This window comes from Vitis riparia, chromosome 7, assembly GCF_004353265.1.
Source record: "Vitis riparia cultivar Riparia Gloire de Montpellier isolate 1030 chromosome 7, EGFV_Vit.rip_1.0, whole genome shotgun sequence".
Lineage (NCBI taxonomy): Eukaryota > Viridiplantae > Streptophyta > Magnoliopsida > Vitales > Vitaceae > Vitis > Vitis riparia.
The window spans coordinates 4,058,819-4,129,067 of record NC_048437.1 but is presented as its reverse complement, the minus strand read 5'-3'; the positions used below and the strand labels follow the sequence as shown (position 1 = coordinate 4,129,067).

At 36.0% G+C, this 70,249-nt stretch overlaps 8 protein-coding genes across 11 annotated transcripts; 6 read left to right on the top strand and 2 right to left on the bottom strand.

Moving 5' to 3' along the window:
* Positions 1-4,277: 4,277 nt before the first annotated feature.
* Positions 4,278-5,454, top strand: LOC117919081 (transcription factor HEC2-like). Its single transcript, XM_034836130.1, has one exon. It carries the CDS (start codon positions 4,479-4,481, stop codon positions 5,235-5,237), a length of 759 nt encoding a protein of 252 aa, XP_034692021.1. The 5' UTR covers positions 4,278-4,478; the 3' UTR covers positions 5,238-5,454.
* A 6,627-nt stretch (positions 5,455-12,081) lies between these two features.
* Positions 12,082-14,628, top strand: LOC117919458. The gene is made up of 5 exons (XM_034836666.1): positions 12,082-12,394; positions 12,769-12,962; positions 13,125-13,158; positions 13,279-13,892; positions 14,362-14,628. Exons 1-5 carry the CDS (start codon positions 12,082-12,084, stop codon positions 14,626-14,628), a joined length of 1,422 nt encoding a protein of 473 aa, XP_034692557.1.
* A 9,096-nt stretch (positions 14,629-23,724) lies between these two features.
* On the top strand, positions 23,725-26,159 carry LOC117919045. The gene is made up of 5 exons (XM_034836088.1): positions 23,725-24,097; positions 24,521-24,714; positions 24,916-24,949; positions 25,054-25,667; positions 25,775-26,159. The coding sequence occupies exons 1-5, from the start codon at positions 23,785-23,787 to the stop codon at positions 26,039-26,041; spliced, it is 1,422 nt and encodes a 473-aa protein (XP_034691979.1). The 5' UTR covers positions 23,725-23,784; the 3' UTR covers positions 26,042-26,159.
* An 8,420-nt stretch (positions 26,160-34,579) lies between these two features.
* On the top strand, positions 34,580-37,114 carry LOC117919046. Its single transcript, XM_034836089.1, has 5 exons — positions 34,580-35,057; positions 35,482-35,675; positions 35,868-35,901; positions 35,990-36,603; positions 36,700-37,114. The coding sequence occupies exons 1-5, from the start codon at positions 34,745-34,747 to the stop codon at positions 36,964-36,966; spliced, it is 1,422 nt and encodes a 473-aa protein (XP_034691980.1). The 5' UTR covers positions 34,580-34,744; the 3' UTR covers positions 36,967-37,114.
* Positions 37,115-39,128: 2,014 nt separating this feature from the next.
* On the top strand, positions 39,129-48,629 carry LOC117918024 (RNA-binding protein Musashi homolog 1). Of its 3 annotated transcripts, none has more exons than XM_034834552.1 (14): positions 39,129-39,271; positions 39,430-39,583; positions 39,704-39,793; positions 40,053-40,118; positions 42,697-42,762; positions 42,995-43,083; positions 43,215-43,260; positions 43,564-43,618; positions 44,195-44,271; positions 44,463-44,598; positions 44,690-44,817; positions 44,903-45,007; positions 47,483-47,623; positions 48,236-48,629. In XM_034834552.1, the coding sequence occupies exons 2-14, from the start codon at positions 39,566-39,568 to the stop codon at positions 48,296-48,298; spliced, it is 1,080 nt and encodes a 359-aa protein (XP_034690443.1). In that variant the 5' UTR covers positions 39,129-39,271; positions 39,430-39,565; the 3' UTR covers positions 48,299-48,629. The 3 variants fall into 3 exon arrangements, with proteins under 3 accessions (XP_034690443.1, XP_034690441.1, XP_034690442.1); XM_034834550.1 differs by having other exon boundaries at positions 39,409-39,583; XM_034834551.1 differs by having other exon boundaries at positions 39,129-39,344.
* A 599-nt stretch (positions 48,630-49,228) lies between these two features.
* On the bottom strand, positions 49,229-53,681 carry LOC117918023. Of its 2 annotated transcripts, none has more exons than XM_034834549.1 (6): positions 53,663-53,681; positions 52,374-53,016; positions 51,102-51,456; positions 50,494-50,575; positions 50,024-50,261; positions 49,229-49,516 (listed from the first exon to the last, which is right to left on the bottom strand). In XM_034834549.1, exons 2-5 carry the CDS (start codon positions 52,936-52,938, stop codon positions 50,055-50,057), a joined length of 1,209 nt encoding a protein of 402 aa, XP_034690440.1. In that variant the 5' UTR covers positions 52,939-53,016; positions 53,663-53,681; the 3' UTR covers positions 49,229-49,516; positions 50,024-50,054. The 2 variants fall into 2 exon arrangements, with proteins under 2 accessions (XP_034690440.1, XP_034690438.1); XM_034834547.1 differs by lacking the exon at positions 53,663-53,681 and adding an exon at positions 53,119-53,205.
* Positions 53,682-54,992: 1,311 nt separating this feature from the next.
* Positions 54,993-62,968, top strand: LOC117918878 (zeaxanthin epoxidase, chloroplastic). The gene is made up of 16 exons (XM_034835836.1): positions 54,993-55,593; positions 57,589-57,751; positions 57,959-58,033; positions 58,386-58,486; positions 58,656-58,771; positions 59,367-59,578; positions 59,955-60,046; positions 60,540-60,654; positions 60,755-60,858; positions 61,262-61,307; positions 61,447-61,511; positions 61,621-61,701; positions 62,034-62,088; positions 62,196-62,284; positions 62,378-62,462; positions 62,553-62,968. Exons 1-16 carry the CDS (start codon positions 55,100-55,102, stop codon positions 62,634-62,636), a joined length of 1,977 nt encoding a protein of 658 aa, XP_034691727.1. The 5' UTR covers positions 54,993-55,099; the 3' UTR covers positions 62,637-62,968.
* A 2,849-nt stretch (positions 62,969-65,817) lies between these two features.
* LOC117917307 lies at positions 65,818-67,413 on the bottom strand. Its single transcript, XM_034833533.1, has one exon. The coding sequence runs from the start codon at positions 67,254-67,256 to the stop codon at positions 66,063-66,065; it is 1,194 nt and encodes a 397-aa protein (XP_034689424.1). The 5' UTR covers positions 67,257-67,413; the 3' UTR covers positions 65,818-66,062.
* Positions 67,414-70,249: the final 2,836 nt, after the last annotated feature.

The window sequence follows — 70,249 nt, the reverse complement described above, 5'->3', positions numbered from 1 at the left end:
CTCTTTCTCACGAACATGTCCGTGACAAGTTTGATAATTAGAAAATATAAAATAATTTTCTGTTATTAAAGAAAAAAAAAATATTTTCAAAGATTATTTTAAGTTTTTTCCCTTATTTTTTTAGGATTATTTTATAAAATAATTATTTAGATATGAAAAATGATTAAAAAAGGGATTAGGAATATTTTAAGTTATCAACTTTTATTTTATAAAACATTAAAAATAGTTTTTAAAAATTATTTTTTAAAACTCATTTTGAAAATACATGTCAAACAAAACCTAACCTTATTTCGTGAAGACAGGGCTAAATATTCCATCAGATATAATAAGAGAGAATTATCATATTACTTATCCTATCTTATATTTAATCAAATATGGGATAAGATGAATATTGTATATTATTATTATTTATATATATATATATATATATATAAGAAATGTTAATCTTCTACTAAGATGTGAGCTATGCATATCCCATGTATTATTATTATTATTTTTTTACCATTTTGAAAAATATTTTTTTAATTATGAATTAAATTTATGATTAAAAAATAAAAATATTATAAAAATAATATTAATATATATTTATATATAAATTATTTTATATGTTGAACATATAATTTTTTATTTATAAAATTTAAATATTTTAATCATGAATATTGTTAAACATAATAGAAATTTCATTTTTTAAATAAAAAAATTAGAATATAATATAATTTTTATTTTAAGTATAAAAAAAACTACTATATATTGCATATTATTTTTTATAATACAACACATCTTATGAGATATGCTACTTTAAGATATCATATTCCATTGAAAATTATATCTTAAGATATGTATTTAATAAACATATCTTATTTTATCTTGTCAAACACACATAAACTAATGTTACGCTTGGTTGGTGGGATAAGATATGATAGGATATGTATATCTTACAATATTATATATCCCATTAGAAATGAAATGCATATCTTAAGATATAATTTTCAATAGAATATGATTATTTTATTATGTCAAACAAATATAGAGTAAGTCTATGTTTGGTTGGAATGATAAGATAAAATAGGATAGTATATCTTAAATATTGTTTCCAATAAATTATGATATCATTAGATTTGCATATCCTATGAATATGATATTTTAAGATAGATATGTTATATTATATTATATTTATATTTAATTTTTAAAATGAATAACAAAAATGATATGAAATATAGATTATTTTCATTGTTTAAAATAAAAATTATATCTCATTTCAATATTTTCTATTTAAAATTTTGAAATTTCTTTTATATTTAACAATATTCATATATAAATAATTTATAATTATATATTAATGTTAATTATAAACATCTTCAGTTTTTATTTTTTAATCATAAATTTAATTTATAATAACAAAAATTTTGTTTTGTAAAATAAGTATATAAAAAACATATAAAACATTGATAAAAAATAAATTTATGATATACAAGATATACATATCTTATATTTTACATGTGATTAATATATTTTATATAAAAAGAATAAATAAATAAAAGGTGGATGATATATCCTACCATTTATTTTATTCTATACTTAATTGAAAACATAATAGAACAAATGATATGATAACTTATCTTATTCCATCGTAAACTAAAATATGAGATATGATATAATATCATCTCTTTTATCTCCACCAAACATGGCTTAAAGATGTAAGAGCAGACAAAAACATTAGCCCGTCATGACAACTGGTGCGACAGAGTAGTCTGAAGATCAACACTAGATCGCCGGGGTCCTTTTTATTATTTGTGGAGTTCTCCCTCTGCAAATATGGCAGGAACGTGAGGCCGGTGCAGACTGCATGGTGGTTTTATTGCTATCTATGATCCCACATTGATGACTGATGAGGCAGCCAACCCAACCCAATCCGAAAACTCACTCCTCCAAAACAGTTGGGCAGAACAGAGTTGGATTTTATGAACATTCAACATATGTGTGAAAGGAAGGTATGATCGGTTCATCCATGAATCCAAGTTGTGAGAAAACCAGTTCCATCACCCATGACCCCTCCTTTTTTTTTTTCTTTATATTTATGAAAGTGCACTATCAACCCTTATCATTATAGTTGACTATGTACGTCGGTCGAGATTCCATTCATCTACCACTTCCTTTTTTATGGCTCTTCTTAGACTTTTGAATTTTTCAGATTTTAAAAACCTACACGACAGGGTAATGAGTCTAATGACAGTAGCCTTTAAGCTTTATATATATATAAAAAAAGAGCTTTTGTGTTGTTTTCAACTGGGGAAGTACTCATATGGCCGACTTTTTATGCCTACTCTTCTTCTCTATCGACCTCTCCAAAATAAAATTATACAAGGTTGGTAAGGGTGTGAAAAATGTAAGTTTAAAAAGTATGGTTAAAATAGAAAAAAAAATTTAAAAAGGTGATTCGGGTGCAAATGACATAAATTGAGATTTTTAAATTAGATTTTGACCATTTTTTTCTATTTAATTCACAAAACAAAGCCTTTTAAAACGTATTTGACGGTTTCTTTCTTCTTCTTTTTTCTCTTTTTTGGGGCCTTTTTTCTTTTTCTCTGAAAGGAAATCGGAGAAAAAGCTCAATCAATGTGCTTTCATTTTGCAGAGGTATGGAAAAGCTACATGCAGACATGATGGAAAATATGAAATCCAGAGCCAGACAACATCAAAAGAAGCATCTCTCCACCCGCTGTTTGTCTGTGAATTTGCAAGTATATACGAAGAAAGAAAAAAAAGAAAAAATCAACCCATTGAGATGAAAAATAGTATGTGGGTCCACTCTATGAAGCTCTACTTCCCATTTTTTCAAGTAATCTTGGAAAAATGTTTCATTTAAATTATATCTAAGTTTAAATGTGGTCAGCAGTCAGAGCATGGGAGTCACAAGTCTCTATCCCTTTCCCTATTCCACTAGGCCTTTTCTCAGTTCTTTCGAAGGGAACATGTCTCTTTACTTCTGTCTTCTTGATAGATTTGTTTATTATTAATAGCTTCTGTTTTTGTGGTGATGGGGATTTATTTATTAGTCCCCCGTGGCCAAATCATAACTTTAAAACAAAGATAATTGGGTCAACTCCCATGGTTCTCTAACTTATTATATGATTTATGTTGATATCTATGTGGATTCTACTACGTCACATCCCATATGCATGAGATTAAATCTAATTAAGTTACCAACCAACTGATTAACATTATTTCTATATGGTTTAATTAGCAATATTATTATTAAAAATGGGGCTGATTTAAATATTTAGATGTTGCGTAGGAGTGTCCACCACGACACCTCTGGGGTCTGATGATTCCAACGCTGAATTCGAGAACTGTACAAGTTCAAAAAACGACACCGTTTCATTGGATCCCAATCTCAGAAGTCTTTCTACCTTGAAGCTCAGTCGTTTGTTCACATTTCACAAATGCATGCAGGAGTTCACCACTGTAAAGTTAGTTAGCAAACTCTGGAAATTCACCAGCATATTACAGTGGAGGTCAACATCATCACCAGCTCCTGATCCGTCTAGGGAAGCGTGCCAGATCAGAGGGTCTACACCTTACAGCTCTGCACCAGGATCTAGAGAATTACTACTGTAGGTCCCCACCCCCACCCCCACACCGGGATCTCACGGCGGGCGGCCGGTGGTGACATTTCTGAATTAGGGGGTTGGGTTTCTGACAAATGTCATGTGACTGTGGGGTTGCCACATTTCTTTATAAAAACATGTAAATCTCAAGGGGAATCAAGGGGAAAGTCAAGAACTTTTACCCAAAGGAAGATGGGCTTTAGAGATAATGGTTCATGCACCTTCATTCAAAGAGAAATCTGCATTAATCCGGTCCATTCTCATCTGTGGTCCCAGTTAGACTACAAGTCTAAAACCCCATGATCTTATGACCATTGATTTTGGATAATTTGAAGCATTTTTAGGGTTTTATGGGAGATCAATGATGGGGTTCCATTGATGATGATCCCTCCTAGAGGTAGCCCCATTGAGTGGGTGCTCTAATTCTAGATCGGAGGTCTTCAATTCATCATAAATGATTCTGAAACTTTTGGGTCTGCACCAATGAAAAGAGGGGAGAACCTTTCCAAAAACAGAAAGAAAAAGAAAAAGAAAATAATTTTCAAAAATGATAAAATATTGGGTGTTTTCTTTTCATGTATAAACAATTGTGAAAATATTGGCCACAGCTTGCTATATATAGGCTTTCTGTGAGCCTGCTGGATTGTTAGTCAGTTGCCCATTGTCCTATACTTTCTATAGCTGTTTTATTCTTTTTCTTTTCCCTTTTTTTAATCAAACTTTTCGTCATCTCCTTGCCCTGCATATTTCTGATTCATAAAACCCTACTTTCTCTAGGCCGTCTTCTCTGTCTTCCCCAACCCTTGCTGTTCTCAGTCTTCAGTTTCTCCCTTATTTCATTGTTGAATCTAGGGGAAAGCGTGAGGATCCATGGATATTGATGTGCTAAAATCGACAGTACAAGATCAGATGGACATGATGTCAATGATGATGCAAATGGACAAGCTTCCTGAACTCTTTGGACCCTACCAGGAGCCTTCCGAATTGCCGGAGATGGAATTCTCCGGCGGTGCAACTGCCACCACCATAGGAACTGCACCACCCATGTTCCATAGCCCTCTTATAAATCCATCTTCCTCCATATCGTTTATGAGCACCCCAGTCCAAGAACCCATGACACCACCTCTTCTTCCCCATGTGGGCTCTGGGAGATTGAAAAGTGCCGGTGAATTATGCGGTGTAAATCCATTTTCACCTCCCTCAGAGAAGAAAAACTCCATGGCATCAATGAGAGAGATGATATTCTCAATTGCCGTGATGCAGCCCATTCACATAGACCCCGAGTCTGTCAAGCCACCCAAGAGGAGGAACGTGAAGATATCCAAGGATCCGCAGAGCGTGGCGGCGAGGCACAGGAGGGAAAGGATCAGCGAGAGGATAAGGATTCTGCAGAGACTAGTACCAGGAGGAACCAAAATGGATACAGCCTCAATGTTGGATGAGGCTATTCATTATGTGAAGTTTCTGAAGAACCAGGTACAATCACTGGAAAGGGCAGGAGCCCATAGGCCAATGGGTGTTGTTGGGTTCCCAGCAACCACAACCTCAATGGCCAATCCCAATTACTCATCTTTGGCCAAAGCTTTCCAGACTTCTCCGATGGTGGGCTCTATGCAGATGTTTAGGTGAGAGAGAGAGCAAGAGAGAAATTGTGAGTTACAATTAATTGTTTTGGACATATGTATTGAGCAGACTGCAGAGGGAGTAGAGAGTTTTTACCTCATCCTAGTGTAATTCTCTAACCGTTTCTAAATCCCTGTGCTTGTTGTATCAATGCCTCTCTCCATGCAGAAAATGATAGACTCAGGTGTCTTATATCTAAAGGTTACATTCTATCATGGAGTTATCACATCCTGTATTATGTATAATATATGTATAAGATATATATATATATATATATATATATATATAGGATCTCATGAATCAGTTCATCCAGTAATGTCCTCATATACTTAGAACTATAATAAAGGAGCTGCATGCTCCACCGCAGTGAGAAAATTAAGTTAATTTCTTATGTAAATTGCATCCCAGTCTTCTTGTCATATAGATATTTACAATGAAATCCAGACAATGTTGCCATGTTGGTGTACTATTGTACTAGCAGCAAGCTGTATTTCTTCAAATCTGATAAACTCCCTAATGATCCTAATTCATGAATATATTCAGCTTCTGAGGCCATTTTTCAGTAGTAGACCCACACTAGAGTGTAGTACACAGGCACATCACCCTAGTCATCAAGCTAGCTTCGGTACTAAAACACAGCATGAGTAGCATGATTCAAACTATAACAGCTATAGAATCATTTCCAAATGAAAAAGACACAAGGTTTGATCCGGGTCATCTTACTCAGGCGTTTTGTGGTTAGTCATATATTTTTAGGACATGTCAAGGTTGGAATTTTTTCTATAATCAGCGTCCTCACCGGTCTAATCAATAGTTTTATTCATGGGTCAACAAAAATGCACCAGGAATCCACGTGAAACACTGACTTTCCGATGATTTGATAGGTAGGCGTGACGGTGACATTGGTTATCCTCTGCCCCCACCTCTACCTGTGATGGGTTGTGACCTTAATATTTCTACATGCTCATAATGTTATGGTCCGTTTGGAGTTTGGCAGTTCATTCCAGAGGCTTCATATATTGTTTTCATTGAAGAAAAGAAGTCAGGACAAACTTAATGCCATGATTTGAGTATATGTATAGGATTCAACTGTGTTACAGGCACTGTCTAGTGTCTAGTCTCTACTCCTTTATACATAGTAAGTGCATTCTGACCCTTGAAAAGGGATGAAGATATAAAGGAGCTGCAGTAATCTCATTATGCTGCTGGTTACTATTACTGGAGCCCCAGCACAGGAAAGAGACTTTTCTCCAAGATTATAAAGTTTACACCAAATGCCCAAAAATGTGGAATCCAACCCAATTAAATCAATAGCATGGGCAGGTGTTTTTCTTCTTCTCTTTTCCATGTGGGATTGCATGGCAGTAAATACTCCCATAAAGGGCTTATGGAGCTGGACCCTTGCACTGCCACACTGCAACTGTCTATTTAGTAAAGTAATTATAGATAACAACATAAAAATTAACAAATGTTTTCTGAAAAAAAAAATTGGCCAACTTTGATCTACAAGTATGTGTCACTTAAAGTGTTTCAAACATGGATACAAGATCCATTTTAGTGAGGCAATTAACCATGCACACAAAAGAGGGTTCAGATGAGTGAACGATTTCAATTTAAAAGTTAAAACTAATAGAGGCATTAAAAAAAAGGAAGCCAAAAGGAAGGGTAGGTTGCCTCCTGAGGCAGGGTCGAATGATAGGAGTGTTCATGTCTCAAGGATCATGCCTCACCAAAAGCCATTCATTCATTCATGTCATTCATATCAATTTAATCATAAACAAATATCAAAATGAGAAGGGGAAAAAATATTTAAAGAAATGGTCAAACCACATCTAGCAAAAAAGACCCATGTGAGACAGACCACTAAGGCTCCAACATCCCCATAGACCCATATACAGGCTTTTATTATTAGAGTAGAGAGGGGGACTCCCCTTTTCATGGGATTAGGGCACTGCCTCTTCCACCCCACAAGTGCAATGTATCAAAGTCTGACATTTTTCTTTTCTTTTCTTTTCTTTTCTATCTGCTCATTCATTTGTTCTCTGTGATGGGATAAGTTCTCGTGTTCTTTGTGACACGGAATAAATGGTTTAAACCCAAGACTTCTAGCCATTTGATATTCCATTGCCAGAGTAAAAAGGTGAAATAACTACACTCCAACAGCCAAAAATTACTGACAGAACTAACCCACATGTATATATATACATGATTGGGTAGAGGTGCAGATAAAACATGTCCTTGCTAGAGAAGCTTGACTGTGTGTTTAAGTGGTTGTTCTCCTCCTTTTGTTGGAGAAACCGCCAGAAACGGTGAAAGAACAGTGAGGGAGGTGCACTTAAAGTTAGAGGTGGTGCGACCATAAAGGAGGATATGGTGAAATGGGCCCTAAAATGTTTGAGTTTTAATAGATATATAATATGAAAAGACACAATGGGATGAGTTGGTTGGTGGGTTGGATTAGATTTTGGCAGAAGACTCCCACTTTTAAAGGGGCAGGTGGAGGGCAAGTCCATATATCTAACACCCAAAATTCTTCCTTCATTTGTCCCTTATGCTAGGTGGGATGAATTTGAATGTAACTGGATCTCAGTTAAATACACTGAAAGAATCATGGAATGGGCTTGTTGGTTTTCCAAATAACTTAAAATAGTCCCCTTTTATTTATTTATTTATTGTTTTTAAGAGAAAAAAAAATGGCAGTTCCAAATCTTTCTGGGGAAGCAAGTGAAAGACATGGGAGAAGTGACAAAAACTTGTCAAATCACTTCTGAAGCCCAGTACAAGAACACTTCATATGCCCAACTAAAAAAAAATTAAAAAAAATTCTGATAAAATTTTGGTCTTAAATCAATCCATTCTATGCAAGGCTAAATTCACTCTCAATGTTGGGTTAGATGGGCTGGTTCTTGATCCACCGAGCTCAGTTTTAACTCCAAGCTGGATAACGGCTTGAAGCTTCAGGCCCAACCAGCAACAGAGTATCTTTGATAACCATGAGCACAGCCCAGTCCCATTCCAGCCTGTTTAGGTCATAAGGCTAGCAACTGAATAAGGTAATCAAATTTCTTTATAATTTTCCCAAAATTGCTTTTTGAACAAATATAGTATTTAATTTTAAATATTATTAAAATAATAATATTCATTATTATCATTAATAATATAGTAATTAATTTCTTTATAATATTATTAAAACAATACTAATGAATATTATTATTTTTTATGATGTCATATCACAAGTTATCACATTTTAAAGATGAATTATTTTTGTGTGCTAAAATGTCAAAATCTCTTAGAGATTTTTGTGATTGCATAGGCATAGGTCTGAAAACTTATTCAATAAATTCTCTCTTAATCAACGTTTTATCAACAACTTAAGAATGTGTGAGGACATATTGAATTGCAAGAATGACCAAAGTTACCTTCTCTTAGACAAAAGGATAATTAACAATGACTGAATGAGTATGATAGACAAAATTATTACCAATATTTTGATTTTTAGCTTGAGCATTGGAACTTTTAGCAATGGTGAGACTTCTTTCCCGTAAATCGAAATTTCCACTACCCCCTAACCATTTCAATCATACCCCATGTTACAAAAAAAAACCACTTGTGCATGTTCTAGGAATATTTTCGTTTTTTTTTTTTTTTACTATAAGTGATTATTTATATCCTTCAAGAACTGATATTAATTAATTAAAAGAAGATTAAGACTATTTAGTAAGTATAGTAAATTTAAAATTTTCATACCTTTGTCCTAAGTTATGATTGATTCGGAAAACTTTGTCTTAGTTTAAAATTGATTTTTTTATTTTATTATTTCATTGTAATGGGGAGTAATTGCCATGCAAGAGAAGTTTCATATCTTATATACCACTACAATACCAAAGATCATATTTAAAACATCTTCTTTCATGTTCTTAGAAGTCACAAGTAGAAGCCCATCATTGTTGATCTATAGCTAACATTATGAGATAACTTTTGCTTCTCTTACTATCCTTCCTTTCTTTAGTAGATTTTTCTTCACTTCAAATAAAATAAATAAATAAAAATAAGAGTGCTCTTACAATTTAGAGAAGAAAAAGAGTCCTCGTCATTGTAATTATTCTTTCTTATTTGATTAATGAATTTTTTAGTTTTGGTACATTCTATGAACATAGGGTTCATAGTGATTATTAAACCACATTAGAAATATCTTGACCATGTATGGTAACTATTTCTGAAAATAATTATGTAAAATAATTTTTAAAAAACTATTCTCTAATGTTTTTTAGAATAAAAGTCTGTTTGAGAACTTAAAATATTTTTAAATATGTTTTAAAAATAATTTTTATATCTAGTATTATATTTTTAATGGTTTTACATGTTTATATAATTATTTAAAAAAAAATAAGTGAAAATAATTGAAGATAACTAAAAATTATTATTTGAAAATACTATATTTTCTATTTTTAAGAATAGAAAATTGAAAATAGATTTTTGGCTGTCAAATTTAATTTCTTATATTTTTTATTTTATTTTAAAGAACAAAATATTGTTATTAAAAACACTTGTCAAATAGGTCTCTTATCTTTTCGTTATTAATCTAGCCAAAAATATATTTCCATATACTTATATGATAAAAAAATAGTAGGAACTTAAGTTTATAAAATACAAATTTTAAGTAAATATCTATAAATAATTAGCATTGTATATGTTTTTTGTGCTTTTGATCAATCAAATACTATTTTTCAATAATATAAATACTATTTTTGACTACCTTAAATATTATATTTACTTGATAAATATATTAAATTTAAATTATTTTTATATGGGTGTGTGAAAAACACTTTTTCCATTCTACTAAAGACTTGCATGCATCATTTGAACACGTCATATATTTACTGATGAAAAATATGACCATAACTATAACAAAGATAATTACAAGCACGAAAAATGCCAACAATATATTAAAAACGTGGCATACGTACATATGTACCTCCGGTCAAAAGCTTCTCTTTTCCCTTTTCTTTTTTCAAATTTTTTGTAGAATGCATTTAGTGTGCACAATGAAAAAATACATTAAAAACATGGCGTATTAATTAAAAACGAGAGATTTCAAAACAATTCTCAAAAAAACTATTTTTTGAAATAAACTTTTAGTTGTTTTTGGAAATAAAATTCTGTTTGAGGACTCTATGAAAGGTAATTTTTTTTATATATATAACAGAGAAGTTTTCAAATATTTTTCATAATTTTAAATTATTTTTGAAAATATTCTTAAAAAAATACTTAAAAAACGATATTAGGTTGTTTGAAAAAATAATCTATTTTGAAAACAAATTCTCAAAAGATTATTTTCAACAAAAATTTATCAAATATGTTTTCAAATTTTAAAATTATTTTTCATAAATTATACCCTAAATTGGACTTTTTTTCTTAAAATTTAAATAGAAGGTAACATAAGTGTCGTTAAAACATCAAAATTTAAGTAAATTTTTTTTCGAATTTTGTTAAGCTAAAACTAAATATACAAAAAAATAAATAAAACTTAACTTCAAAAACAAAACTTCATATAAGAAAATAAATTGGGATATTCATTTATTTTTATGCAGCAGATGGCTATGCATCTTAGGTATAACACATCCTTATCAATCATATTTTTACTAGTGCAAGTCAGATTAGGTGGCCCGTATAACCAAAGAATTCAAAGATGCTATTTAAATCAAGATTACATAAAAAGGATCTTGAATTTTTTAATGACCTAACGATGAAGCTGAAGTGAAAATGATAAATTTTTCTTAAGATAGTTCAATCATTATTTTCTGAGCTTTAGAAATGGATGGACAGTGATTTTTAAAAACATTTCTCCAAAAAACGTGATTAATAATTTTTCAAAATTTTAAAAATATTTCTTAAATTTTATCAAACGCAATGAACTCTTAAATTGTGTTAGCACATTGGACTTTAATATTGGATGACTTATCTTTCGTTTTGGTCGGAAGAAGGTGTTTATGGTGTTTTATTCATGGGTTTTCTTGGGAAGTTTCTTATCAGGTGTCTTTCCTTTCTACAGGGTCTACATGTGTTTTTCATTTTTACAAATTTCATCAGCATCTTTCCTTTTCCATTTTTTTTTTTGTTTGCAACAGTTTTATGCAAACATTTTCGAATGCGGGGTTTTCTTCTAATTACTTGTCGGTGGTTTGGTTTGGAGGTACTTCTTTTTTATGGAGGTGAATCAAACTTACAGCCCCTTGAGGAAGAATGTGGATGGAAGATTTATGGCACAGAAACCGGCATTAATTAAAATCCATCCAAGTTGAAAGAAGGAATGCATGCTTCACGAATTCATTCATCATTGCTGAGAGACTGAATTCGAAGCAGCTTCTCACCAAGCAAGCCAATTGTGAATTTCTTCATTGTCTAAAGCAAAAGTTGTGCTGGAAAGGAGCAAGGAAAATGCTACTTTTTAGTTTTTCCCGAATTTCTGAAGACCATCCTGATGACAATAGTCAAAATACATTTCGAGTGGTGAAACCCTGAAAAGTTTAAAGCAATCTCAAAGGAAGAGCTCTTCGTAAAAGGAAATTAAGAGGGTCTCTTTCTGACTGAGAAGCCAACTCAAAAAAGAAAGAACAATTATGTATTACAAATAATGCATGGTTAGAGTATGGAAAGTAGACTTACTTAATTTAGGATTTGGAAACACGCGTGAGACCTGCTTAATCGTGAAACCGCCAATGTTACTATTTTCTTTTGAGTGAATGCCGGGCTCATGTTTATAAATATGGCTTCTAAAGGTTACGTTGAGGCAAAAAAAAAATTATCTCATCATCCCACTTTCTTCTTTCCTTTCTGCAACAACCTTGCCATGACTACTAAGAAATGCAACAAGGAGTTCTCCAGCGACTACACGTTGTTGATACCAGAGAAACTGAGTTTCTATGAACTCATTCGCATCTTGTTCCCGGGTGGCATAGAAAAGAGAGCATTTGTAGACTGCCAGGAGGGTGCTGAGTCGAATTTCGAGCGTAGATGGATCATATTCATCTCCATCTTGGCACAAAAGCTTCTGCAGTTTGTGGCAAAGCCATTGTCATGGTTTGGATCAGCGTTTGAGATGGGGTTGAACCTTTCCTCCACTAATGGCGGCTTTGGCATGCTCTTGCTCAATTATTTAAGAGGTCAGTGATTTAATTGTTGATCGCCATGATCTGGTTTGATTTTCTTTTTCTTCAAATTCTCTGATAATGTGTAGACATATCAACCATCTCATCCTGTATATTAGACATGTAGTTAGGTATGCAATTCTATGGAGTTTTTGTGTGTTATTATCCATGATAAGCCATATCAACTTGGCCTTTCTAAACCCCTTACTCGTCTTTACAGCTCGGACTTCCTGTTTTTTCCTCAAGAATTGCTTTCCTATTCTATACTGCACAAGTAGTTTAATTTTGACACTAAATGAAGCTTTTAATTAAAGGGGTTCTCACAGCACAATGGATCAATTTTGTTTGTCTATTCAAAGACTAAATGTGGATAGAATAATGTTGTATAGGGAAAATCCAATGGCCGGACAAAACATCTCCGACTTTCTCATCGATCTGTGGACATCTAGACAAGCGAGTGGAGTTAGACAAGAGCATCGAACCAGGAGATAGCAAATACCATGCAGCACTTTCTATGATGTGTGCTAAGATAGCTTATGAGAATAAAGCCTATATCAAAACTACAGTGGAAGATCAATGGAAAGTATAATGATTTCCATTTTTTGCCTTTATTTTACCTTTTCACGTTCCTTTCAAATCTGTATAGGCCATCCAAGGTTCTACTTGTATAACTCATACGAGGCCTTTTGGGGGAGATTTTGTTGAGTGATCTAGAATTTGATATAAAATTTATGATGATTTGCAGATGGAATTTTTGGGATCTTTTGATTTCTGGAATGGTAAGAAAATCCAATTCTAATCTATATATATATTTCCATTAATTGCCATGGTTTTGTCCTTGGACTTGAGTGAAGACAACTCTAGATTTCATTCTCATACACGAATCAATTGTTTCTCAGATTATCAAGATAAAGCTACAACACAAGCATTCATACTTCATGATAAAAATGTTGACAGCGATACAATAGTTGTGACCTTTAGAGGTACTGAAGCATTCGATGCAGATGCATGGTGTACTGACTTTGATATCTCTTGGTATGAAATCCCGGGAGTGGGAAAGATTCATGGGGGATTTATGAAAGCTCTAGGCCTACAAAATAACCTAGGTTGGCCTAAGGATATTAAACAGGATGGTAGTCACCCGCCGGTGGCTTACTACGCCATTCGGAAAATGCTGAGGGAACGCTTGCAGGCAAACGGTGAAACAAAATTTTTAGTGACTGGTCACAGCTTAGGCGCGGCCCTGGCAATCCTCTTTCCGGCAGTTTTGGCATTGCACGAGGAGACGTGGATGTTGAAGAGGCTCCGGGGTGTATATTCCTTTGGACAACCCCGGGTTGGAGATCAGAAATTTGGGGAGTTCACGACAAAGAAGCTGAAAGAGCACAATATTCCATATTTCAGGTTCGTTTACTGTAATGATTTGGTGCCCAGGTTGCCCTACGATGACAAGGCGCTTATGTTCAAGCACTTTGGCACATGCGTCTACTATAACAGCTTCTATGAAGGAAAGGTAAGCTTCTTTCTCCTAGACACATTTTATTCAAACTTCTCTACATTCAATATTTCAGCATCATATGAACTGTTCCTGGAATTCAATGGGCTCCATATCAGACATGGCCAAGCTGATCACTGAAAAAGATCCAACCATAGTGCCATGCATGCAGCACCATGGTTGAAACAGACTCCACCATCTCTCCTGTGTTTCTATTTCCAGGAAAATTATGAATTAATTAAACTCCTACCAATAGGCCATGAGCTGTAAATTAATAAACCCTTTGATTCTTTGAAGCCGAGTGTTTAATCCAAGGTGCAACAGCAATCCAAGTTGTTGTTGGGTCACCCGTAGTTCATTGTTATTTGATGCCTTATTTTCCTTTAATAATCGAGCTTTATCTGTAATAATTCAAAAATTATTGTAAGTTGCATAATGAAGCAAAGACTAACTCATAGAAGCGATTACCGTTGTCCTTTGTTTACAGATTGTTGCAGAAGAACCGAACAAGAACTACTTCTCTCCATTGATGGCCATACCTAAAACTTTGAATGCCGTGTGGGAGTTGATAAGAAGCTTCATTATTGCCCATTTAAAGGGAAAGGAGTATACAGAAGGGTGGCTCCTCAGAGCCTTTAGGGTGTTGGGACTTATAGTCCCAGGTGTATCAGCTCATGGCCCCCAAGATTATGTCAATTCTACTCGCTTGGGATCCTCAGCTTCATTGCTTCCACACCAAATCCCAACACAGTAACAATGTGCCTGAGTCTCTACTCGGCTCAGAAAATTAAGTTCATTAGTGTAGTTAATGAAGAACAATTTCTATTGATATTAATGAAGAATGATATTATTATTCAAGTTGAGTTCAGTTGGGGGTTTTGTACTAGCATGCATGAATAGTTGATGGAGCACCTATTTATGGAAAAATCTACTATCGTTCAATCCTGTTGAAATTAAAGTGTAACAAATTCCTATCCCAATATATATATATATATATATATATATATATATATATATATATATATATATATATATATATATATATATATATATATTAAAGGAATATTATATAGAATATTTCTTAAATTTATATGTAATTATAATTAATTTTTTTTAGAAAAAAATAAAATAAAATAAATTAATAAAAATATCTTTATAAATATTTTAAGTGATGAAAAGAAAAAGATATAAAAGAAATATGTACTTGTGAGGACTATATATACAATGAATAGAGATGTAAAAAAGAGTGCAAGACATCTGATGAAGTAAAAGGGCTCGTTAAGGTGTAAATGTGAGAGTTAGAATTTGAGAAGGCAAAACTCTGTTCTCTCTCTGTAGGAGAAAAGCAGAGTGAAAGAGGGTTTTTATATATTGTTCAAGAAACTCTATTACAAGAAGTAAAGACAGCTGTAGTGATAGCTGTCATAACAGAAATCAAGACTATCACGTGGGATCTGTAACCACTTCCTCTATCTTTGGCTTATCATCCCCCCTCAAGTGAAAGGGTCTTGGAGCTATGCAAAGCTGTGACTTAAGAGACAAGAACCGAGAACTTGTAAGATGCTTAGTCAAAAGATCAGCTGGCTGATCTTCAGTAGGTACAAAATGCAGCTGAATCTTGCCTCGTATGACTTGATCTCGGATGAAGTGAAGATCTATTTCAATGTGTTTCGTTCTAGCATGAAACACAGGGTTCTTTGCCATATGATAAGCACTGATATTATCATACCAGAGCAGGGGAATTGCAAGTATAGGAACACATAATTCTTGCAACAAGGCTTGCATCCATATAATTTCTACAGTAGCTAAGGCAAGGGCACGATATTCAGACTCGGCACTGCTGCAAGACACCACCTTTTGTTTGGTAGAGGACCAAGAGACTAAGTTACCTCCCAGATACACCAAATAGCCACTGGAACTTCGCCTATCATCAGGTTGAGCACCCCAATCTGCATCTGAGAAGCCTTCGATTGTCAAATTGGTTGAAGGACTCAGCAATAACCCATCTTGCATTGTTCCTTTAAGATAACGAAGGATTCTTTTGACTGAAAGCCAATGAGCTGAGGTAGGCTGTTGCATGAATTGACATGCCTTATTAACTGCAAAAGCTATATCAGGCCTTATTATTGTTAGATACTGAAGTGCCCCTACCACACTTCGATATTGAGTGACGTCGTCCAAAGGATCACCATCAAACTTGGACAAATTCTTCCCAACAGTTCCGGGTGTTTTTGCTGGTTTGGTATCAAACATTTCAGTTCGATGAAGCAGATCAGAAACGTATTTGGTTTGGCTTAAATTCATAGAGCCTTCATGGTAAGAGACTTCTATACCGAGGAAGTATGATAGCTGTCCCAAATCTCTCAAAGCAAAAATAGAATCAAGCTTAGCAATGAGTGAGGAAATCTGTGTTGAGGAGCAGCCAGTGATGATTATATCATCAACATAGACAAGAACAATCAAAGTAGTAGACTCACTAAAGTGTAGAAACATAGAACTATCAGTTCTAGAGTTGCTGAATCCCCACTGTAGAAGGGCAGAACTGAGTCGTTGAAACCAGGCTCGTGGTGCTTGTTTCAAACCATATAGAGCCTTCTTCAATCGACACACTTTGGTTGGGAATTTAGTATCTAAGTAGCCAGGAGGTTGAGACATGTAGACTTGCTCTTCTAACTCACCATTGAGAAAAGCATTGTGAACATCAAGCTGCCTAATTTCCCATTGAAGACTGAGAGCCACAGTTAGTATGATTCGAATGGTTGCAGCCTTAACCACCGGACTAAAGGTCTCAAAATAATCAAGACCATGAGTTTGGTTATACCCCTTAGCCACAAGTCGGGCTTTATATCTCTCTATGCTCCCATCTGGCTTGTGTTTCAACTTGTATACCCACTTACAGCCTATTAGATTAACTTCAGAAGGCTGGTCAACAAGATCCCAAGTTTGATTCCGATGAAGAGCAGCAATTTCTAAATCCATAGCTTGAATCCAATTTGGATCCTTGAGAGCTTGTTTGAGTGTATACGGTTCTGAGATCTTTACAGCAGAGAGATAAAAAATGGTCTTCTTCTTGGTTATACCTTGCATTAGCCTTGTTGTCATGCGTGGAGCAGGGAAAGGAGAAGGAGGTTGATCCTCATGTATGGCTTCGGGTAAGGTACTAGAGGCAGGAGTAACAGTAGGACTACTCACAGAATCAGAAGCTTCACTCGTGGAAGGAGAGGAAGAAAGTGAAGATGTGTGGCTGCCATTAGAACAGAAGGTTGGAGAAGGAAAGGAAGTTATAATGGCTGGAGTTAAAGTATCTGTTGAAGTGTCTTTGGTTGGGGAGAGATGGTGAGTTTTAGCTAGAGGAAATTGTCCCTCATCAAAAACAACATGAGGAGTGATGTAAACTCGTCCAGTCAGAAAGTCAAGACACAAAAACCCTTTGTTATGAAGACTATAACCAAGAAATAGACTTTGAACAGAACGATATTGAAGTTTGTGACTGTTGTAAGGACGGATGAATGGGTAACACAAGCAGCCAAAGACTCTAAGGGACTTGTAATCCGGAACCTTTTGAAAAAGTGTGAAATAAGGGGAGTTATTTTGGAGTACCTTACTTGGCATTCTATTGATGAGAAATGTAGCTGTCTGGAAAGCATATTGCCAGAATTCCATTGGTAAGGAGGCATGAGCCAACAAGGCCAACCCGGTTTCAACAACATGCCTATGCTTTCGTTCAACTCTCCCATTCTGAGCTGAGTTATACGGGCAAGAAAACCGATGAAAAATGCCTGTTTGCTGAAGAAACGTCTTGAAGGATCTGAACTCACCACCATTATCAGACTGTAGGCATTTGATTTTAGCATCTAATTGATTTTCTACTTGGAGTTTGAACTTCTTAAAAACAGGAAGGGCTTGATCTTTTGTTTGAAGAGGATAGAACCAGGTGTACCGTGAGTAGTCATCTAGAAACAAGATGAAATATCTAGCACCAGAGGTAGACTTGACTGGGGCAGGTCCCCAAAGGTCAGTGTGAACAAGTTCCAAAGGTTTGGAAGCACAAGAAAGTGAAAGATGAGTAGGTAATCTGTGACTTTTAGCAAGCTGACAAGAGGAGCAAACAGTATTTTTATTCTTTTCAAAGGAGACATTACAACTCTGCATAATTTGGGTTACAATGTCAGTAGAAGCATGGCCTAGTCTGTGATGCCATAACTTCACTTTATTATCAAAGATACTGGAATTATGAGAGTAAACAGTACAAGAATTAGTAGCACCAACAAAGGCTACTTTCTTGCTGTTCAAAACTGGGAATCGGTAAAGTCCATTCTCAAGCTGGCCTTGAGCAAGCACCTTCTTCGTATGTAGATCCTTCACAAAGAAACTATTAGACCGAAACTCAATTAAGGCATTATTGTCTGAGCAGAATTTAGCAACACTTATCAAGTTTGCTGATATAAAGGGGACATGAAACACCTTTTTGAGATGAAAAGAATGTGAATCAGAAAGTAAACGATGAGAACCAGTGTTGGAAATGGATAGGTGCTTACCATTACCAATTGTCACCTTATCTGTGCCCGTGTATGGTGAAGAACTGGTCAGATTGCCCACACTCTGAGTCAGATGATGACTGGCTCCAGAGTCAAGATACCAAGTGTCATCTGCAAGATTATTAGAAGAGGCAACCATAGCAGGTATAGAGTTTGGATTACCAGCATTTGAGGGAGAAGTATTACTGCTCTGAGAGCTTTGATAGGAGATATCAAATCTGTGATAACAGATCTGAACAGTATGACCAAACCTGCCACACAACTGGCATTGTGGCTTCTCAGAGCTGTTGGAATTGTGCCTCTCATTTTGGCCATATCGACCCCCTCGACCACGACCTCTGTAGGTATAGTTGCTGGTGTTTGGGGTATGATTCTGTCCTTGACCGCCATTATACCTCCTTCCACCACCTCTGCTATTAGATGAAGAGGCATAATTGGCTGATATAGGAGAGAATTGTTCAATCGAGCTTTGTTGCTCAAGGCGATGTTCAAACGCAAGAAGCATGCTATGAACAGCTTCAATAGAGATCTTGTCATCTCTAATATTAATAGCAGTTACAACTGCATTATAGTCGGATCCAAGTCCGCCAAGGAGATTCATAACCTGGTCTTGTTCTGAGACAGGTTCTCCAATTGCTGCTAGACTATCTGCAGCTCCTTTAACCTTCATGATATAATCGATCATAGACAGAGAACCTTTCTTGGTTGACTGTAACTCGAGCCTTAGCTGCATAATTCTGGCTCTGGAGGAAGATGAGAAGGTTTTCTCCAATGCATTCCAAGCAGAGTGAGAAGAGTTGTGACCAATGATTTGTGCCATGATCGCTGGTGTGAGAGACGAGTAGAGCCAGCTAAGGATCGTTCGATCTTGTCTTCTCCAAGCAACAAAGGCAGGATTGATCAATCCTGAACTGAGTTCTTTATCTGGACAGATGGAAGATCCGTCTATGAAATCTTCAAATCCATTGGCAAAAACAACATTATCAATCTGAGATTTCCACAGAATGTAATTAGTCCGATCAAGTTTCACAGGTAGAGTATGATTGAGCATCTGATAAGAAGGATGAGACACCATTGTAATGCTTTGTCCAGATCCAATCGAGTCAAAGGATGAAGAGGATTGAGTGGAAGCGGAAGCCATGATTGGATCTTAAGGAAAGAGATGGAAAACTGAGAAAAAAAGGGAGAATACTCACACCTTTGATCGAGAAGCTCTGATACCAAGTTAGAATTTGAGAAGGCAAAACTCTGTTCTCTCTCTGTAGGAGAAAAGCATAGTGAAAGAGGGTTTTTATATATTGTTCAAGAAACTCTATTACAAGAAGTAAAGACAGCTGTAGTGATAGCTGTCATAACAGAAATCAAGACTATCACGTGGGATCTGTAACCACTTCCTCTATCTTTGGCTTATCAGTGAGGAATAATAAAAAATATCTAATAGAGCAAAGGGATTAATAATTCAAGGTAGAGATAAAAAATGAAAAAAAAGTGGAATGTTTTGAAATCTAATAATTGTATTTTTTTATATTTTTTATAACATTTTCTATCATATATCAAAATTTTCTCTTTCATCCATAGATTTGATTGGTTGAACCATATATATTAAAATTCATGTACCTTTATATGTAGTTTATTTTATTTTTTGTGTTTTTTCATAAATATTAATAAAGGTGTTTTGATAGTCATGAAAGGGGAAAAGATAAAAAATTTATATATTTTGATTCAAAAGACAATTATAAGTAAATATTTCCTATTTTATGTTTTTTAATGAAAAAAAAAGGTTTTATCTTAAAATTAGGTGTTATAATTTAGATGAGTTAGTCGGATTGATGACTAACCTAAGGTTAACCCAAATTAAAAAACAATCAACTCAATTCAACCTCTAAGCCAAAACATTCAACCTAAACTCAACTTAACCCAATTTTTCTAAGTTAAGGTTGAATTGAGGTTATTCAAGTTAGACTTTTGATCAAGTTGTATAATTCAAAATTCATCTATAATATTTAAAAAATATATTTTTCTATCTATTTATATAAAAATTTAAATAGTAAATAAGACAAAATTTTTAAATAACAATAAATAAACAAACATAAATGTATATATATTTATTTAAAAATGAAAAATATATGATATAATATAATTTGATATTTTTTCTTAAAAATATACAAGAAAATTAATGTTCTTATATAGGATAATATATATATCATAAATATTATAAAAATATTCAATTGAGTTTGGGTTGAGCTCAGATTATTTCAATCTTAGCCCAAGCTCAACCCAAATTGAGTGCAGGTTAAAAAAACCTAATCCAATTTTAATTTAAGTATTGAAAGTGATTGTCCAAATCCTGAATTGAGTTGGATCAACCAGTCTAAGTTGCACCCTTACTAGCTTACAATAAAGAAAAATTACAAGATTGAGATAGCTTTGAAAAATCGTACAAGATGAAAAGCTGTATGATAAATCCATAAGACACCTTGTGAAAACGTGGAAATATAGGATTGGGGTTAATTTTTTCATGGTATATTGAATTTATTCTCATCCACGAATGTAAAAATAATTATTGGAATTATCCATATGTTAATCGCAATTCGCAAAATATGCTACATTAAAACGAGGAAATCATTCAGAGAAAATCAAATGTTAATTTAGAGTACTTTTTCCTTCTTTCCAAATTTACAAATCCTCTCTCTTACCGCTTACACATAAATTATATAAATATTTATGTTAAAGGCCTCAATTATTAAAAATTTCATATTTAGATATGATTTTTTTTTGGATCTCAGTTCTACAAGCTACCAAACAATGTCCCGACGGTACTGGATCTCTTGTTTTTTGCATTGAAGAAAAGAGGTGTCGGTCTCTCTTTTTTTTTTTTTCTCTTTCTGTTTTGTCTTTGTTTTTTTCTGGTTTTGTTTTGACCATGAATTTAGTGTGCTGCAATGAAGAAATACATTAAAAAGTGGCATGTGTACCTCGGGACCTCCAGTCAAAGTTGATTTTTAATTCAGCAATATTCAATGAAATAAAATAACAAAGTGTAAATTAATATTTTTATCATTTAATTCTTGTAGATTTGCCATTTATCAATGAAGCAATTAGTCATATTCCTTAAAAATAAATTGGTATAGGATTCGGACAACCACAGGGTGTTTAGTTTTTTTAATTTTTTGTTGAAAGTAATTTATTTTTAAATTTTAAATCATTTTTTATATAATTTATTATAAATTTTATGAAAAAAAAATTAAAATATTTGATTTTTTTAAATGAAAAAATATAATATATTGGTTTTTCTCCCCTTTTTAACACCTAATAAAAATAAAATATTAAAAAATAAATAAGGTAATATTTAACATTATTAAACACTATTTAATTTTAAATTATATTTAAAATTAAATAAAAAATAAATAAACACGGTTATATATCAATTTTTAAATTTATAAAAAAAAAAAAAGGAAAAACAAATATTTTGGAGCTTTCAAAAAATAAAGCTACTATGAATGATGGATTTGTTTAGCAACATTTTTCAAAATAATTTAATTTTTTTTTTTTTGAGAATGACTTTTTAAAGTAATTTTTGGTTATTTTAAGAGAAAAATTGCTTGAAAAGTTGAATATGAAAAAGAGTTTTCTTGATTTATTTTCTTCATAAGTGTATTATAATGATTTATATGATGAAAAAGTTTCTAAATATTCTCCAAATTTTTAATTTTTTTCTTAAAATATTAAAAAAAAAATCATCATATTTCTCTTAAAAAAAAAACCACCTATTTTAAAACAAATTCTCAAAAAATTATTTTCGATAAAAAATTTAGCATATTGTTTTATAAGTAAAAAATTATTGTTTTTACAAATTCTCAATAATAGAAAACTATTTCTAACAACAATTCCTAACATATCCTAAGTTTGACTAATTTTTTTAAATAAAAATTAAATAAAAATTAATACAAGAGTGTCAAACTTAAAAAAAAATTGAATAAAAATATACATATACATATACATATAAATAATTATGAAAGTTAAATTCAAAAACAAAACTTCTTATAATAATATAAAATTGGGTTAGTCGTTATTATTAGGCAGCAACGAGATAACGTCAGGTGGCCATGGATATTAGGTGCAACATCCTTATCATTCATATTTTTATTACGGCAAGGCAGTTAGGTATACCATATACCCAAAGAATTCAAACATGTTAAATTTAAATCAAGATTATCATTAAAAAAAAGATCAAATTGCTGTCTTTAAACATTATAATAACAATGTTAATTATTATACCCGTGCTACACATGAAAAAACAGATCAATCGTGGCTCTCATCATCACCGACCGCTGCCCTGCTCCAGGACATATGAGTCCATGACGGTGGACCTACCTTAAAGGACAAGACAAATATGACATGTGATTGGAAGGACAGCTTCCAATAGAAGCCCATGTAGGGGAATTGCGGACAATGGTGCCTTACATATTGGCGCTGGCCCCATTTGTCACCACTCAAGAAATAAACTGCAAAAACAAGTAGAGATTCATTTCTTTACCCAAAAGGACGAGAAAAAGGGGAAAAGGAAAAAAGAGTTTAGTTTCTAACCGATTAATCAAACCTTAGTTTCTGATCTTGACCGGGGTGGTTGGGGGGGAACCCAATTGTCAAAACCCTTCTTTATTTATTCCCTGGGAGTATGGGACATTTCCAAGTCTTTTATTTAATAACTAATTAATTAATTAAAGGTTTTACTTTTGTTTGTCGGGCATCTTGTATTTTTCAATGGATAAATGATGAAGCAAAAGCACGTGGGTTGGAGATTTTTGGCACAGAAAGATACATTGACTAAGTTCCATCCAAGTTGGAGGCAGGAATGCTTTGCGAATTCATTCATCTTGCTGACAAACTTTGAAGCAGCTTCTCACCAAGCAAGCCAATTGTGAATTTGCTACATTTTACCAAATTTCTGAAGACCACCCTGATGAAAATACATTTCAAAAGTAAAAATAATACTAATAATAATAAATAATAAAAAACCCTGAAAAGTTCAAAGCGCGCAAAATCAAAGAAAGAGCTCTTAGAGGGCTTTTTCTGACTGAGAAGCCAAGTCAAAAAGATAGAGTAACAAGTTACAAATAGTTCATGATTAGAGTATGGCAAGTGGACTGCCTTAAGATGTGGATATACGCGTGAAATCTATTTAATAAATCAAAGATAAGATAATCACGAAGCCGCCAACGTTTCGTTACAATTTTATTTTATTTTAGTTTTTTAAGTGAATGTAGGCAGGCTCATGTTTTTTAAATATGGCTTCCAAGGGTTGGGTTGAGGCAAGAAAAAAATTCTCTCATTATCCCACATTCTTCTTTCCTTTTTGCAGCAACCTTGCCATGGCTACTGGCGATTGCAACAAGGAGTTCTCCACCGACTACATATTGTTGGAACCGGAGAAATTGAATTTCTATGAACTCATTCGCATCTTGTTCCCGGGTGACATAGAGAAGAGAAAATTTGTAGACTGCCAAGAGGGAGCTGAGTCGAATTTCGAGCGTAGATGGATCATATTCATCTCCATCTCGGCACAAAAGTTTCTGCAGTTTGTGGCAAAGCCATTGTCATGGTTTGGATCAGCGTTTGAGACGGGGTTGAACCTTTCCTCCGCTAATGGCGGCTTTGGCATGCTCTTGCTCAATTGCTTAAGAGGTCAGTGATTCCATTATTGATCTCCATGATCTGGATTGATTTTTTATTTTATTTTTTATTATCAAATTCTCTAATCATGCTTAGACATATCTACCATCTCGTTCTGTATATTGGACATGTAGCTAGCCATGCGTACGGATTTGTCACGGGAAAGTACTATTATATGGAGTTTTTATTTGTTATTGACCTTAAGCCATGTGATCAACTTGGCCTTTTTAAAATCATTACTCTTCTTTACAGCTCAGACTTCCTGGTTTTTCCTCATGAATTGCATTGATATTCTATATTTCAAGCATATCCAAGGACAAAAGGTTAATTAATTTTGACATTAAATGAAGCCTTTTAATGGGGTTTGTACAACAAAATCCATTAATTTTGTTTGTCTATTCAAAGACTAAATATGAATAGAATGTTGTTGTGTAGGGAATATCCAGTGGCCGGACAAAACATCGCCGACTTTCTCATCGTTCAATGGACATCTAGACAAGCGAGTGGAGTTAGATGAAAGCATCAAACCAGGAGATAGCAAATATTATGCAGCACTAACTATGATGTCTTCTAAGATATCTTATGAAAACAAAGCCTTTATCAAAACTACAGTGGAAGATCAATGGAAGGTACAATGGTTTCCACTTTTTGCCTTTATTTTTTCGATTTCGCGATTGGATTTGATATATGCACCTTTGAAAGATGTATAGGCCATCCAAGGTACCACTTTCATAACTTATAAGAGGCCTTCTGGATGGAAAAATCGCATTTTGGGAGAGATTTTGTTGAGTTATCGAGACCTTGATATAAAATTTATGATGATTTTGCAGATGGAATTTTTGGGATCTTTTGATTTCTGGAATGGTAAGAAAATCTTATTCTTATACAATTGCCATGGTTTCGTCCTTGGACTTGTGTGAAGACAACCCTAGATTAATTTCATTCTCATGTATTCCTTTGTTTCTCAGATTATCAAGATAAAGCTACGACACAAGCATTCGTACTTCATGATAAAACTGTCGACAGCGATACAATTATTGTAACCTTCAGAGGTACTGAATCATTCGATGCAGATGCATGGTGTACCGACTTTGATATCTCTTGGTATGAAATCCCGGGTGTGGGAAAGATTCATGGGGGATTTATGAAAGCTCTAGGCCTACAAAAAAACCTAGGTTGGCCTAAGGAAATTGAACAGGATGATAGTCACCCGCCGGTGGCATACTATGCCATTAGGGAAATGCTGAGGGAACGCCTGCAGGCAAACGATCAAACAAAATTTTTAGTGACTGGTCACAGCTTAGGGGCGGCACTGGCAATCCTCTTTCCGGCAATTTTGGCATTGCACGAGGAGACATGGATGTTGGAGAGACTGCGGGGCGTTTATACATTTGGACAACCCCGGGTTGGCGATCCGAAGTTTGGGGAGTTCACGACAGAGCAGCTTAAAGAGCACAATATTCCATATTTCAGGTTTGTTTATGGTAACGATTTGGTGCCTAGGTTGCCCTACGATAACAAGGCGCTTATGTTCAAGCACTTTGGAACATGCCTCTACTATAACAGCTTCTACGAAGGAAAGGTAAGCTTCTGGCTTATCAGTAATAATTCAAGAATTATTTTAAGTTGCATAATTTAAAAAAGACTACATAACTCATAGAAGTGACTGGCATTGTCCCTTGTTTACAGATTGTTGCAGAAGAACCAAACAAGAACTACTTCTCTCCATTGATGGCCATACCCAAGACCATGAATGCCGTGTGGGAGTTGATAAGAAGCTTCATTATTGGCCACTCAAAAGGAAAGGACTATACAGAAGGATGGTTCCTCAGAGCCTTCAGGGTGTTGGGACTCATAGTCCCAGGTGTATCAGCTCATGGACCCCAAGATTATGTCAATGCTACTCGCTTGGGATCCTCAGCTTTATTCCTTCCACACCAAATCCCAACAGAGTAACAATGTCCCCGAGTCTCTACTCGGCTCAGAAAAACAAGTTAATTAGTGTACGTAGTTAATTCGGAGCAATTTCAATTTCAATTAAGGAAAAATGATATTGTTATTCAAGTTGAGTTCAGTTGGGGTTTTTGGAGTAGCATGCATGACTACTTAACGGAGCAATTGTTGGGGAAAACCTACAATGGTCCAATTCTAGATTGTACGGAAAACATGACCAAGCATATGAACGCCCAATAAAGGACTTCTAATGGAGCAGCATTATACTCTAATGTAGGTAAACAATTCAAAAAAAAATGTAAAATAGATCATAAAGAGGAGCTTCAATAGCAAGCACTCCAACACCCAAAATGTCTCAAAACGAAACAAGTTCTTAGGAATACGACACACCCAGGTATGTGAAGTCAGGTCGGGTCAGGCCATCTTGGCTTGGACTTTCATATTATATATAAAAAATATTACTTTTAAAAAATAAAAAATATATCCAAACAAAAACTAATTTTAAGTATTATGAAACAACACTGCTATATAAGAAAGTAGTGGTGGAGCCGACAAATGGCTTAATGGAGGGTAACATGTAACTCTTTATTTTAGAGAGAGCAAAAGTTGAACAAAAAACATTTGTAATCTAGTAGTAACTTGAGAAATTCTTCTTCTATCTACAAGAAGCAGGGATTTATAGTCTATTAGTAACAAAAATAAAAATATAAAAAATTCCCCAAGAAAAGGCCCTTGGGTATGCATCGGATCCACCCCCAGTAAGCAAGTCTTCAACCATGAAAGAAGGCCAAAAAACATAAAATAAAAAATAAAAAAATATTATATGTCGGTTCATTTGGAAACGGTATTTCCATTTGTATTGACCAAGTCAAAGCTCAAAAATAAGCTGTAGGAGTTGAATCCCCAACCAAAAGGTTGGACCAGCACTCACCTTATCGTTGAGGCAAGTTTGCCCCTTGTTAATTATTTTGCACCACATATACATACATATATATTAAAAGTTTTCATATATACAAAATATTAAAACAATACTTTAAACAACGAATTAATTATGATTATTTTATAATTAAATAAAAAAATCATTTAATTAAGTAGTAAAAAGTTTTTAATATCATTAATATATTAATTAAATATTAAAAAATTATACATTTATCATAATTTATTTTATATCATTTAATACAATTAAATTAAATATATCATAAATATCACAATATTATTATCAAATAATATTTGATGTAATTTAATAATCAATGTATACTTTTATATATATATATATATATATATATATATATATATATATATATATTAATTTATTTAATAAAACAACTTTAAAATATTTATTATACTTCTCATTTTATATCTAAGAGTTTTATTTTACATTTTCATAAGTTTTGATCAATTTTAAGTTAATCGATATTTTATATCAAAATATTCGTCGATATATCCGATATATTTATAAAATCGAATTAACGATATATGTATAATTACTGATATTTTAATTATTGGGTGAGAGTGCATGATAGAGTAGTTTTCAAGATAGTAATTGCTTTTCAAGTTACATTTTTTCTTTTAACAAGAAAATAGGTGATTAAAAAGGCAGTTTGGAACTGGGATTGTCATTACCACAAATGATGATTTTGTGATGAGGGAATTGTTTTTATGTTTCTCCAATAAAGAATTTTAAATAGTATTTGATAAAAATTGAGAATTGAAAATTGAAAATATCTTAGAATAATGTTTTTTCAAAACAATTTTAAAAAAAATGCTTCTTACTAATAAATAAAAATAATAATTTTTTTTTCATATTTTATAAAATGAAAATATGTTTGGAAACTTTGAATGTTGTCCATCTTATTTCTGTGCTTCCAAATAATATTTTAAAAATAAATTTTATTCATAATATTTTTTTTGAATCATTCTTTATAACGGTATAATCGATAACAATCTTAAAATAGCAACTTAAGACACCTTAAAATATTCTTAAAAAATAAAAATTTTCAAAAATTTATGTTCTATAAAAAAAATAGCATATTTTATAAAATGGTTTAAGAGCATATTAAATTTTTATTTTTTATATGAGAGTTTCATATTTTGTATAAAAAATATATCCAAACAAAAACTAACTTAAGTATTATACTTCCAAAACCATAAGGGTAAAACTTGAAACAACACTCCTATATAAGCAAGCAGTGGTGGAGCCAACAAATGGCTTGAGGGAGGGTAACATGTAACTCTTTATTTTAGAGAGGGTAAAAGTTGAATAAAAAACATTTATAATATAGTATGTTGATTTTCGTGCAACGATTCTTGGTGAAAGATTAAAGAAAAAAAAACGAAATGAAAACACACAGAGTTAACGTGGTTCAACAGATTGTCTATGTCCAAGGGAATAGGGAATAAGACTTTCACTATATCTCTAATTAGGATTATATAAAAAGGATATTTATATTAACCCTCAGGTAATGAATTCCAAAAATACCCCTGAACCGTACCCAGAGGGGGGTTCGCTTCCCTTATTCCACTCCGCTCCACTCTGGCATTTACCCATTTTTCTTCATAGGTCTTTCACTCAATATGAACCACATACTACAACAATATCCACCTTGGTGAATATTCACCCCCCTTAGAAAACGAGAAACATAGTTTGTAACTCCACCTGGGATAATAGGTTGGGACATCTCCTATCTAACATCTAGAGACTTTAATCAAGTTCAAGCAATGCTTGAATTTTTCTGTGGTAACAATCTTTGTCAACATGTCAGCTGCATTCTCAAAGGTGTGAACCTTCTCAAGTAATAATTCACCAGAAGAAACCAATTCCTTGATCTTGTGAAACCTCACATCTATGTGTTTGGTCCTTGCATGATACACCTAGTTCTTTGCCAAATAAATAACATTCTAACTGTCATAATAAAATTGAACTCCACCTTGCTAAATACCCAACTCCTTGACCAAACCTATAAGTCATAATGATTTCTTTGTAGCCTCAACTATTGCCATATATTCTGACTTAGTGGTAGATAGTGCAACTAGAGACTGTATCATAGGCTTCCAACAAATAGGTCCCCCACCAAAGGTGAATACATAACCTGTGGTAGACTTCCTGTCATCCAAGTCTCCTACATAGTTTGCATCAACATATCACTTAACTAAAGAATCACTCTGTTGTTTGTTGAACATGATGCCATAGTCTGTAGTACTCCTTAAGTATCTAAAGATCCACTTACTGCATCCCAATGCATTCTTCCCGGATCTGATAGAAACTTGCTCATCACACTAACAACATGTGCCAAATCTAGTCTTATACAAACCATAGAATATATCAAGCATCCCACTACACTTGCATATGGAACCTTTGACATGTCTTTCACTTCATCATCTGTCTTTGGGCATTGATTAGTAGACAATCTAAAATGATTTGCCAAAGGTGTACTTGCTGGTTTTGCATTATTCATGTTAAACCTCTCCAACACTCTCTTGACATAGCTATGTTGAGATAACGATAATCTCCTTGAAGCTCTATCCATATGAATCTCCATCCCAAGGATCTTCTTGGCCACACCTAAATCCTTCATGTCAAACTCTTTGCTCAACAAAGACTTCAACTAATTGACCTCAATCATACTCTTTGCAGTAATTAACACGTCATCCACATAGAGTAAAAGAAAAATAAATGAATCATCATCTAGGCTCTTTACATAAACACAACAATCATACTCACATCTCTTGTAGCCAATCCTGATCATGTAGGAGTCAAATCGTTTGTACCATTGCCTTGGAGACCACTTCAACCCATAAAGTGATTTTCTCAATTTACAGACCAAGTGCTCTTGTCCAGGTTGAATAAACCCTCTAGTTGTACCATATAGACCAACTCCTCCAAATCACCATGAAGAAAAGTTGTCTTTACATCCATTTGCTCCAACTACATGTCAAAATGTGCTACCAAACTTAACATTGTCCTGATAGAAGTGTGTCTGACCATGGGGGAAAAAATCTCATCATAGTCAACCCATTTCCTCTGTGAGTAACCCTTTGCTACTAAACGAGCTTTGAACTTTTCACCATTTTTTTTTTAACTGTTTCTTTCTTCTTGTACACCCATTTACATCTTATTGCTCTCTTCTCTTCTAGAAGCTCCATCAACTCCCATGTTTGGTTCTTATACAAAGACTGAATCTTCTCTACCATAACACACATCCATCTACTTTTCTCTTGGTTTTGTATTGCCTCTTGAAAGGTAGAAAGATCCTCGCTACTAGTAATTAGTGCATTTTAAACCAAATCTTCAAAACCATACCTGGTAGGTGACCTGATAGTGTGTATGTGTCTGTCTGTGGCTATACTGTGATGCTGCTGATCTTCTGAACTAGACTTCCTTGCATTCCGAGCACGATCCTCTATATCATGGGTCTCTAATTCCACTTGTATTAACTGTTCATTTCTGCTGCAATTTTCTGGTTTTTGTGTCTCTCTTTTATGAGTACACTGTAACATGACTTTCTCATCAAAAACCACCTTTCTACTAATCAGTACCTTGTTTGTCTTTGGATCCCAGAGCTTAAAGTCTTTCACCCATTTCTAATACCCTAGAAAAATACAATGTCTAGACTTCGCATCAAGCTTTGATCTCTTCTCATTAGGAATGTGTACATAGGTTGGACACCCAAATACTCTCAAACCAAAGTTATCTACCGAACTGCCTATCCGTACCTCATTTGTTATTTTCTCATCTAATGTTGCTCTGGTGACCTGTTGATCAAGTAATATGTCATGTTCACTGCTTCTGCCCAAAATTTCTTTTCAAGCCCTGTATTCAATCTAAGACACCAAGCTCTTTTAACCATTCTTCTATTCATCATTTCTGTTACACCATTCTGTTATGGTGTCTTACGTACTGTGAAGTGTCTCTTAATCCCATGTTGCTCATACAATTTTGTGAATTTTGAATCTGTATACTCAGTACCATTATCTAACCTGAGACATTTTATCTTCCTCCCTGTTTGGTTTTCTACTTCAGCTTTCCACAATTTAAACTTGGCAAACGTATCTGACTTGAGCCACATGAAGTACACCCAAACCTTTCGTGAGTAATCGTCAAGAAACCCCTCTGTCTTGTGTGTGGCTGTCTTGAACTGCACTTTATTTTGTTTCCAAAAAACACAATACTTGTAGAAATTAAGTTTACATGTTTTGATACCCTTCAAGAGATTTCTCTTATGAAGCTCCATCATCCCATGCTCACCTATGTGCCCTAACAGCATATACCACAAGACTGTATTGTCTGACTCAGACTTTGCGGTTGCAACTCCACCTACAACTGTGGTACCTAGCAGTTTATAAATATTTCCTACTAGTTTCTGCCATTTCATCACTGTCATAGCACATTTACTCACCTTCATTACTCCACTTATAGACTTGTAACTAAACCTGTTACAATCTAAAGTCCCCAAAGAAATTAGATTATTCCTTAAATCAGGTACATGTCTAACATCACACAACGTTCTAACAACACCATCAAACATTTTAATTCTGATATTCCCTATTCCAACAACTTTACATGAAACATCATTACCCATCAAAACAGAACCAGAATTTACTGACTTGTATGTGTTAAACCAATCTTTATTGGGTGTCATGATAAGAGCATGCTGAATCCAAAATCCAAGAATCTATAAGATGATCTGAACTAAATGAAACTGACAGCATATCACCATCACCACTCTTTAAGTCTTCTTCACATTCACAGACTTTGATAAACCCTCTTTATTTTCCTATACTGAGTCCATTTTCTTTTTTTCTGGACAATCTTGTTTCATGTGCTCCATTTTTCTGCACTTATAACATTGTACGTCATTTCTTTTCCTGGATTTAGATCGAGATTTATTGTTACTCGATCCATTCCGGAACTTGTTTCTCCCACGTTCCTAATTACTCTTTGCCACAAACCCTTCACCCTGAGAATTCTCATCATTGACTTTCTTCCTCTGATTGAATCCTAAAATAACACTCATGATCTCCTCCAAATCAAGAGTTTTTTTCCCCCACATCAGAGTTGTAACCAAATTTTCATACGTAGAAGAAACAGGAATGGAATTCAGTAACATCAACGTCTTGTCTTCATCTTCGAACTTCACATCAATTCGCTTCAAATCACTTATGATCTGATTGAACACATTAATATGTTGGCTTAGATCTAAGCCTTCTACCATCTTAAGACCATACAGTTTCTACTTAAGACACAACTTGTTCGTCAACGACTTAGACATATACTGACTTTCCAATTTCAACCAAATTGTTATTGGCGATTCCTCATCCATGACATGGTATATCACGTCATCAACCAAATAAAGTCTGATAGTTGTCACAACCTTCACTTCCAAATCCTTACAATCCATCTCGTTCATTCCTTCTGGTTGTTTTCTGTATAATGCCTTCACCATACCTTGCTGCACTAACAAATCCTTAACCTTTCTCTACCATATACCAAAATTCCCAGATCCATCGAACTTGACTATGTCGAACTTTGCAAAAGAAATCCCAGACATCAAACCTGGTGCTCTGATACCAATTATTGATTTTCATGCAACTATTCCTGGTAAAAGATTAGAAAAAAAAAACGAAAAGAAAAAACACAGATTTAATGTGGTTCGATAGATTATCTACATTCACGAGAATAGGGAAGAAGACTTTCACTATATCTCTAATTAGGGTTACATAAAAGGGTATTTATACTAACTCTCAGGTAATGAAATTCCAAAAATATCCCTGAATCGTACCATGAGGGGGGTTTGCTCCCTTTGTTCCACTCCACTTCGACATTTACCCATTTTTCTCCATATATCTTTCACTCAATATGAGTCACATAGTACAATATAGTGACAAAAAGATAAATTCTTCTTCTATCTATAAGAAGCGGGGATTTATATAGTATATTAGTAAAAAATAAAAAAATAAAAACATAAAAAACCTTTTTTTTAAATTTGTGGATGGGGACCAAATCCACCCTAGTAAGCAAGTTTTCAACCATGAAAAAAATGCCAAAAAACATAAAAATTAATAATAATAATAATAATAATAATAAATCCCCAAGCAAATTAGGCCTAACTCTCATCCTCCATCACCTAAGACTACCCTACAAGCTAATGTATGAATCTCTTTCAGTCTCTTCTTTATAACCTGACATTAGGTGACAGTGATAGAGACGTTTTCAAGATAAGTAATTGTTTTTCAAGTTACATTTTTCCTTTTAATAAGAAAAATAGGTGATTAAAAAGGTAGTTTGGAACCGGATTGCCGTTACCACAAATGATGATTTTGTGATGAGGGAATTGTTTTTATGCTTCTCCAATAAAGAATTTTAAATAGTGTTTGATAAAAATTGAGAACTAAATATTGAAAATATCTTAGAATAATGTTTTTTCAAAACAATTTTAAAAAAAAATAGTTCTTACTAATAATTAAAAAACAATTTTTTTCATATTTTATAAAATGAAAATATGTTTGGAAACTTTGAATGTTGTCCATCTTACTTATGTGTTTCCAAATAATATTTTAAAAATAAATTTTATTCATCATATTTTGTTTTCAATCATTCTTTATAATAGTATAATTGATAACAATCTTAAAATAGCAACTTAAGACACCTTAAAATATTCTTAAAAAATACAAAATTTCAAAAATTTATTTTCTATTAAAAAAATTAGCAAACATGCTTTTGAGTTTAAAAATTATTTTAAGCGAGTTTTTATTATAAATTTCTGTAACTCAATCAAAATAACATGTTCAAATCAAATCAAGACCACTTTTTTGAAAAGCGTGAAAGAACACTTATAATTAAATTTAAACTAAAGTTAGCATAAAACAACCAAATCATAAAGTCTTCAACATTATAATAACAATGTTCATCACATCGAGTTTCACATGGAAACATCCCAATCAGGCCGTTCATCAGTCATCAGTCATCGCCATTAAAAATGGCCTTCTCCACAGAAATGAGTGTGGCCCTACCTAGATGACGAGGGTAAGTCTCGGTCTCATATCCCTAATTCCCTACCAAGGTAAGCTCCAATACTTGAGGCCCTTGTAGATAATTGCAGACGTGATAGCCAGCACATAAACACATGGTGCCTTACAGACTGGCCCGGTGGCCCCATTTTGAGAACTGCAATGATTCCATTCCCTAATCGATCATTTTTCAAAAAGTTTTTCACGTCAATTTATAAAGAATTTTTCATATTTTTAATTATTTCTCACACGACCTAAAAAATTATTTTTTTTTGTCAAAAATTGATAAAAGGTGTTCCTTGTAAGTTTCAGGTTCAGTGACCAAATATGCTTGCTCTTAATTTCTTGATCTTCACTCAATACCCACCCACCCAAATGTCTCCTTTATTATTTCCTGACAATTCCGGTTCTTTATTTTGCCCATGGTCTTCTCCTTTTCAATTGACTATTTGATGAAGCCCAACCCTAAGTTTTAGGGAAAATCAAGGGAAGAGCTCTTGGATCGATCGAACACGTGGAAAGTAGCATTGATATAAATTGAAGAAAATGGGTCCACATGAATAGATTGTGGAGTTAATTGGACGCCTCAAATCAAAAGCGCATCTTTATAATGCGGTTCCTATGTGGGGCTGAGGCAAGGAGAAAATTTATCTCACTAGTCTTCCCACTTTCTTCTTTCCTTTCTGCAACAACCTTGCCATGGCTACTAAGGAATGCAACAACGAATTCTCCAGCGAGTGCGTACTGCTGACACCAGAGGAAGTGAGTTTCTTTCAACTCTTTCGCATCTTGTTCCCCGGTGACAAAGGGAAGGAAAATTTTGTGGACTCTCAGAAGGGAGTGGAGTCGACTTTCAAGCGAAGATGGATCATATTCATCTCCATCTTGGTTCAGAAGTTTCTGCAGTCTGTGGCAAAGCCACTGTCATGGTTTGGATCAAAGTTTGAGACGGGGTTGAACCTTTCCTCAAGTAATGGCAACTTTCGTATGCTCTTGCTCAATTGCTTTAGAGGTTAGTGATGATCCCATCCTTCGATCCATGATCTCAGATGGATTTTCTATCAAATGCTTATGAACTGGTACCAGTACATGTGCACTGGTTGTTTGATAATCGATACAGACATAGTATGATGATGGGTCAGGTTACCCTCTGCACTTGACCTTTCCCATCAAGTCAACTTTACAGCTCAGGCCAAGCTAATTTCCCCGAGTACTCTTAGTACTGTAACTTCAACCATTTAATTTAAGTTATTAAACATATTAATTATGTTTGATGAAGTAATGCATAGTTTAATTGTAAATTATTTTTTAAGTCATTAAGTATTAGGTTTTACTGACAGCCTTTTCTTTAATGAATTGTGTTTGCTTATCAAAAAAAAAAAAGTATTAGGTTTTACTGAATGCCTTCAAAATATGGATGAGCTAATGTTGTATAGGAAATATCCAATGGCCGGACAAAACGTCGTCGACTTTCTTATCATTCAATGGGCATCTAGACAGGCGAGTGGAGTTAGATAAAAGCATCAAACCAGGAGACAGCAGATACCATGCAGCACTCTCTATTATGTCTGCTAAGGCATCTTATGAGAATGAAGCCTATATCAAAACTACAGTAGAAGATCAATGGAAGGTATAATGATTTTCATATTTTATCTTATATTTTTTCTTTCCAGGATTGGATTTTATGCACCTTTCAAAGATCTATAGGCCATCAAATAGTAGTATTACAATCGTTCTGGAAGAAAAAATTTGTTCTCGAGGAAGATTTTGGTGATCACATGGAGTATCTAGACCTTGATGTAAAATTTCTGCTGTTTTACAGATGGAATTTTTGGGGTTTTTTGATTTCTGGAATGGTAAGATAAAGAAACCTTGATCTTGTATTTTCATTAATTGCCATGGTTTTATTCTTGGACTTACATAAATGCAATGTTAATTTCTCAGACTATCAACATAAGGCTACGACACAAGCCTTCATACTTCGCGATAAAAATGGTGGCAGCGATACCATCATAGTGGCCTTTAGAGGTACTGAAACATTCGACGCGGATGCATGGTGTACTGACTTTGATCTCTCTTGGTATGAAATCCCCGGTGTGGGGAATATTCATGGGGGATTTATGAAAGCTCTGGGCCTAAAAAAGAACCTGGGTTGGCCTAAGGAAATCAAACAGGACGATAGCCGCCCACAGGTGGCTTACTATGCCATTAGGGAAATGCTGAGGGAACACTTGAAGGCAAGCGATCAAACAAAATTTTTGGTGACGGGTCACAGCTTGGGTGCGGCGTTGGCCATCCTCTTTCCGGCGGTTTTGGTGTTGCACGAGGAGGGATGGATGCTGGACAGACTCCTAGGCGTATACGCATTCGGGCAGCCCAGGGTTGGAGACCAGAAGTTTGGGGAGTTCATCACAGAGCAGCTGAAAAAGCACAGTATTCCATATTTCAGGTTTGTTTACTGTAACGATTTGGTGCCTAGGTTGCCCTATGACGACACGGCCCTTATGTTTAAGCACTTCGGAACGTGCCTCTACTTCAACAGCTCCTATGAAGGAAAGGTAAGTAGCTTTCTCCCACTGAATCCGCATATCAGTAATAATTAATGAAGAATTATTCAAAGGCCCATGTGTTACTTTCATTGTCCTTGGTTAAAGATTGTTGCAGAAGAACCAAACAAGAACTACTTCTCTCCATTGATGGCCATGCCCAAGACCTTAAATGCCATGCGGGAGTTGATAAGAAGCTTCACTATTGCACGCTCAAAGGGAAAAGAGTACACAGAAGGGTGGTTCCTCAGATTCTTTAGGGTGTTGGGACTTATAGTCCCTGGTGTTTCAGCTCATGGCCCCCAAGATTATGTCAATTCTACCCGCTTGGGATCCCCAGCCCTGTTTCTCCCACACCATGACCCAACACCTTGACTATGTTACCCTACACAGGAAAAACTTTAGTGTAATTAAGTTTCTGTAATTTCAATTGAGAAAGCAGAGTGCATTAATTGTTTATTAAACAAGACATACGATTCTTTCTATTTGCCTATCACTTAAGGTTAGCCTCTTTCAAGTGTCATCAAGTTGTATTGTTTTTCTCAGAGCGTTGCATTTGAGAATTGAAGCTTTGAGCCCTTTGGATAGAAATGATGTGGGCTCCAATAGCAGGTGTAGGTAAATAAACAAGAGGAGAAAAACTCATAAACAAAGAGCAGCTTTGCAAACAAGCTTTCCTTTGCTAAAAGCACTCTTTTAACCTACTTAAATACATTTGGCTAAACTTTTCTGGCACTTTTTCTTTGTCCAATAAAAAGTAATGTCAAATGACAAAATTATTCTCTTCTTTATTACCTTTTTTTCTTTTTCTATAAATATATATATATATATAGAAAAGGAAAAGTAGATGAACATGCGTAGGAAGAGACTAGAAGGGTTTATTTAACATATCAATTAATTCCATACTCCATTAGCACCGAATGTAAGGACAATATTTTTATAGGATATAATTTCTTTTTAAAGCCCTTTTTTGCTTGCCATGCTTTGGCCCGAAGTTTGCAAGCTTGCCTAGACTTGGACTGAAGGCTAATTAGCCAAACTTGCATCTATAGGAACATCTCACACCAAAGTGATGCTACCAAGAAGTCTTAAAATGCCTTTGCACTCAAAATCATACTACCCAATAGACCCCAAGCGCAAAATAAATAAATAAATACAAATAAAAAACAAAAAACAAAAACAAATACATGAAAACATCAAAATCCAATAGGAAAATGAGGTCTTATTCTCATCCTTTGCTACCATCATTTTCACTCACTTGCTCACTCTTGTGCACTAGAGATGAAGTTGTTGAAGGGTCATGTTACCAAAGTTTGTGATGTGGTTGAAGTATATAACTTTTGTAATTGAGATAATCCTAAATAATGAAAAAACTCGATCAATGAAAATCTATAGTAATTCGATGAGAAACGCACAATCACAATGAAATGTCCTACAAAGACCTAACAAGTTGTTGGTTGTCACATGACCAACAAACTCTTGTCAAAAATGTATCTTACCCTATTATCATACCAAGGCATGCTTGGTCTTGGAACTATGTCAAGTATGAACTCCCATATCAAAGATATGTCTTACTTTGAAATTCTAGATTAAAACTATCTCTATCGGTAGTAAGCTACTTGACCATAGTTGAGGTCAACCACATTCATCAAACTATGGTAAGATCATTATTAAATAATATTCATGGCAAATAAGGAGTCATTTTCTTTAAGTGGATCTTGGGGTCCAATTGTTAATTAGAAAAGACTAAGCAACAACTTAGTAATATTTAATTATATTTTTTGGTCTTTATCCACTTTTTATCATACGAGTCATCCGAGGAAATCAATGAAGTGTTTGTTGTTGGAAGTTTGAAAAATGACATGTTAGAGAAATTTCTAGTAACTATAATTATGAATGGTTATAGGATTCCTTTTTAGTATAATGTTCTTACATACATATGTATGAAATTCCGATCATGATAGTGAAAGAAAAATAATATCGTGATGAGATTATAGATTTTTAAACTCTTCTAACCAGGATCATGGTCATTATGAGGATTGATAATGACATTGACCATTGTGTCATATATGGGCTTGGTATGTTCGATCTTTGCATTAACATTTTCACTTATGTAGCCAAGTAATCTATTTTAAGGTTTGATAATATGCTTGTTGTAAGGTCTTATGAATAAGAATGTTAGTATGATGAGCATGAACTTTCATCATTTTTAAAAAATTATATTTAAAATAATATTTTGAATTCAAGTATGAATAATACATAATCTAGTATGATCACAACCAAATTAAGGTATGAATAAAAGAGGATAGTTGGCTTTTCAAAATTAAAGAAAAAAAAATTACTTCAAAAATCACAATAAATAGTAAATAAAAAATCTTTAATATTTTTAATACTTAGGATAGCATAGCCCCGTAAACAGTGGCAGTTGGACAGAAAGGAGAGCTGACGTGGCGCGTTTCTATTGGTGGAAGAGATAAATATGGGTAAGCAAACGTAGCGGAAGCAAGGTCGGGCCCTCGGGGTGCAATAAAGGAAAAGGCGGAGAGGGGTCTTAGATGGATCAGGGCCTTGGGCGGAGAAGTTGCTGAGCGGCGGAGAGCGAGAGCGAGAGGGATTTAGCGAGAGAGAGAGGGGGAGCGATCTGGTTGCCTTAGGGTTTTTTTCTGAGGGAATCGAAAAGGTCAGTGAGTGTGAAAACCCTAATTTTCTTATTATTGTTCTTGTTCCTGTTGTTCTTTCATTTGAGGAAAATGGTGAGTTTGATTTGGTATATGATGATGATGATGATGACGATGATGTTGTATGTGTGTGAGAAAGAGGTGTGCTTATTGTGTGCAGGAGGCGAGTGTGAGAGATATAGAGAGAGTGTGGTGAGAACGCGAGTGCCGAGAGCGAATTTTGAGTGTTTCTCTTACCGGAAACTTAGGGTTTCTCGCTCTGCTTCTTCATTCCTTGTATCCTCTTCTCGATTACCATGGATAACAAGCTTGTGGTTAGTTTTTTGCGCTGCTGTTTCGTTTCTTTGTTTCTGGAAAAATTTGACGCAAATGCCTGTAATTTTTGCTTCATGATTATGATTTGTTTACTTTGTTTTGTGATGTCTGCATCATAGGTTTTGGGAATCCCATGGGATGTGGATACGGATGGGTTGAGGGATTATATGAGCAAATTTGGAGAATTGAAGGACGTTATTGTGATGAAGGTGAGGTTCTTTTGCCCCCTTTTTTTTCTTTTTTTAATTTTGAGTATGGAATTCATGAGGAAGAAAACAGAAGAATTAGAATTCAAGCGTTGTAGTTTAATCTATGTGACAAATCAAGGAATATGAAAACAGTTAAAATAGTTTTATTGGTTACTGCATTTTATCTCATGTGGATAGTTTAAAATTTGAGAGAAACTTTTGGGATTTTTTTTAATTTTTTATTTTTAACAAGGCTTTTGTTTTTCTTTCAATGATGTAGGAGCGATCCACTGGCCGATCTCGTGGTTTTGGATATGTAACTTTTGCATCAGTTGAAGATGCAAAGGTAATAGCAAGTTTAGGGTTTGTTGTAATTCAGTTTCTACCATAAAATATTTTTCTTATTTGTTATAGCTGAGTTTGGCTCCTCATCAGGTAAGTATTGAACAGATGGGTATGTAAATCTATGCACATGTAGTTTAATGTTGTTTTCTTATTCAGAGGATTGATCTTTTTACCTGTGAACACAACTCATACCCAACAAACAATTAGCAGGTTTTGGGAAGTTTGTGTCAACCTGTCTCACCCTTTTATTAAAGGGTCAGGTTGGAGTTGGGAGTTTCAAACCACTCAATCCGTTTTGACCTATTTAACTAATTGGCTCTTGTGGGTTATATTGCGATCTAACCTGCTATCCATTTAGTTATGGTGTCGTGTTGCACTATTATGATTTGTCCTGTATGTGATCCCTTTGTCTCATATCACATTATATATTTGAATTTTTTTTTAAATAACAGCTGCTATTGAATAATTTACATTAATGTTATTATATTTTTCAATAGATCAATTTATAAAACAGTTGCATATCTATTTATATAGGTTTTTTTTTTTTTTTTTTTGATAGATAAACACAAATAAATTAAAGGGCAAAGGCCACCAAGCATACAGGGAGTATACAAATCAGCCTAAAACAAGAACACAAAAAACAAGCACCCTTACCCACCCTTAAGTGGCCGCTAGCCACTCCAAAAAGCCTAAGAGTGAAGAGGACTCCTCTCCAATATACACCCTAGCCCAACTCCACAAGGTACATACAAAAGAATTTTTGAGTTTTTGTATATCTAACACACCTCCCTTAAATGCTAATCTATTCCTCTCCTTCCATACTGTCCATAAAATACACAACGGGATAGAATTTCAAATTTTTTTCCTTTTTTTCCCCACAAAGGAGCCCTTCCAACTGAATAACGCCTCTTTCACTAACTCTGGGAACACCCACCGAACCCCAACAAGGGCTAAGACGATTTCCCATAGGGCCCTTACCACTATACAATGTAAAAGAATGTGATTTACACATTCCTTTTCACAACCACACAAAAAACAGCGGTTAGGGAGCTGCCAACCCCTTTTTTGAAGCCTATCCAAGGTGAAAATCTTCCCCCACGCGGCTTCCCAAGCAAAAAAGGCCGCTTTGGTTGGGACCTTGTCCACCCAAATGCATTTAGACGGAAAGGCGCATGCATTGATAACATCCAGCCCTTTGTAGGCAACCTTCACCCCATATTTGCCATGACCCCCCCCCCCCCCCCCTTTTCCAAAGCACAACGTCCTTGTAACGACCCCCGCACCCAACCATGTAGATACTGTCCGCTTTGGGCCCAAGAGGGCCCTCACGGCTTTAAAACGCGTCTACTTGGTTAAGAGGAGTCTCTACATATATAGCGCCAGGATTATTCTCCCCTATCCGATGTGGGACATCACAAATACCCCCCCATGCAGACACAACGTCCTCGTTGTGTCTCATCGGATTGCATGGCCAAACAAACAAACACCCCTTACGGAGCCAAACAAACCCCCACACCAGGGTCGGGGATCGGCTCTGATACCATTTGTAACGACCCGCACCCAACCATGTAGATACTGTCCGCTTTGGGCCCAAGAGGGCCCTCACGGCTTTAAAACGCGTCTACTTGGTTAAGAGGAGTCTCTACATATATAGCGCCAGGAACATTCTCCCCTATCCGATGTGGGACATCACAGTCCTCCTCTGAAGTTATCCTGAAGTCCCTGAGCATATTAAGCAATCCTCTAATCAAGTCCAGCTCCCAATCATTAAAGTCTCTATGAAATCTAATATTTCAACCTCCTTGACCACTGCTTGGGTCCCACATCTCATTGACCGTTGCATTCCTGTGGACCGCCAACTGAAAAAGCTAGGGGAAAGATTGGGACAGCGCCGTGTTGCCACACCACTGGTCAGTCCAAAATTTAACTCTAGTCCCTTTCCCCACCTTAAACTTTATGTTATCCTAGCACCACTTAGCTTCCTTCAAAATCTCCTTCCAAACCATATCTATTTATATAGGTTTAGAGTATTAAACATGTTGCATGGATCATAATTGTGTTGTTACCCATAAAAAAGGATCATAATTGTGTTGAATGCGTTAGTAATCATATTGGTCAATATATATGTTAACAGGTTGTGCAGGTCAATTCTGACGTAATTTGACCCAATCTAATTTTACCTATTTATTCTAAAGGTTATCCGAGTTGTATTGTGTTACTCATGTAACAAATGGGTTGTATCCTTGTGAGAGAATTCTGATCCAATTATTTAACAGGTTCTGTTAAAGTTGAATAGATTTTTAGAATTCTCTTCCTTGGCACAATGCAGAATCGGCACAAGCATGGCCTATTTCCACCTCTAGGTTTTTGGTTGTTGGTTCAGGATGGCTGTTCTTTGCTTTTTCTTGCTTTTCTCTTCTTTTTCATTTATGTGTTTATAAATTTATTTTGCTTCCCTTTCAATTTCCTTCTGTCCTCCTTGTGTATTAGGATTTCTCCCTTTGGGATTTGTAGTATGTTTGATTACTTATTTAAAATAAAGATGATTTCTCATGTCTGAAATGTTCTTTTGGCTACAGAAAGTATTATCAAGTGAGCATTTTCTTGGAAACAGAATGTTGGAAGTGAAAGTGGCAACACCTAAGGTTGCTCTCTTTCTCTCTCTCTCTCTCTATCTATCTATCTATCTATCTACTTATCTATCTATCTATCTATCTATCTATCTATCTATGTATATATATATATATATATATATATATATATATATATGCTTTATAAATTTCAAATTGTCTAAGTTAAATAGATTGTCGTTGCAGACCTTTCTACTGCTTTCCCCCCTTTCTTTTAAATTTTGTTTCTTCTGGTTTCTTTGGGCAGGAGGAGATGATGCGAGCTCCCATTAAGAAGGTCACCAGGATATTCGTGGCTAGGATCCCGGACTCTGTGAATGAGGCTGCCTTCCGAAGGTAATTGATATTCTTATGCTTGATAATTGATTTTTTTTTTTTTTGACAAGTTCATTAGGTTATTTGCTTTGAACATGATCTGTAAACCATGGCAAGAAATTACCATAGTGCTATGTGATTGTTTCTTGCAGTTATTTTGAGACATATGGTGAAATAACGGATTTGTACATGCCAAAGGTGAGCACTCCCTTCCTCGCCCACTCTGAGTCAAACCTTGACATATTTATAAACATTCACAGGTACATACTTGCATGTATGCGTGTATCATTATATGGCATATGCTTTCATGTAATAACTTAATATGATGCAATTATTTTTTATTTTTGGATAATGAGAAATCCACCTCAACAGAAAGATTCATCTTGGTATGATTCAATTCTTTGTGTTTTTTTTTGGATAATGAGAAATCCACCTTGACAGCAAGATTCATCCTGACTGCCATCCAAACTCCCAGTTGTAATTATTTTTATTGTTTTGCAGGATCATGGATCAAAAGGGCATCGTGGAATTGGGTTTATCACATTTGCAAGTGCAGGTCAATATATTTTAAATTTTCCTTGGCACCTTATTTTTAATATTTTGAATGATGCAAGTAATTTTTCTTTTCTTTTCTTTTTTGACAACCTCATGTTCATTTTGTGTTAATCCTATAAAAGGAAAAAAAAAAGTCCAGTTTTTGTTATGTTTTGAAAAATTGACTTGGGGTCTTGAGTATATGCATCTATATGGTATTTTATGATGTCCTTTCTCTTCTTTTGAATATTAATCAATAGTATTTCACTACTGCAGGGTAGGGTAGAGACATATAGGGTTTCAAACAGGGTTCACACAAAGAGGTTGCATTAGATAAATTCTAACTATTTATGTATAATCTGGAACCTTGTACTAGGTAACTTACCTCATTTGGGTTTATAATAATATCCAGGAGATTACTTTCATTTTTGGTTGGATAGGATGATACACTGGAGACTTCACTTTGAATGCTTAATTTCAATCAAATGATAGGGTTAAGATCTAGTTGTTAGTGCTCCCCCTTATAGAAACCAGGTTGTTATCTCTTACTTGGTTTTATTTGTTTGAGAAGTTAATTCTTTATTTTTCTATGTTACAGAATCTGTGGACAATTTGATGGTTGAAACTCATGAACTGGGAGGGTCTACTGTAGTTGTTGATCGAGCAACCCCCAAGGCAACTTCGAACACTTCTATGCCTTTACTTTTGATTGCATCTCTCTCTCTCTCTCTCTCTCTCGCTCTCTATCCCCACACACATGCATGCATATCTTTATGTATTTGTGTCCCTATCAAAAAGGAGTTGAACTTCTTCATTTTATGCACAAAAAAAATAGTCTATTCTTATTTACAATATTATGTGGCCAGGAGGAGGAGTTCAGGCCAGTAAGCAGAGTGCCTCAGGGTGGATATGGTGCATACAATGCTTATATCACTGCAGCAACTAGATATGCTGCACTAGGTGCTCCTACCTTGTATGACCATCCAGGCTCAGTTTATGGAAGTAAGCATCTTCTCAAGTATGCACGTGGAGTTTTGCACTGTTTATCAACACAATTATTTCTTTGTTTTTAATTCTGTTGCATGTTGGTTAGGAGGGGAATCTACTCGTGCAATGGGCAAAAAGATTTTTGTTGGAAGGCTTCCTCAGGAAGCAAGCGCTGAAGATCTTCGTCAGTATTTTGGTAGATTTGGCCGTATTTTGGATGTTTATGTTCCCAAGGTAAATTAGAGATAAACTTATTATTCTACCACCAATAGATGGATTCAAGGTAACTTAAAAACAGAGGAATATTCATTTTATGTAGGATCCTAAGAGAAGTGGCCATAGGGGCTTTGGTTTTGTAACCTTTGCTGAAGATGGTGTAGCTGATCGTGTATCTCGAAGGTCTCATGAGATTTGCGGACAGCAGGTATGGAAATGGAAGCTTAATGGTCATTTTTGTCTTACCTACATAATTATCATAGATCTTGAAAGTTATAAAGTTTGGTGATGTCTATGTCACTGATATAAGAAAGGGTCTTCATTCTTTATTTATATATAAATTATTGTTTATTAAAAGTACATGCAACTTCAAGTCAATATGAAACTTATTAGGTTTCATTTGTCATTTGTAATATACACATTAAATTATCAGGTTTCTCTTTCTCTCTCTCTCTTTTTTTTTTCTTTTAAAAAAAAAGAAGGGCTTCCTCGTCTCCATGCTATTTATTTAATTTTTTGGTTTTCCCTTCTTCTGACAAATTAACTCTGCTCAATATCCAACAAATTGATTGTTTCTGGTAAAAAAAAACCCCAAGAACTTGAAGTCGCAAAATGTCTCACCATATGCTACTCAGTTTCATATTTATACCTAATAATGCTTGATTCTCTAATGTTTGAAACCCTCTTACAAGAAGATTAATAAGCTTATCTAGGTAGAATAAAGATGACATCAAGAATCAAGATAGGTGAGTCCCCATCTGTTCATCATGATTCTCATTAAAAAACGGTTCTTCACGATATGTGACTTCCCAATAGTTCTTAAAATAGCTTAATGCCTGAAGAATACAAGCTTTATCCATAAGGGATCTAAAATTCTATCAGAATATGGAATAGTACAAATAGAGAAGTGATGAAGCTAGGGTACTTGAACTGTCTCAACGATGTGGAAATGCTTTACTGTTTCCTTTGTGCATATCTGAAAATTTGGTCATATGACCTTCATTTGTAAATGGAAAGTTAAAATAATCTAACTCCTTTGTAGGATGGAGTGTGAGCATTATCTACACTCTAGAGTTGGGTCTTAAAGTAAATGCATAGGGCGTTCATTGCTGGTTGAAAGAAGGCATGAATTTATGACAAATATGCAATTTGATTACTTGTCATGACAGCCACTTTCCCATTAGGTGTTTGTAACTGGTTAGGTTCAGTTATCATAGAAGTTGCTATTGACTATCAATCCTTTGTAGCAGTGTTTTTTGTGTGAGGTCTGGCTGTTATGGGAGTCATTCTTCTTGACTATCACTCCCTTTGAGTGTATTTTCTGTCCTAATTGGATTCAACAATCACAAGGGCTTGCTTTTTAGATGAAGCACCCTGATCGTTCAGACCACTTCTGATCTTCGATCAGCCTGATCTACGACCAACCTCTACCTATCGATCCAGACCCTGCTTGAAAATATGCTTCAAACGCCTCTTTGATTTTTCAAAAAGAAAGAAGTAGTAGTCTTCCTGGGTCTCACTGTTCAGATAACTTTCCTTTGAATCCTACTGCATAGGCAAGATCTCATCACTCCCTTTGAGTGTATTTTCTGTCCTAATTGGATTCAACAATCACAAGGGCTTGCTTTTTAGATGAAGCATGAGGCCAAAGTTGATATTCATGAATTTGGGCCTTTTGGAAATTTTGGCTAACTGGGATCAAATTCACTATTATATCCTTATGACTAGATTTTTCTGTTGCTTTAACAATGTCATTATTCTGGCATCATTCATTAAATAAAATAAATTAACTATTATTTGATATCAGATACTTATATATATGTTTATATACACACTTAATACAAGGGGAACACAACATTATTTTTCTCAATATTTTCTTTTTCCTTTTGATAAGATTATAAAATTTTTCTTCTTTCCCTTTTATGAGAAATGAAAATCATATTAGTCAAGAAAAGAGAAAAGTACATGGGAGGAAAGGGATTGCTCACCACAATAAATCAACCACATGAGTGCAAATGTCAAGAATGGATGAGGAACTTGAGGGAACCATGTAATCCTTAATGAAATTTTAGGACCGAAGGCCACTGCTGTTCTTCCTGTGAAAATCTAATTCTGAGTTGGCTGATCTAATAATCTAAGCAATAGAATAAACCAGAACTTTCTTAACATCAACTACCTTTTTGTGAACTCGGGAGTTGAGGGTCATTTCCTCTCTTTTGCATCAGTTGAACCACTCATATTTCTTCTTGCACCTTGTGATCTAACAGTTGTTAGAAAGCAAAAATGTTGGGAGTGAACAATTATAGTTGGGATTTACACAAGGAACTCCTTTCTAATCTAATGTCTTCTGAATCAAAGAGAGATGGATACCTTCAGAGCCCTCAGTAATTGAATTCCAGGCAGATTGAAAAAATTTATCCTACTATCATCTTCACATGTAAGCCATATTTTTGTTAAAGTTTGGTCTTCTTGTAGCCTTAGTTTACACCTACCACGTTCTTTTGTTCCTTCCATTAAGATTTGATCTAAAACTGTTGATGTTCATGCTTTGCTTGATGTGTTACAACTGTCATCCTTGTATGTAAGTTCTTTTTGCATATGGTAAATATGGTTTAGAAACAAGAAAATGACATACAGTTGGAAGTATTTTAAAAATTATCATCCATCTTCTTGTGGACAGCAGGTTGCAATTGATTCGGCTACACCACTTGATGATGCTGGTAGCAGTGGAAATTTCATGATGGATAGTGCTGAACCATTTGGTGGTTTTGGTGGTCCTATGCGCACCTATGGAAGGATGTACGGAAGCCTGGATTTTGATGATGTGAGTATATAAAGTTAATTCCCTAAATATGACTTGTCATTAGTAGAGATGAATAAAGTAAGCCTTTTCTTGCGAGAGGCTTTTGGATATTTTTGAAAGTTTTATGGAGTGTTGATATTTTAAGAAGTATCTCCTTGCTTGCCTGTTTGAATGCCTTTTGCTTGAAAAAGGTTGATGGCATCTTAAATGACTGAACACTGTTTGAGATGAGCCCCCCTTGTTGTTGCTGTATCATTTGTGAGCCATTTGTTTTCCTCAAGATTTGTTACAAGGGGGTAATATACTATTGGGAACTTGTGTTTCCATGAAAATAATTTCAAGTTTTCATGTGGATATGTTTGAATTTCTTCCTTCTGACTGTAACACCAAAACTGCTGTCTTTATTCATTTCTGTAAAATAAGTTACTAATATAAGGGTTGGTGTCCTTTGAAAGATTGATTTTGAGGTGCTTCTTTGTATCCATTCTTTAGAACGGAAAAAAAAAGAACGAAAAATAAATTGTCTAGACTGCAGAATTTATTATTTGTTTATCTGTAGTGAATGCAACAAACTTTCCTATGAGCTAAGCTACTACTGGCTAACTATCACATATTGCATTCTTGGTTTTGCAGTGGGGTTATGGCATCGGTGGAGGGAGACCTTCAAGGGCAGATTGGAGGTATAGACCATACTAGTGGAGTTGTGGCTTCAGAAAAACTTGGACTGATCCAGAGATGTTATTTGGGTTTCAACAAAATGTCATGAGGCTTGTGGTTACTGAATTTCTTAAAATTATCAGGACAAACATTGAATATGGCTTTTTCATCGAATGAACTTATGTTTCTGCGTTGACTCCTGACATTCCTGGACATATTGTTTCTCATTGAACAATCAAACATGTTAGGTTTCCATTTGATAACATCCCTGGGAAGGTACAAGATAATCCCTGTTGACCTGCGACGGACAATTGTTCTTTTTCAATAGAATATGCTCTCTGATGCAATGACTAATTTTAATTTGGGAACACTCCAATTATTGTCACGGTGTTGTAACTCAAATTTGGTGGTTGGATTTTCATTTTAACAACCATTAGTCATCTGGTGTGCTGGATATTGGTTTAAAAATGTGTGGAAGCCATGTTGCAGGATGGATTAATTTTGAGCAGACCAGAAAGTTAAGTTGAACCCAATGGAAAAGCATCATCGGATATGCTTAGGTCTCGTGTATGATATACCTTATCTTGGTTATAATTATAATACTCACATATAATTTGGCAGCATTCACAATGGGTAAGTATTTCAACTCCAATGCAAATCATAAAATTATTCGTTAAGTGTTTATTTTAAAAATCCTAACTATGGTGGGTGCAAACTTTGATTTCCGTTGAAAATTTGTTTGAAGAGCTCTTGGCCCTCTACCTCAGATGTGAGGATAAACCATGGAAAAACATGGGTGGACCGTAACCAGCGGTTCTTGATATATGTTAGGCCACCTTGCTGGATGATTGGCAGTCAGGAATTTTTATTTGTAACTTCTTGTCCTGAAACAACAGAATCGCCATTGAGGACTAGGAAGCCCACCTCCCACTAACTCTCCATAATTTCACTGCGGCAAAAGCAAAAAAGGAAAACAAAAAAATATTTGGCTGACATGTAATTATGCTGTTGGCTGAATTTCCAAGATGAGAGACATACTCATAATGTATGCTTTGTGAATCATAGCGTCGAAAAAATAAAAAGAGAGAAAATTGCAAACTGATCAAGTTCTGCTGCGCAAAAGGGATTTTACATCTCATCTGAATCTCTCTGGGCGTATAGTGCCACTTCAAGCAGTACAAGAATTGTGTTGGGTACCTAGTTTGTAGGGCAAACAGAAGCTTTAACTTTTCGACCTTGAATTCCAGTTCCATCCACCTGCCAAAACATCCCAGCATTCAATCATTTCAAGTAACAAACATTGTAATTATCCGGTTCTAAGAAGCCCTAGGTAAGGAGAACCCAAAAAACTTATGGCAGTTGCAGGCGCTTCTGCTGATCTTTTTATTTCTTTTCATTATAATAACGTCAATAAAATATTTCTGGATAAAGATTTCCTGATTCCAAGACCTGCTGCAACAATGTAACATAAAAATTGAGGCAACTTCTCTCAGCTGGTTGCTGTTTCACATTATGGTTGCTGGTGACATCTATGGACTCTTAGCATAAAAAATAAAAAATGGCAATCTTCTAGTTTCCAGATAAGAAAATGTGGCAAATGGCAATCTAGATACATTTACGAGCTTTCAAACTTCAGTACCACTTAGAATCCAATTTCTACTAGTCTAAAGGATAGTTGATCGAGTTAGGAATTGTGAAATCCAAATCATTTTGGATGAATGAAGCCAAGAAAACAGCATAAAAACACTCTGGGTTAGGAATTACCTGGATAACTCAGCAGTTGAAAGTGCAGGAATTACACTGCATGGCAGGTAAAACAACCACCCAGGGAACCCTTCTGGACATTCTTGCGGAAGGATGCAACCTTGTGGGAAGTCTTGGAATCCTGATTGGCCTGGCTTTCTGATATTGAGCTTCTCATTTCTTCAGCTTTCATCTCAGCCATTCTCAGCTTACTCAGGATCTTATCCATAGATGCTGCTCTCTTCTTCTCAAGTTTCATCTGCACCAAACCTCTGAAGTTAGTAAAGATCAAACCTTTGAATGCTCCTGCCTCTAGGGAATTATTTTTGTAGCATATATCACAAAGTAGAACTAGAACCAAGAACAGAAAAAGAAAGAACAAGAAAATTAGATCAGAAGAACACTTTCTGCATGGAAAATATGGATTATCAAGAAATGCCTTGGTAATTTCTCTAAATCGTTTATTATCATCATGTTGAGTATGGGTGAACCTCGAGTTTCTGTATTGCTGCTTCAGCTTTTGCCTTCTGCAGGTTCTCCCATGCAGTGATCTTGGCTTCCTCTCTTTTGAGCCTGCACAAGACATAAAAACCAATATGACTATGGTCTCTTCCTCGAACCTATTTACAATTGATTCAACTGCAAAGCTTCAGTAAGAATGAAAACCTTGATGGCTACTACTTTGGTTTAACTGAATCCAAATGCTCAGTAGTATGCAGTTTCTAGGTAATGATCTATACACTTCATTGAAGCAGTACAAACATGATTGAAAATCCATGTGGAATGTGACCAAAATCTTGGAAGCTATATGCTATCAATTAAAAAAAAAAACAGAGAGAGTTGTTCACTCTAACAGAAAATTTTCAATCTTCTAACTGTCCAAATTATTTTGATAAATCAGGTTCTTTCTAATATGAGCCCAATTACTTGATCATCATGAGAAAGGTTCAGTTAACTCACAGTCAGTTCAACCTAGTGGTTAAGGGTTAAAGCTAATATAATGATTCATATTTCGGCAATAATTTTATCAAGGAATATAAGTGTTTTATGAGTGTGGTATGTAGTTGAGGGAAAAAAAATGCAAAGAAAAGATTCATACTTCAAAATGTTCTTCGATGGCTCTGCTATATCCCAAGATGAGGCTTGAGCTTCCGCAGCATTTTTATCCGTTTCCTCAACATCAGGGGGAGCCCTCATAGTCGTTTTTGCTCCATGCTTCTTGGACCACCTTATCATAGTGACTCCTTTGTCCACTTGCACATCCCTGACTTCCGATTTAACAGAATGGGTCTGTTGTTCCAAAGTAGGCAGCAAGGGAGAAGGGGGAAATGAAAACCTGTCTTTGGGAGATGAATGGGTGTTGCTGTCAGGGCTCATTTGAGTGGCTATATCTCGTCGTGAAACTACTGGAGAAACCATGGTTTCTGCATCCTTGGTGCCACCAAGCTTCTCATCTGTATATTTGATCCAACATTTACAAGCTAACTTCAGAATTATTGTTTGTAAAGACAAAATTATGCACCATTTAGAAACAAACAGGTCTCTGGACCAGCATTAAATTGAATCAGTCTATGCAGTCTTGTTCTTTCAAAAGTATGTAAGGAGTCCATTTATTTATCATCCCAACCCTAGTTTATTATAAGGAAATTTTAGGAGTTCAAGAAATGACCTCATTTCTATTTCATTCAGGTGATTATAGTGCTGTATTGCTGTCAAACTTATCAGCTTGCTAGCTGAAATGCCATGAAAAACACACTGAACTAATTCTACTTCCATGGGATATCCAAAAACCCACTGGATATTCAGCACTAACTCTTCTTATTCTCAATATGCATAACCAAAAATTAATTCTTCCAAATCACTCTTAGGCTACGCACAGCAAAACAGGTTTATATCATAAGCTCCATAAATTATTGAAACTAGTCAAGAACCAGTCTACATGACTCTTTAATCAATGGATTTCTACAGATGCATGATCTAATCTAACCACAGCCTCTCAGTCTATGGTCATAGGCGGTCAAAGGTCAGGTGAACCAAGCAACTTTAATTGGGTCTTCTGGGGGCATAAATAACATAATGTAAAGCCAAAATCGGCTAACGGGTATCGTAAGATAATTGAGAAGAGCAGATCTCATTATCAATTAAAGAACCTTTGGAAAATGGTCATTCAAATATGGACTAATACATCAAACAATGTGGTAGAACATATGCATTGCCTTAACTGCCACTCCGTATGCAATTCTTAAGGAAGATGATCACGAATTCATGATCAATCCTGTAATTATTCCAATGCCTGGAAAACATGGAACTATACTTGTGAATGCAGAGCAAGAGATCCTTAGACCTGAAAACCAAGTGAAGAACATTATACCTTGGGAGTTGGGCGATGAGGATTCACTTAGAAAATCAGACCATCCGGGTATACTAATTGAGCGTTCCATACTATGTTCGTTTGGCACAGGATGTGGCTGTCCCCCATTGCCGGCACCATAGTGAAGAGAAAGGCCTTCTGCTACCATCACTCCTGTGGAGAAAGGGGAAGATGGCCCCATGAAATTCCTCACACTCCCACCATCAAACACTGGCATTGCAGGCGAATAATTGGGATTATAGGCAACCCCTGGGAGTCCAAGGGGACCGCTCTTTGACTTGGCTCGTTTCTGAGGCTGAGCAAGTGAGCTCTTGTTAACACTATACCCTGAAACCGGGCTAGAAATCCACCTCTCTGCATCTTCCCATTTGGAAGGCAATGCCCTTCCGCTATTGAATGGCATCAATGTAGAACCGCCGATATACCTTCTTCCACTATTCACCGATGGGGGTACTCGTTCTGAGCTCCAACCCTTTGGAACTCCCCCACTGCCATCACCATAATTGGATGTTCCAGGGCTTGGAAATGAACCCAAATTGTGGGAAGTTACTGCACTTTTCTTCATTATTCTCCCGGATGGTTCAAATCTTAGCCAAACATGTCTTGACCTATCTGGTCTCCTTCCTTGCACTCCGTCTCGAATCTGAAGGAAAAGAAGAGGAATTCCAGTTAAAAATATCCCATTTCCCTTGTTTGGAGGAAAAAACAAGAAGGGTTTGAAGGGAGTGATAAGTTAACACTTAACAGTCATGTAAATGACAGAAAGCAAGAAAATAAACGCAAGAATTTTCTTAGAAATCTACGCAAAAGCAATCAACTTTTCTAATATATGCACCCAAGGTCCAAGATAACTAGCTGTAGATTTTAGAATTTTTTTTCTACATTTTAGGTGGGGTTACTGGCAGGGTAGATTTGATGGGATCATCTGGACCACCCAATGGTTGATTAACCTCAGATACTGCCAAAATCTTAGATCAAATCGACGACTTAAACGCACAGTAGTGGACGAATTTCACATTAAAGATTATTTGAAGCTTGAATGTCAAAAACATTCAATCATCAATCTTTGTCAGACCAGATGTGTAAACTTTATCGTTTTCTATGTCATAACTTTTAAAAAATCTCACGTCTCACCACTGCAGAGCATTTAAATAAAGCAAACCAACCCCAAGTATGAACACAAGAAAAGTCAGAAAACAAGTGAAAAATATTCAAGAAATACTGAATGGGTTCTGTTTGTGATCCATTTGGATGATTGAGTGATCATAAGGTACCCTCAGTACCAGAACCTGAGAAGAATTTGAAACTTGTGAAGTGCCCAGTTGGGTCTGGTCGGTTTGTAATTTTCTCCACTTCCAAAATGAAGGTCTTAGCGCCTGAAAATAAACTTGTACCAAATTCCACTACCCATTGCTGGAAATCATTAAAGCTTTCAGCTTTCCCATTCAAAATTTGGTTAATTATGGATAGTTTTGGCAGCTTTGTAAGGAATTTTATCACACCACCCACAGGTCGAATAGGCATAGAGGTACTATTGTTTTGTGGGATATTAACAAAAATGGTTAAATTATTAAAATGCCAATCACAATCCTTAACCTTCTCCTTTACATTTCCTTTTTCCCCCTGAGGAAGGTCACCATCACCGACATTCACTGATTGATACAATAGTTTATTCTTCGCTTCATGAATGAAGTTTCCTCACTCTACAAGCAATATATCATTTATCCCAAGAACTTGAGTGGTGACTGCAAGTTGCTTGTTGAGAATTGAGCCCCCCACCTTCCGTTATTTACGTGTGGAATCCACCTACTCCGACCTCTCCCAAAGGTGCCAAGGCGGAGGCCTAGCCCGTTGACTCCACCACAGTCCACAGCCACCTGACATCCTCCGACCTCTGCATTTGTTCATTTTTTATTGGGATAAAAAACCTCAGTTGGAGAGTGAGTGGGAAGATGTGATGGATTCCAGTGAGTTAAATGAAAAATAATTGGGTTAGAACATCTTCTATGTTTACAATTTTTGGGTCATGTTTGGATTTGTTTTTTAAAATTATTTTAAATTTTAATTAAAAGTGGAGAAAGTTATCATTTTTAAAAAAGAAAAAAAAAATGGAATCTCTATCAGTTCCTTTTTTTTTTGGGTGTTCCAAGTCCTTGAGTGCTTATAATGGTAGGTTTATTACCTAAGGAGTTGAAGGTGGAACAATTTCCATTCATTCAATTCCAAATAAGATTTTCTCTTGCACTTCTATCAATATTTTGTCCAGTTAGGCAGTTCCTAACTTTGTAAGAAAATGGTTACATTACAGTCATTTCATGATCGTTTACTATTCTAGAGATGTGATGATAAGACTTTATGAGAGGTTTCAACGCTATTACAGGACGAGTTGAACTTCGATTGGCTCGTGATTTTTAAAATGCTAAAGCATAACGGCCACAGAAGCATCAACATCTGTGGGAGATTTTAATTTGCCGTGGGACAACAGAAGAGTGCCACATGGCCTTCGGAATCTCCAGAATTAGAGCACCATATAATTTCTGAACCTTAAAATTCATGGATTGGCTTAAAATTCATGGATTGGCTGAAAATTCAGATTACCCCACACCCACTATTTCTCTCTCCATCCCTCTTCCATGTATTTGTTCTCAGCTTTTCTTCACTCACGAAAATAGAACAAAAGAATAGAGGTCCCTTTTGTTTCCTTTCATCATTTTCTCCACACAAGAATGGCTTCAGCAGTGTTTTATAGTTCAGTGCAGCCTTCGATTTTCTCAAGAACCCACATCCCAATTCCAATTTCGAAAGACTCCTTTGAAGAGTTCGGCCACTCTATCAACTATAAGCACTACTTCAGAAGCAACCCATGTGGGCAAAAGAAGAGGGTGGCACAGGTCAAAGCTACTTTGGCTGAAGCCACAGCAGCGCCGCCGGCGCCGTCGCTGCCGAGTAAGAAGCTTCGGATACTTGTGGCCGGAGGTGGGATTGGTGGGCTGGTTTTGGCGCTGGCAGCGAAGAAGAAGGGTTTTGATGTGGTGGTGTTTGAGAAAGACATGAGTGCAATTAGGGGAGAGGGTCAGTACAGGGGTCCAATTCAGATACAGAGTAATGCATTGGCGGCTTTGGAAGCTGTTGATATGGAGGTTGCTGAGGAGGTTATGAGGGCTGGCTGCATCACTGGTGACCGGATTAATGGGCTGGTTGATGGGGTTTCTGGTGATTGGTAAGTTCTTTTCACTTTGCTTTTCAATGGGGGTTTTTTCTTTCCTTTCCTTTCCTATGAATTTCTATATATTTGATTTATCGTTCCTCGATTCTTGAATCACTCTTTTAAAAGAACTGACAACAGTTTTTTTGGGTTGTTGATGAAGAATTATGACTCAGAAAGGCATCATAAAGTGACCGAATGGATTTGGGGATGCTTTAAAACAATGATTTAGTGAAGTCTAGTTGTAGATATTGAGGATGCTTGAACCATAACTAGCGACAGTATATATTCTAATAAATTTTTTTGTTAGGACTGACTCTGCATCTAAATGTGAATTTGGTCTGGTCAATTGTGTTTTAAGACTTAAAAGTTATAATGAAAATAGAAAACAGTATATGAATTTTAGCAAAGACTAGGAAAGCTAACTTATGCCCTGGGGTTCATTGGTGGCGGTAAGCTGACTTTAATAGTCATCTTGACTGAAAAGTGATTACAAATTCACCAAATAAGGTGGTAGCTGAAAGCATACAACTCGGTGATAGTTCTATCAGAGAAAGCTATTTTGGGAGTTACATCCAATGTGTTTTTGGCTTAAGTCATCTGTTGGGACTGGAGTGAACTCAATATATACTGGGTTTAACGTGATAGAATTCATTTGGAGTAAATTGTTGAAGGATGACAATGTAAGAAAACCTATCTAGTCACTAATGGTTCAGGGATACGGCACAAAGTACCAACTGCCATCCTGCACTGTAGATGGAGGTTGTGGACAAACCCAATACCACCATAAGAGGTATTACATGAGGCTTGTGTCAAGGTGAGAGTTATTATTACGAAATTGTTATTTAAACAAACTTGGAAAATAAAATGTATAAATTGAGGTCTAATTGAATGATTCAAAGGTAGAGAGGCATCACCCAGGATTACAGCTTCATGCTCTTGTAGCAGTTGAAGTTATTTTTTGGTTGAATGGGTGTCTTACAAATTTAAATGTCTTTTTTTTTTTTTTTTTTTTAATGCCAAAAAAGGACACAAAAAATTTTACATTAGAAAGGGACATGGCCCTAACCAAAGGAATCAAAGGACTCCCTGGGAATTTTTAAATTTTGGGAATGATTTTGCAAGGTAGAAAAGTAGTTTAATTCCCTGGGATTTCTGTTTAGCCTGGTTTGTTGAAGAAGGCAGAGTATCTGTGCTGTTGGTAGTGGTCACTCCTTGGGAAGAAAATTCAGTGGCTAGTTTTATCACCAGACTTTCATAGCCTTTCTGGTTCAGATGCTGAGATTTTTTGGTCTTAGGAGGATATCAATTTGGCTTGGTCAAGCTGAACAATTTGCTTTGTTTGGAAAAACTCCTAAGGGTCTCAATTCAGGTGTTTGAGGAGTTAGAAGATAGAAGCTAGGAAGGGTCTCAAGGGCACTTGTTTGTCTAAGAGCGATAGGGTAGTGTATTCTGACTGCTTGGATACTGCCTGGTACTTTCACCTAGAAGGGGAAGTTCCTAGAATTGCTTTTAAGATTTATGAATAAACTCTCTAGAAGTAACAACACTTGCAAGCATTGTAAATTTTTTTTATAGATTTTTCATTTTATAATTTTATTCTGGCTGCAAAATATTTATAGTATACTGAAGAGGGGAAGCACTTTATGGTTTAGCATGTTTGCTGCTTAGTCTGTCAAGTGGGCAGGCTCACAAATGGTTCCAGTTTGCTTTTTGAACAAATATAACACATGAAATGCATGTCAGCCTCTCATTGGAAATTCACCTGTGCTCCTAAGCATACAGAAATGCTCATGCTGGCTATCTTAAGATTAGTCAGAAAAGCAATCAGGTTATGAAGAGGCCAAACTTTGCAAATCACAGTGTATTTGAAGAAAAAGGATAAAAATATACTCTTAGTTTGAGTTTTCAGAATCGCTTCATAAACAATTGTTGTTTCTAGCTGCCTTCTCTAAGAATTTCAGCTTATAAATGTCTAGTCGCACAAACTGATGCATAGTTGAGTATCAGGTATGTCAAGTTTGATACATTCACTCCTGCGGCAGAACGGGGGCTTCCTGTCACCAGAGTTATTAGCCGAATGACTTTGCAGCAAATCCTGGCTCGTGCAGTAGGGGAAGATATCATTATGAATGGCAGTAATGTTGTTGATTTTGAAGATGATGGAAATAAGGTAATCTGCTGTTAAGCTAGATGTTGGTGCGTGTTTACTTTCTTTCTTTCTTTCTTTCTTTCTTTTTTAGTTATAAGTTAATCCTGGTTTAAGATGGTGCTTATTGTCTTCTTCTTCTTCTCTCTCTGGAATATTCATTTGATTGTCTTGGCTGTATGTTTGAATTTGATATTCTATTCTTTTGTGCTCTTGATCTATCAAGTTTAGGTTACTGTCATCCTTGAGAATGGACAACGTTATGAAGGTGATCTTCTTATCGGTGCTGATGGAATATGGTCAAAGGTATTATATTTGAACCTGTATGTACCTCAGTCTGTTTAATATATTCTTTTACTTAGCAATAAAAACGCATTATACACATCACATGCATGAAGGGGGCTGGGACATTTCAGTTCATGGGAAAAGCTATCTTGTGCCTGATTTGACCAAATGGCCAATAAAATTTGGTATATCATTTTTCTTTCTCTTTCTTGATTTTTAACAAATTCTATCACCCAGTTGCCACAATTAGTAGGTAATATGCACATGGCTAAAACAGAAGAAATATGCATATGCAATATATGCCTTTGATACTGTATTGTAAATTTCCTCCATCTTAACATTTTAGATCATGGATTTTTCCCCTGGTGAATAGGTGAGAAAGAGTTTGTTTGGGCCTAAGGATGCCACATACTCAGGCTACACTTGCTACACTGGCATTGCAGATTTTGTGCCTGCTGATATTGACACTGTTGGGTATGTTATATTTCGATTTTCTCTTACATTTCAGCTTTTCCATCTTCTTTGACTTCTCTATGCTGTAAGATATTTTTTCTGTATTTTGACCAAACAGAACTTTATTTTCTGTCTTTTATCTAATCAGACTGCATGAAGAACATGCTAATTTTGAACTTATCTTTTGAAGGTACCGGGTATTTTTGGGACACAAACAATACTTTGTGTCTTCAGACGTGGGTGCAGGAAAAATGCAGTGGTATGCATTTTACAATGAACCAGCTGGTGGTGTTGATGGTCCTGAAGGTAGACACTCTTATGCGTGAACTTTGTAGTTTCAGTATGAGTATATTCTGCTGGAAATTCTATTAAATGACTATAGTGTCCACAAAAATAGATTATAATTCCCAGTAAACATCTTGGAATACCATTGAGAATGGTATATATTTCTGACTCAGAAGCAACTAGAATGCCTCTTAGAATATGAAATATGATTGCATCTACTAAATACAAAGTAATTAAGCTACAAGATGGAAGAAATCAACTAACTGAAGTGAATATAGTTCCAAGGTAATGGAAAAGTTAACAAGACATAGGAATATGTGATTATAAAATTGATTCTAAGCACAGATGCTTGCTACGTGGTGATTATACCAGAGAGATAGTACTACAGATAAGGACTTGCGTGCAGAAAATAGATAATTAAACAAACTATTTCTTCCCTTGATGATTGTGTTGCTACAATTGTCCATCTTTTAGACTTTAAAAATGCACACTTTAACAGAGGATTTGACCCTAGTAGAATAGCTGGTATCAGAAAAACCTTCTTGTAACCATCCCCAAATAGTTGCAGATGACATTCTTATGTATATCTAATGTTATCTAAATTACTTTTTGGCAGGTAAGAAGGAAAGGTTGCTTAAAATATTTGGTGGCTGGTGTGATAATGTAATTGATCTCATACTTGCCACGGATGAAGAAGCAATTCTCCGACGTGACATATATGACCGGACACCCACCTTTACTTGGGGAAGGGGCCGTGTAACCTTGCTTGGGGATTCAGTCCATGCCATGCAGCCAAATATGGGTCAAGGGGGATGCATGGCGATTGAGGTATGTCTTGTGCTGTATTCTGCCAACTATACCTTTTTTATCCCCTTCAAGGAGGAACACCCCATGAATTGGAACATTTTATGCTAATTTTTTGCAGCAGCAAAGATCATATGACATAACAAGCCTTTTTTATTTATTTATTCCTGAATTTTATACGTCCAATATTTTTTTCCTTGTTTCATAATTTTCATGTAGAAACTTCTTTGTCATATATTTTTAACATGCTTATGGTTCTCATTTTTAACTGTTTAGTTGTCTCAGGAACTTAATGAATATTCCTTTTTTAAATAGAGATTATGATCAAGACCAAATGACTCGATTCAAACCACTTCAATAATGATAAATCCTTTTTTAACTATTTACTTCACTCTTACAGGATAGCTATCAGCTTGCAATGGAACTTGATAAAGCCTGGGAACAAAGCATCAAATCAGGGACTCCTATTGATGTTGTTTCTTGCCTAAAGAGGTAAATATAATTCACTTAAATAGTCCAAAAGAAAAGTATGTGTCAGGGTTGATACTTCTTAATCACTCGAGAATTAAACAACTTGAGAACGGAAAGAAAATTTAGGAAATAATTGGGAGGTGGCCAGAAGAATAGTGCACTTAAAGCTTGGGAGGATATTTGACACATGTATCATTTGATGAGTTGTAATTATGAATTCCAGACCAGAGATTTGTGCCATTGAGTTAATTAATAGGTCCGGGAGAACAAGTGTGACTTAAAAATGTAAAGGGTTTTGGTTGTTTGTTTCTTCATTTTTCACCCTGGATCGCCTGTTGTGGCAACTTTCTGAATAGCGTTCCTACTTGTAATACATTACATCTGTACATGTTTTATATCAGTATGCAGTAGAAACCTTAAGCAACCGTAAATGGGTTTCCTTCAGGTTTTGATTGAATTATTTATTATTTACTCGGTCAGGTGACTCACAGCTTCTGGTTTTTATTTCCCACAGCTATGAGAAGGCTAGAAGAATACGAGTTGCCGTTATCCATGGAATGGCAAGAATGGCTGCAATTATGGCTTCAACTTACAAGGCTTATTTGGGTGTAGGACTTGGTCCATTGTCGGTAGGTATTTTTTATGATGGCAAACAAATAAACTAGAATTGATATTTCCATGGGAGTCATGTGTGCATACTGATGATGGCTTATACCCCTGATCTTGCAGTTTTTGACAAAACTCAGGATCCCACATCCTGGGAGAGTTGGTGGGAGATTTTTTATTGACATAGCGATGCCTTTAATGCTGAGTTGGGTCCTAGGTGGTAACAGGTAAATCTTAGTTTCTTTTAGCTCTTATATTGATTTTCTCTCTATATTTTCATCATGGAGAATCTTACGACTATTTATTAGAATCATAGTTTTAGATCGTATTGCATTTAAACTATTTTAATGTATTTCAAAGCTTATGACATATTAGAAATTTCATGATACTGCTGATACAGTTTTTTTCAATTTCTTCAATATTTGAATACTTCCTGGATGTCATGGTGAGCCCTAGGATGCACTTGTTGCACTTTTAAACTTTTATACTTTTATAGTTTTACATGCATTTCCATAAAGAACATGGTAGACCTCTAGGTCATGGAGTTTCCGCTAAGAGGAAATGTTCTTGACACAGTTATATGTTCTCAAACATCAATCTATTAATGAGAAATTACATTGGCTTTTGCAGTTCAAAACTTGAAGGGAGGCCACCATCTTGCAGACTCTCAGATAAAGTATGTTGCTAAGTGCTACCTGCTAAGAATTCAGCATTGTCACTTTAAAACCATTTCACATATGATTCTCTGTATTACTGATAATTTTTTAAATTATGATCTGGTCTGAAACCTAATATCTGTTGAATAATTGATGAAGGCAAATGATCAATTACGGAGATGGTTTGAAGATGATGATGCTCTGGAGCGTGCTATTGGTGGAGAGTATGTATAATGAGCCTAAAATCTGTGAATGTCATCCCTCTTGTATTCCCTAGTCATGTAAATCTGGTGTAGTATTTTGTTCACTCGTGTCAATCCTTTTATTTTGTAGGTGGTTCCTTTTGCCATCAGGAGAGAGTGGATTACAACCTATTTGTTTGAGTAAGGATGAGAACAAACCCTGCATAATCGGGTATGTTTTTTACTGTAAATTCTTCATCTTTCAATTTATTGACCTATCTATTTATTTGCAATGAAAACTATATGGTGCAAATTGGGTGCAATATACAACAGGCTAAAGGGCATGGTACTTGTGACAGATTCAGAATATTCAATATCTGACTCTAGTCCATTGTTATGTGCCACAAAGGGACTGGGGAGTTTTCTGTTTTCGGATCACAGATTGAATCATATCCTAAATTTCCCACTAGATTGTGTTGTTGTATTGTCATCCACTATATAGTACCTTTGGTTCATTCATTTTCCCCTCATGTGAAGTAGTTTTGGCTTATCACTGTGATGCAGGAGTGTGTCTCATACGGATTTTCCTGGAATATCAACAGTCATACCTTCACCCAAGGTGATTTGGCAAGATGTTTTCTTCTCCCTTCTTTTGTTGATGAGGAAGTAACCCACTTCTCCTACTTCTGTTTTCAGGGTTAACCAACCATGGTTTTCTTATCTCAGGTTTCCAAAATGCATGCTCGAATTAGTTGTAAGGATGGTGCCTTTTTCCTAACCGATTTGCAGAGTGAACATGGTACCTGGATCACTGAGTAAGTAACGGAGAACATGTTATGCTTCATGATCTGTTGATTTTCCACAAAGAGTATATTCCCTACAAGATTTTACTTCCTTAAAATGTGCAGTAATGTGGGGAGGCGGCAACGGGTGTCTCCAAATTTTCCTATTCGATTCCATCCATCAGATGTGATTGATTTTGGTTCTGAAAAGGTGGGTAATGATTCCTAAACTAGTTTCTACCTCATCAATCCTATCGTATGTCTACTGAGTTTGGGAATAACTCCTACAAGTAATGTCCAGGCTTCATTTCGAGTCAAGGTGGTGAGGACTCCCCCAGACAATGCAGCTAAGAACGAAGAGAGCAAGCTCTTCCAGGCGGTTTGAGGATCATCAGCTTGTAATTTTTCCGGGTACACAGTCTGTACAGCAATTGTTTACAGCAGTGGAGCAATGCTGAGCTGCTGCATGTACAATATATAGGGATGCCATCCAAGCAGAAAGCATCATTATTACACAAGGGAAAAAAAAAAAAAAAAAGCCGTTAAAATCATTGAGTTAGAGATGGTACTTCCAATCTCAATTTGTCTTTTTCAAGACTATATGAATGTAAAAAAACACAATCAACCCTAACAGTACTCAAAATTTTCGGTCAGTCAAGTTACCCAAGTGTAAGTTCATCTTCAAGCTTGGCCCAAGAGCCTATATGTTCCTATCCACTGATCATGGGTCTGGTCTGACGCTGTACATGATCAGGACATGGTCCCAGAAGCCCCCATGATCTATCATCCACTAAAAAACCTGAGCTTCACAAGAACTCTTGTTTCAACGCTCGAGCATTGCCCATGATTACAAGCAAAACCCAGAACCCATATCAAACCCAAATCACTTTCAAGTTTCAACACAACACTCATCAAACAAGCAAGGAAATGAGCTATTAGTCATCTTCCATTAAAACACAGAGAAACCCTGAAAATGTCCATTGACAATGCAACACCACCTGCTGGCCCTACAATAATGTGACTATGAACAGGCACAAGAGTCCAAGATATCTCCTCACTTAATGCGAAGCTGAGGTCTCTATCCAAACCCCATCTATCAAATTGCAGTCCAGCCCAACCCTTATCCAATGGGTACACCTCCACCATGGATTACAAATTTATCAAGATTCGATAACCCTCATCTATAAACAGTGGTCTGCCTGTCTTGAGACCTGCAGACACCAAAAGTGGTAAAAAGGGCCAAGGCCCATGCCATACCATAGCCATTTTTTATTAATAGAATATATAGGAGGGGGGTGGGGGGGGGCCTTCCTCCAATTCCTGGTTCTGGAGTGACAGGAGAAAATTGCGGGTGGTGACACGTGAAGGAGAGTGAATGGCGGTGGAGGGGCACGTGACCACCGCAACGGTCTTTCCAGGTAGTGGTGGCAGTGACCGTTGGAGCATGTAACGTGGGCTTTGGAAGCTTTCACCTTTCTTCTCTCTTGTTTTTATTCTCTATTCATTTACGAAATGGAAAGTTTTAAAGACACTTATTGGATTTGAATACAAAATCTTATTTAGCCGTATATACATTTTTGGGTGGTCTTAAGTCTTAAGTGGAAAAATCCGTTACTTAAATAATTTTAGCATACTTTTTATTTTGATTCACATATTGAGTAAATACAAGTGATGCATATCCAAAAAGGAGAAATAATAGAGACAAAAACTGAAAATAGGAGAAGTGAAGAACATAAGTGTGGTGGAGGGTGGAATGATGGTATCCAATTTTAGTAAAGACAAAGGTGAGGCCCATCTACTGGTGTTCCCCTGGATGTCTAGTCTAGTTATGACGACATTATGGTTTTAAGCTTGTGGGTTCTCCAATTTAATTATGCCTCAGCAACCTCAAGTACCAACAAATTTATTGGTTTCCAATACCCTCGACCTAACAACTATACTCACATTTCCAATTATCTTACTCTTCACCAACAAATACGCTTAATAAGCTTTCCTTCTTTTAAAAATCTGATAAAAAAAAAAAATTAAGTCAATAAATTATTTTAATATCTTATTTTAAATTTATTTTACTTATTTTAATTTTTTTAATTAATTATATATATATTTCAAATTTAATATTTTATCGAAACCAAATATAGCATTAATCACTTTAAATAGTATATAAATGATATTAATTTGTATGAAAGGTATTGAAGAACTTAAAAGAGAGGATGAGAAGTTAGAATTATTTTGTCTTATGTTAAAAGTAAGAGCTCTTGGGAGGGCATTAAAGTAATTTTACAAGGAAGCTTGAGATGAGATTCCATAGGAGGTATTTTTGAAGTTTGTGGAAAGTTGATTCATGTTTTATTAAATTTTCATTGAAACAATTATGATATAAAGATTCCATATTTGAAAGTAGGAGTTTGATTTTACCTCTTGATGGGATATGGCGATATGGCAACATGATAGTTCATAAACATTAGACTTCCATAATAAGTCTTTGATTCTTCACTCGAATAAGGATCAAATTGAAAAACGTGCTTTGGGGATTGAAATGTGATGTCTTCATCTCATATGCTCTCTTACCTATTTCTAAAAATTGAAGGAAAGAAGTAATCTTCAAGATTAGTTACCTTGGAGTTGTTGCCAAGCCATACCAACACAGCAGTTAGGAGATTGACCCCATTCCTTGAATCAGAGGCCATTTGTGCAGTTGATTTAGACTAGAGTCTAGACAGCCATGGTTGCAAGCAACAAACAGCTTACCCCCAAAACCCAGCATTTCAAATTTTGATGATCCGATCCAAACCCCACCCCCATCACCTCCGTACGATCCAGGATGTGTCGATGTGGGAAGTGGGAACTGGGTGGGAACAACCCCCACATCCATCCCCCAAACCATCTCATCTCTCATCTCATGGTACGGATCACGCCCTCCAATGGCCTGGCCTCGACCCCACATCACATGGCCCCTCCACATTTGGCCTTTTTCCCCAAAAACTACGACGTTTTCCCACCTTTCACATCCCTAACCCAAACATCGCGCACACCACCTCGTTGTTTTGTCTCTCAAAAGCCAAGCCCTCTCAGAAGCTAACAGGTTTTCTCTGGGAAATGGGAATTTTCAATTTTCTTTCCCAAATTCCGAGGACGGGGGAAATATCCATTAGGCAATTCAATGTAAATCAAAATCTAGTTTTAGTTTCTGTCCTCAAAAGAAGTGTCTCTCCTCCTCTTCTCATTTCAAAATCACTACATGTAGTTTTTCTCTCATGCGATTTCCCCCACCCTCCACGCTCAAATCATTTCCCTGGCGACACCCATATAAAAACAAAACGCGTCGTTTTGGTTTGGGACGTACGGTGGTGGTAGCAAACGACGCCGTTTCTCGTTCCTTGCTTCGACCATCATGATACTTGTCCCACACCAGCGCACCAGGGCTATGTTTTGATTCGCTCCGGGTGAGGGGCCCAGCCCAACGTCTTTTTATTCAAAAAGGTGTACACGTGCGGTGCTGATTTGGAAACCCGAGCCTAGCTAAGCCAGATACTCCATCGGGAAAATTAAATAAATATGGGAGCCGATTTGAGACCAATATTTAACTATTTATTAATTAAGTAAAATATTTATAATAACAATAGTAATATATTTCTCCAACTCTTTGATCTTTTTATACGCGTTCCTTTCATAGTACACCGCGCGTTTCCCGATTTTTTTTTCCTTTTTCTTTTGTTTTTTCGTTTATACCCAAAAGAGGGAAAAGCAAACCCGAGGCTTTGAAATTCAGGAAGAGAAAAAAAAAAAAAGAAAAAAATCGCAGATTCCAGTTTCATGACCTGGAGACCGACTCAGCCAGTTTTCCGATTCTCTCGACGAGCTCTGGGGCTAACTTCTTAGCCGGTTTCCGTTCTTTCTCCGGTCGATAATCGAACCCTAATGCATCCGATACTTCTTCGGAGCTCCACCCGGCTTTCCGGAGCGAGTCTGAAAACCGATCCGCTTTCAGAAGCAGTGCGTCGAGAACGGCTTGGTTATCCAACAGAACCATCTCCCCTTCGAAGAATCCGGAGGCCGAAACGGTTACTATTTCTGCAATATCGGATTCGTCCCACCCGCCTTCTCTCAGGACTGACCCAATTTGTTCGATGTACTCATCGACCCATTTCGGGATTTCGGACCTAGGCATGTCGAAGAAGCGCTCCGGGGACGAAGACGAAGAGGACGATGAGTTTCTGCGCCTCCGATCAATGGCGGCATCGCTCCAAAACTCCACCCATCTGGGCGTCCTCCCGCCGGCGAGGCCACCGGTATCTAAGCTTCTACGAGAGAAATTCGAAGAAGAACCGGCTGTTTTTTCGCTAACGGATCTTTGCTTCTTGAGAACCTGCGGGTCAGAGCTTTGAAACAGAGACTCGCGCTCGAAGAAATCAGATAGATCCAAACCGCAGCAGAAGATCCGATTCTCGTCCACGAAGAAAATGGGGTTTCCCGCTAAAGATGGATTGCAGGGAATGTAGCAATGGTTGAAGATGGGTATCAAAAGTGGCGCCCTCTTCAGAGCATTCCTCGCGATCCGCAAAGCCTTCTCCGGGTCGGAGGGTCTCGGACCCCAAGACTTGGACCAGAGAGAGTTGCGAGCAATTTGGAACGATATCGCAGCTATAGGCAGATCAAGCGACGCCCGGAGCCGAAGACGAGCCCCAGCAGCGCGCCAGTCCGGAAACCCAGGTCCCACCGGCAACCCAGCGGAGAGAACCGCCTTAAGATCCGGTGGAAACGCGAAACCAAATTCCGCCTCAGCGCGGGCAAACTCCGCATCCGACAGGCCGGCTTGAACCTGTATACCAGAGTTTTGCAGGTGAGCGATGACCTTATCAGCCAGCGACGTGAAAGAAATAAGCCCGTTCCGAACCGGCAGAGCAGTAGAGACAGTGGATGGTGCGGCCGCCCTAGCAGAGAGCCGCCGCAAACCAGCTATATGGGCCGGGTTCAGACCGGTCATCCTTCGGTCGACGTCGACCATGGTGGTTCCCAACCAAACCCCTCACCGTCGCCGGAGAAATCCTCGTCCGTATTCTTTTCAGAGTAGTTCTAGATAGATTACAGAGAGTGACAGAGCAAAAGAAAGAGAAAAAGTGGAAGATGAAGCTGGGAGTGATCTTTTTTATCAGGTTTGCGAAGAAAAGAGTAGAGCATTTATAGCTACTCCATGGTGGAACCCACTCCCATATGTTGCTTAAATGAAGGGTGTTTCAATTTCCCTAATTACCCTCCTTGATTCACCAGAACCACACTGGTGCCCACCGTAACTGTGCAACGGCTCTTTTATTACAGCGGCGGTGAAGGCGGACGCCAAACCGCTCCCTTTTATATTGTATTATACTCCTTGGGTTCCAGCCAATCACACCCTTCCCTTTTCCTGGATGGACGGCTGAGATGAAAGGGGGAAAGCGGTTCACCGGCATGGAATCATGATCATGGTTTTATTGGAGGATAAAGCAGCTTTGTTTAAGGCGACCGACGACTGATGATTGGCATTCACCGCTGTGGCGCTGTGTTAGAATCCTAATCCTCACAAAATCCGATAAATGTTGAAACTTTTGTAATTATTATTATTATAAGAGAAATTACTTTATAAAGCGAGAGTTTCCAAAGAAGATAGAAATGAAGAAAAGGGCGGAAGGGTGATGCCTGCTTGTTGTCCGATCATGCTTGCCTGCTGCCTTGTATCCTGCTGGGTTTCAATGTCCACATCCCATCATGTTATTGTTGTTGCTGTTCTTACTCTAAAATTAAAAGTTATCCGCCAAGGCCTGCACATCGGGCACGTCAGGTTGTAGCATGAGGACAAGAATTAAGGTTAGAAAGTAAATTAAAGAGGAGACCATATTAATTCCTTTTTATTATTTCCCGTGCCACCTCCAAAATCTGCATTAAGTTAAATTCATTCTCCTACCATAATTAATAACATTCACCATCTCACTTTGGCTTTTACTCACCTCCAACCAATCCGACCCAAACACCACCTCCCCAAATTAGTGTCACATCGCAAATAATGACACATTCCTCTAAATATTATGTCCAGGGTTTAATCGGTGCACGTGGCATATCACATGTATTTTAATGAATTTTTGGGTTTGATTACAATCTCAAAGTGTTATTTTTAATATTTATCAATCACATATAAATATTATTTGTTTTGAATTTAAAGGGATTGTTTATATGTGTGATCCTATAATCTCGGGACATAACGAGAATATTACGTTTGTATAAGAAGGTATTTATGATATTTTATATTAGATAAAAAAAAATATTATAAAATTATATAAGTTTGGACTCCTTTTAATTTTATAAATTTGTGTTTTAAAACAGTAAGAATCGTTTTAAATTCAAAACAATTAATATCTTATGTGATTCGTTATTTTTATTTAACGGTACATATCCAACGGTTGGATTATCTATTCAATAAATGTGGGTACTAGGCATTTTCCTAACTTTTCCTTATAAAATTAAAAGTAAAAGTCAATTACCATTTTACTCTTGATAGACTTAGCGCTATTGGGTGAGGGTACGAAGCCTAGGAAAAGTGACAACAGAGAAGTGGGCATGTAAAATCCCAAATCGGGGGCGATACATTTGGATCGGTGAGGACTGAGGAGGCGTATAAAACAAGGGCATGACTACAACGTGTGAAAGCAGGCAACGGCCGACAGTTAAATTTCAATGTCCCTTTTCACAGTCCATTTATGGTCTAATCCAGAAAACAAAGGCCTTTTAATAATGGATGAAAGAGAAGTGAAACACCACCACCACCACCACCACCTCCACCTCTGCACCATTTCTCATTTAAGGAGTGTACCAGAAAATTTTAATTGGTAAAAGATTCAACGGTCAGCATCAGTTTTTTCTTTTATTTTGACTTATCAGACACTTCTCTACCTTGTGGGTTTATTCTAATAGGAAAACCCCCACAAGTGAACAATGCATATTGATGAAAAAAAGTGGTGCATTGGGTTTTTCCCCCTTTTTGGAGAAAGGAACACTCAAACATCATTCATATCATAATAATTTGAAAACAAATTCAACGTTTTCAGGTTATACTACAGAAGGTAACTTCTCATGTGATCAAAGGACTGATTGAACCACAAAAAAGATTACAATTTGGAGTTTTTAATTGTATGTGATTTTGGGGGGAGTTGCGAGGTCAGCTTGATAGATTGACTTAGAATTAAAAGATGCTTGCATGTGAGGTGGCCTTGAATTTCGTTTTCTGATCAAGAAAATACATTATTCTTGCTATTTTTTCTTAATTATTGTTGGGGTTTTTGTAGTTTAAAAAACTTATAATCATTTGGTCGGTAAGTGGTCAACGTTTGATTGCTAAGTAGATTCTAATTTATAAGTTTTTTTTTTTTTTCTTACTCTTGGGTTTGTATACTGCATGTTGTCATGTTCCTGTTATATTAACTTGCAAAACCCATTTCCCATTTGCAATATGAAAGAGGTTTTCATCTTCATTTACAAGAGAGAGAGAGAGAGAGAGACAGGGGTTTGAAATGGATGATCCCCAGGCTTAGAAAACTTACAAAGGAAGCACCCCCATTTCAACATCTTGGGTCAGAGAAGGGGGTGATGGGATTAGATTTTGTAGGACTTTTTGTGAGGCATGGACCAATTTTGCATGGTCACTAACTCACAATAGATGGCTACAAAAGTCTAGGAGAGGTCACCCTATGGTTGTGGAAATGTGGAACCAAAGAGAAGCTGCCAATGTATGAAATTGGACTATTCCATCGTCCTGTCCATGAACAGAGTAACAAGGTGGGGGTCCATGCAGACCAAGAAAATCACCACTTAGATACTCCCCAAGTGGTTGTAGTGGCCACCACTGCCTGCTTGTCTTCCTCAATCCCCCATAACTGTTCCCTTATACGCTGATTAGTCAAGTCATCACTCCTCCCTCAGTCTCCGTTACAGGGATGCATTGGAGGAGGACACTGTCTGACACTCGTATGA

Bases quoted from the DNA above. Each gene is read 5' to 3' on its own strand.
- LOC117919081 (XM_034836130.1), top strand. From the start codon at position 4,479: ATGGATATTGATGTGCTAAAATCGACAGTACAAGATCAGATGGACATG.
- LOC117919458 (XM_034836666.1), top strand. From the start codon at position 12,082: ATGACTACTAAGAAATGCAACAAGGAGTTCTCCAGCGACTACACGTTG. The intron at 12,963-13,124 runs GTATAATGATTT...GATGATTTGCAG, and splicing joins CAGTGGAAGATCAATGGAAA to ATGGAATTTTTGGGATCTTT. The intron at 13,893-14,361 runs GTAAGCTTCTTT...CTTTGTTTACAG, and splicing joins ACAGCTTCTATGAAGGAAAG to ATTGTTGCAGAAGAACCGAA.
- LOC117919045 (XM_034836088.1), top strand. From the start codon at position 23,785: ATGGCTACTGGCGATTGCAACAAGGAGTTCTCCACCGACTACATATTG. The intron at 24,098-24,520 runs GTCAGTGATTCC...GTTGTTGTGTAG, and splicing joins CTTGCTCAATTGCTTAAGAG to GGAATATCCAGTGGCCGGAC. The intron at 24,950-25,053 runs GTAAGAAAATCT...TTTGTTTCTCAG, and splicing joins ATCTTTTGATTTCTGGAATG to ATTATCAAGATAAAGCTACG.
- LOC117919046 (XM_034836089.1), top strand. From the start codon at position 34,745: ATGGCTACTAAGGAATGCAACAACGAATTCTCCAGCGAGTGCGTACTG. The intron at 35,676-35,867 runs GTATAATGATTT...GCTGTTTTACAG, and splicing joins CAGTAGAAGATCAATGGAAG to ATGGAATTTTTGGGGTTTTT. The intron at 35,902-35,989 runs GTAAGATAAAGA...TTAATTTCTCAG, and splicing joins GTTTTTTGATTTCTGGAATG to ACTATCAACATAAGGCTACG.
- LOC117918024 (XM_034834552.1), top strand. The intron at 43,084-43,214 runs GTAATTGATATT...TGTTTCTTGCAG, and splicing joins AATGAGGCTGCCTTCCGAAG to TTATTTTGAGACATATGGTG. The intron at 44,599-44,689 runs GTAAGCATCTTC...CATGTTGGTTAG, and splicing joins TCCAGGCTCAGTTTATGGAA to GAGGGGAATCTACTCGTGCA.
- LOC117918023 (XM_034834547.1), bottom strand. The intron at 51,457-52,373 runs GTATAATGTTCT...TCAAATATACAG, and splicing joins CTCATCGCCCAACTCCCAAG to ATGAGAAGCTTGGTGGCACC. The intron at 50,262-50,493 runs GTTCACCCATAC...GGTTTGGTGCAG, and splicing joins CAGCAATACAGAAACTCGAG to ATGAAACTTGAGAAGAAGAG.
- LOC117918878 (XM_034835836.1), top strand. From the start codon at position 55,100: ATGGCTTCAGCAGTGTTTTATAGTTCAGTGCAGCCTTCGATTTTCTCA. The intron at 57,752-57,958 runs GTAATCTGCTGT...TATCAAGTTTAG, and splicing joins TTGAAGATGATGGAAATAAG to GTTACTGTCATCCTTGAGAA. The intron at 58,034-58,385 runs GTATTATATTTG...CCTGGTGAATAG, and splicing joins CTGATGGAATATGGTCAAAG to GTGAGAAAGAGTTTGTTTGG.
- LOC117917307 (XM_034833533.1), bottom strand. From the start codon at position 67,256: ATGGTCGACGTCGACCGAAGGATGACCGGTCTGAACCCGGCCCATATA.